This window comes from Sciurus carolinensis, chromosome 12, assembly GCF_902686445.1.
Source record: "Sciurus carolinensis chromosome 12, mSciCar1.2, whole genome shotgun sequence".
Taxonomy (NCBI): domain Eukaryota; kingdom Metazoa; phylum Chordata; class Mammalia; order Rodentia; family Sciuridae; genus Sciurus; species Sciurus carolinensis.
This window is the reverse complement of record NC_062224.1, coordinates 75,994,119-76,057,371: the sequence shown is the minus strand read 5'-3', so window position 1 is coordinate 76,057,371 and position 63,253 is coordinate 75,994,119. Positions and strand designations below refer to the sequence as shown.

Here is a 63,253-nt window from a genome sequence, read left to right as displayed (position 1 = left end):
TACAATTAAAATATTTAAAAAATACTAATAACTGTATGCCCCCATAGGAGAATCACTTCAGCTATAGGAATACACATAGACTGAAAAGGAAGGAACAGAAAAAAAGATTTTATCAATGGAAAACAGAAGAGCAGGAGTAACTATACTTATACCAGGCAAAACAGACTTAAATCAAAAACTGCAACATGGCACAAAAAGGTCAGTATGTAATAATAGAGGGATCAGTGCATCAAGAGTACACAGCAATCATAAGTGATCTTTTACACTTGGATAATCACACTTTGAGAAGGGAGTCTGGCTGTTGTCTGTATTGATTGACCTGTGAAAAGAAAAGTGAGAGGAAGAACAAGGGAGGGTTCCACATCAAAGGACTCTAATGAGGAGACAGGAAATATAAAGAGCTCCTGGAGACAGAGAAGGAATCCATAGGACAGAAAGCAGAAAAATTAATGAAGCCAAGGAGAAGAGAAGGGGTAGTTGCAAAAAAGAGACTAACATAAGAGTGAAAGGGAAAATCCTGAATCCTTCAAAACCTGTTTTCACCAAAACCAAATAAGCTCTGGATCATTACAGCTAGGACCAGATTTATTGGTGAACAGAATTTTCCACTGCCTAATCCAGAGTGTAGGATTCAAAAAGCTGTCCCTGGAGAGGATGCTGAAAGAGAAGGAAACAAATGATCAAGTGCACTGGCACTTGGTCAGCATTTGTACATGTGCAAATGAGATGGGAGCCCAGAGAGGACAGGCGTGTCCCCTCTGCCCAGCAGACACACCGGTGGCTCTCCTTGTTGGCCCAGGCAGGCTTTCCTCTTCTATTTAACAGAGAACTGAATGCCCAGGAGGCCCCAGTTTCATTGTTTCTGCCTCTCATGCCTCTGCAAACCCCGGCCTTCGCCCTTACCTTACTGTTCAAAGCCTTTTCTCAACTTCCATCTCACCAGTTACGGAGGACAGTAACAGCCTCAGAGGCAACTTTGATTGTATTTGCATTGTAAACTGGTTTAGGCTAAATGAATAAAACTGGTAGTCTGAACTGTCCAGTAAGAACTGGGGGAGGTTCGTGTCCTTTTTGTATTCCTGAAGTCACTCTGCATTAGTGCCTCATAACGCACGAGTACACCTGCCTTTTCCTAAGCACTTAAAATCTGGCAGCAAGACCCATGTCCGGCACAGTGCTGGAGAGAGCCATTGCCTCTTCAAAAATGGGGAGCGCGTCCCCTCTACTGGCCGCTTACTGAACTGTTTCAGAGTAGTTGAAATTTCAGAGGCTTGCGGAAAGAGACAGATTGTGTGCGCACGTGAGACAGACTGCATGTGTGCGTGCCTGGTGTGTGTGTGTGTGTGCGTGTGCGTGTGTTTGGGGCAAGCCATAACTCCAACAGGTTTACAGATGGCTTAAACTATCATTTCCTTGATCCTCAACACACACACACACACACACACACACACACACTGTGTTAAACAACTGAGTGGCCACCTGTACCTACTGCCTGGGCAGCATAGCATTAACTATCAATGACCTTTTAGGTTTTGAGGCCACATTCAAGCAAAATAATGGGATGGTCCGTGTGACAAACAGTCCAGTGACTGAGTCTAACCCAGGTGGAAGTCTGTACAGGACACAGCCAGAATGGAAGAATGTGTGCTGTTTTCCACTAGAGGCTGCTCCTCTGTGGAACCCCTCTGGTGACCCTGGCCATGTTGACCCAGGCGCCCCTGGTGACACAAGGAGGGGCTTGCTTATACATAAGCCCTCAGCTGGGTCTACAGGCTCTCTCCAGTCCCCACCCCTGCTGACTGAAGATCAAGTCATGGAGGACCACACTGAAATGTGACAGATCCGCACTGGCAAAAGGACTCGACTGTGATAGTAACCTCAGCACCAGGTTACTTGGGAATCTGTGAAAACAAGCTCTCCAGACTGGGGTGGTTGCTTACCTGGCCCTGGAAGACAGAAAGCATCCTCCAGTAGGTGAGGTTGCTCGGCATTTCTCCTGTCATTCCCAGGGAGAAGAGGATACTATTTTCACATAGGAAGTGGACTATTTGCACCACACACGGGTGAACCCCTGCAGCTGCTGGAGGCCCCAGGCCCTGCCTCCTTACCCAGGACTCACTCTGACGCCACACCTGAAGCCCAGAAGTTCTCAAATGTGCAGGAGACTCAGAATCACCCAGAAGGTTTAATGAAATAGAGTGTTGGACTCAGAGGTTCTGATTCTATAGGTCTAGCCTGGGGCTGAGAATTTGTGTTTGTAACAAGATCCCAGGGGGATGCTGCTGGTCTGGGGGTCACACTGTCAGATTTCCCACCCACACTTGCTGACCCAACAGTGTCCAAGAGCACATGCTGGCTACGCTGTCCCAGGGTCCCCTTCCCATGGGTGCTCCCCTGGCAGCCCCAGAAGCACCCCCGCTGGACTGATTGGAAGTATGACCTAGTGTTCTTTTCTTTATCAGAACTAGTGGGTTTTGTATTTCCCCTGCAAAGAGGAACAATGTAGAGATTTGGTTTCTCAGACACCCCAACAGTTCCGATCCCTGTGGGTGCATCTGTGACTGGTGGGGAAAGATCCCAGATGGAGTCGCCAAGCTGTCTCTGCATCTTGCGAGCCACAAGCCACTGGCAGCTGCTTCTGAGGGGAAACAAACTCCAGCCCCCGCGGCAACCCCGAGAGGAGCAGGCTGTTTCCTGCAGTGTCTGGCTGTGGCTCATCTGCTGGGCTCTTCCCCACCACATATCCATCTTCCTCCCCTCCCCTTTCCTCTGGACCAATTCAGAAAAGGAAAAAGGTGGGTTTGAGAAAGAAGCAAAGGACTGCACTGTGAGGAAAGGAGGGGTGGAGGAACCATCCTGCAGGGAGAAGCTGTCGCCTGCCTGGTGAAGGCAAGAAACCAGCAACACTCTCGCTTGGTTTGCAGAAGAAAGAGCAAAGGAAAGAAGAGGCCCCAGCTTTGAATTGGACAGAAGTCTACCACTCGGAACAGGGGAAACTCCTAGGCTCCCACCAGGGCAGTCTTTCCTCTAAGACAGAAGAGGAGGGAGAGACCCAGTTTTGTTCTGTACTCTCGGAATCACCTAGAGGTCCCAGGGCTCCTATCCTGGTTCATGTATACACAGGACAGAACTATCCCAATTTATTAACTTCTAGAACAGTCTATCAGGGATTCCCCTCACTCCTCCTCTGCTTGTTTCCCCTGTATCATTTAGAAGATTATATGATAAAGACTTCTTTTACCTTCTTTAAGTTTTCTTTCTTTTTCTTTTCTTTTTTTGGTACCAGGAACTGAACCCCAGTGTGCTTAATCACTGAGCCACATCCCCAGCCCTTTTTATATTTTGAGACCAGGGTCTTGCTAAGTTGCTTGGAGCCTCACTATGTTGCTGAGGCTGATTTTGAACTTGCAGTCCTCCTGCCTCAGCCTCTCAAGCTGTTGGCGTTCCAGGCATGTGCCACTGCACCAGGCTTTAAGTTATCTCTTCAAATTCAGAATCTTCTCTGGGTTTGACAAGTTAATTGTGGAGTTTATTTATTCACTCAACAAACATTTAATACTACTTTGGGCAAGCAGGTTGAAATTGTAGACTGAAGCAAGGTCGAAGGACTGATGCTAGCTTTTATAGCCTGTGAGGGCAGATGAAAATTTAAGGTGTGTGTATGCTGTGGTAGTCAGTATGCTGTGGCACATGGGTGAACTCTTTGGATGGGGGCGTGTGGTGAGAGGGAGTAGGTGAGAGCAGGATATGGTGGGGCTAATGTTGGAACTGATTGACAGGGACATCTGCTCATTGTCCTAGTGAGACCTCCTCTTTTTTTCCGCATGTTACCAAACAGAAGTGTTTGCCCTTAGCAAAAGCTCCATGTGCATTTAAACCTGACTTTCCCACTTATTTGTTTGTGTGTGTGTGTGTGTGTGTGTGTGTGTGTGGTATTGGGGGTTGAATCTAGGAATTCTTTGCCACTGAGCAATATCCCAAGACCTATTTCAAAATTTTATTTTGAGCCAGAGTCTTGCTAAGTTGCCTAGGCTGGCCTTGAACTTTTGATCCTCCTGCCTCAGCCTCCAAAATAGCTGGAATCACAGGCATGCACAGTATCCAGCTCAGCTCCCCAGTCCTCCTTTTTTATCCCAGATTTCCTCCTGCATCATTGTGGCTGGTGTTTGATGCATCCTTGTTACTATCTCACTCTCTGGGGAGAGTGAGCTCTTTGAAAATAGGATGAGAGGTTATCATCCTGGACAGGGGACCAGATCCCCTGATAATTACTTTCCCAAACTCAAATTTATAGGTACAATAACCAGAAGTGCTTGTGATTAAAAAACAAAAACAACAAACAAAACCTGCCCTCCCCCCGACACACAAATTGCTAAACCCACTCTGCAGAAATGGATTCCCTAGACCCAGGCTGAGGCCCTGGAATTTCATCTTTCACCAGTATGGCATGTGTTCCTGTCATAGTTGGACAGTGGCCATCTGTTTTGTGTGTGTGCGTGTGTATGTACCAGGGATTGAACCCAGGAAGCTTAATCACTGAGTCACATCCTCAGTCCCTTTTTTCCCACTTTTTTTTTTTTTTTTTTGAAACAGGGTCTCACTAAGTTGCTCACAGTCTCTCTAAATTGCTGAGACTGGCTTCCAACCTGTGATCCTCCTGTCTCAGCCTCTGGAGTTGCTGGGATTACAGGCATGCACCACTTCACCCAGCTCAGTGGCTGTCTTTTGAGGACCACTGACCCACAAGAATGAAGCCCTGGAGACTTGAAAGCTCTTAACTAACACCTATTTAGAGAACTGCCTATTTAGAGAGCTGGGAGGGTCTCCTGAGAACAGTGCTCTAGGGAACTTGACACATCTAACCATGTCCTTGACTTAGGAAGGAGTCCCAGACAGCCCTCTGGAGCATCCTCCAGGGCTGAGGGAAGTGCTCGCTGGTAGTTCTTCTGCAGAAGGGGTCACAGGGGACAGAAACAATCCATTAGAAAGCAAGGCAGGTCAGGCTTCCAACTGAAGAGCTAGGGTCTTACCGTCGGAGGGAATAATAATGTGCCCCATCTGCAGAGAACACTACACCTCTCAAAGGGCTTCATCCACATTCTCTCATTTGACTATTGCAACCAAACCCCATGAGGGAGGTGACTTTGGCTTACATAGCCAGTGGCAGCACCAACCAATAGCAGGGAGGGGCTTCAGTATTGCCTGGCTCCCAGTTTTCTATGGCACCTCTAATTATCCTAATAATCTAACTGAAAACAGTGTGTATGTGTTCTGGACCACTTCCTGGCACTCTCCACTGCTTCTTTAAGAGACATGGGTGCCTAAGTGCCTCCCATAAAACATTCTGGAGCCTTACTAATCGCAACCATCTGGCATAAGAGTAAACTCAGGCCTGGCCTTGCCAAAAGTTGCATAGCCAGAAAAGAATGGAGTTGGAACTAGGGCCCCACTCTTGGGGCTCCCAGTGCAGGCAAGAGTCTCTAGGACACGGAAGGTCAGAGCAACCTCAAGCAGGGAGCAGCTGGCAGCAGCCCCAGCCTCAGGCAGGCAGTGTGGACACTGGGGACCAGTTCATCCTGTGACCTGGGGGTGATTCCAAGGAGGAGTTGGCACTGATTACCAGCCTGTGGGGAATTAGGTGCTGCCTCTCTTACACCTGGCATGAATCTGCTGCTGGCTCGTCCGCCTCCTGGTACCTAAGAGATGCTTGCCAGGATTGCTCCATAGTGCTGGGTCTTGTGACCCTCAAAAAAGGTGTTCTGAAGTCAGTCTCTTTGGACAGCTGCCCCTGGTCCCCTTGAGGCTTCCTCTTTTCTGTGCCCATCCTCAGGCCCTCACCGGGAAGATCTGGGTCAGTGATATGCCAGGCTTATAGAGGCAGATTCTCTGGCCTTCTAGTTAGCCCTTGGGATTGTTTGGCAAGGCAGAAATTCCAAAGAGCTATATGCTCCTCCTCCTGAGTCAGATATCCAGAAAGAATATATGTGTTAGGTTCTTTGATGATAATTCTGTGTTGAATAAAATTTGAAACATTAGATCTGTTTATTTTTCTCATATTCATTTTAATAATATGTACTTTCAACTCTGCAGAAGAAATTGCCTCTTTTAAAACTCCCTTAGTTTTGAGTGATCTGTACCATGAGGTGGCTGTGGTCCACATGGTCCACCCAGGAGACAGTAGGCCATCTGGAGACCAGCATCCCAAACTCAGCTGGGCTGAACAGCTAGCTACACCTGGGGTTCCTGGCAGTGAAGCTGCTCCATGCTGCCCCAGGGACCCCATCTGTCCCACCACTGGAGGAACTGAACAGATGTTTGGCTGCCTCTTCTCCCCAGGCTCTGCTCTGTACCCTCGGCTAGAAGCATTGAGGGGGAGTGAATACCTTGTCCAGAGCCTGGGAGGCCTTGCATTCCCTCAGACCTAGGGGCACTGCCAGTGTCTCTGCTTCCTAAGTTGACTGGAACCTCCTCCCTAGTCAGAGCTGCTGTTGAGTCATCAAGGGGACCAGGGGCAAAGAAATGGGGATAAGCAAGGAGGCTCTCTCTCTTGTTGTCAGACCTCAAAGCTGTAACTGTCCTGATGGCCAGCCCGGAGTGACTCTGTGGTGGGGGAAGTGGGCAGCAGAGAGTGGGGCACAGAGCACAAGCTTTGGTGGTAGATCTTAAAGTTTCATGCTACCTCTTCCTAGTGGGGTGACTTTGGGCCTGTTACTAACCTCTCAGCTGTCTTACCACTGGCATGCTGGGAATCAGGAGCGAGTGCATTAAATGAGAAGGTGACTGAGAATTCCCCACAGAGCAGGACACCTTGCAGGTCCTGGTTCCTGTACTTTTGGCAGGTCAAGCAGTTGTCAGGACCAATCAGCTGACCTAGCAAGCTGAGCATCTACCCTGGGAATCCCACGGATGCCAGATCCTTCTGTAAAAATGCAAAAACAGAGCCAATCCCTAGGAGTGCTTAGCCTCTTGCTGTGTCTGAGAGCAGAGGGAAAGTCACAAGACAAATGGCCTTTGTCTCTGGACAATCCCTTCTCCTTGAGCTCAGACTTCTCACCTCCAACTATGTGGGTACCTGATTACTCAGGAGGGTAAGAGCTTGACCTGAGGGATCATCTCATTTCCTCTTATTCCTCTGCTTCCCTGACCTGATAATTACTTTCCCAAACTCAAATTTATAGGTACAATAACCAGAAGTGCTTGTGATTAAAAAACAAAAACAACAAACAAAACCTGCCCTCCCCCCGACACACAAATTGCTAAACCCACTCTGCAGAAATGGATTCCCTAGACCCAGGCTGAGGAAGCTAAGGTCCCCATGCTCTTGACAGTGGTCCAGGGTAAGCCGCAGGGCCTCAGTGACTAGTTGACAGAATCCCAGCTGAAGTCCTATGGTCTCCCAGGGAAGAGGGGACTCTGCTGCTTCTGGTATTCCTTGAGAACGGAGGCACATGCAGGAGCTAATGCCTGGTCTCTATGAAAGATAAACACATGTGCCTTTGCCTCTCTGAAAACAGCCTTTGGTTTTTGTTGTTGTTGTTGGTGGTGGTTGTTTGTTTTTTGGTAGTGCTGGGGATTGAACCTAGGGCCTTGGGCATATGAAGCAAACACTCTACCAACTGAGTGGTATGTCCCCAGCCCCAGCCTTTGGGTTTGACTTGAGCTGGACTCTGGTTCAAATCTTTAAAACTACCCACTGGCAAACCTAGGTTAGCCCCACGCTGCATGCTACAGATTCCCTAGTGCTTTCCAGAACTCCCTTCCTAATCTTGTATGTGTTAACAGTGCTGCCTCTTCAGTCCCAAGTTTGTCCCCAGAGCTGGAAGCTGGAGTGTTATTTCCTCTGGGGCCACCAGGTGGCAGTGAGAAGCACTCCCCTCACCGCACCTCCTGGGTCTCCATCCCTACTGCCCAATTCTCAAGAGTCTGCAGCAAACACCTTTCCCCTACCTCTTACTAGCTATGTGACTTTGGTGAGGTTACTAACCTTTCTGATTCACCAGTTCTGGGATATGGCTGAACATCTGCATTTCTAACAAGTTGCTAGGCAGTATGGCTGCTCTTGTTCAGGGGGCAGTGCCTGGGTCTATAAGCACTCCCCAGGCTTCTCTAGGACGACTAGAATTGTGCTCTCCTGAACCTTACAGGAAGAGGTGACCATAGCTTCTCCCTTCCCCAACATCCCTTGTCACTGAATCCTGACAGTACTCTCCATCAAAGACCTCAAGGACCAAACAATCAACCTTTCTCCAACAACAGGAGCTCAGTAGAGAAAAAGTGCCGTTGGAGTGAACAGGAAGAAGAGAAAAGTAACTGGAGAAGGTCAGAGGAAAGGATCAGGAGAAGTGAGCCCCTGTGTCTGTCTGTCCTAGACAAGACAGCAACTGTGCTGAGTGCCAGCAACAGGGAGCTGGAGCTTACCCAGCTAAGACCACCCCTGGAGGCTGGGCCCTGGAGGTCCCTCCTGTACTCCTCCTAGGCCCCTTTCCCAGGTACCCACAGTAAGTGACTGAGCTCTAGCCAGATTAAGGTGGGTAGAAGTGGTGCCTTTTGGAACCTGGTCACAAAAGCTTCCCCGGCCTTTCTCATTTTGTGGGTCACTTGAATGTGCAAACCCTGGGCTGCCTTGGGAGCCACACCTTGAATATGATGGTGCCTCTGGTACTCTGGATGGCTTTATGGACAGAGCACTCCACACCCAGGGCCTGCAGACTTTACACAAGAGAAGAATGAGGTCCTGTTGAATGAAGCCACTGAGCGTTGGGACCTACCTGTTACCACATCTGCCGCCACCTTCATTAATACATCTGACACCCACTCTGGTGAGGAATGAGGAAGAGGGAATATGGCCATACACTTGCTGGTTCCTCCTTTAGCTTCAACAGATTTAACATCTGGATTTAGTCTGATCTCTGTGTGAACTTCACATGTAGCATCTGCTCAGGTATGTGATGGTCAAGGCCAAAGGAATGTTCATTAATTGCTTTGTCTTCGTTAATTTGTTTACTCCCCACAATACTCTGAAAGGTAGTAAAGGCGGAACTGTTATAATCCCCACTGTGCAGATGCAGGTCTGAGGAGGGCCGAGTGATGCGTTCAAGGTCACGTACTGATCGACTCTAGTAAAGGCAGAGGTAGAATTTGAAACCAGCCCTCCTGTCTCTAAGCTACACTACCTGCTCGCCAAAGACTCAAGGCCAGTTGTCAACTGGAAGGAGTTCACGCTTGAGTTGAAAGTCTAGACAGGTGGCCGACTTGAGAAAATGGGACAATGGGATTATTTGCTAAATCCAGAAATTTAAGACCCCCAGTGTTGAAGGAGAAGGAAGAACATGGGATGAATGCAACAAGGTCATATCTGTGGCAACTGTAGGGGGTTGAGGATATAAATATATGAATCCACAGACTCCTGATCATCCCTTCCCTTCCCTCTGTACCAGCTAGCAGCCTCCTGGCTTCAGGTCTGTTCCAAGAGTTGAACACGAGTGGGTATGACTTGTGCTCCGTTGGATCCTCAGCACCTATCACAGTGCCAGGCATATAGTGGGTGCTCAGTAAGTATCTGTGGAATGAATTGATAAGGATAAACATCTGGCTGAAACTTAGTAGTAAGATCCTGCCACTTGGGGTTTTAAATATTTGATCTTATGGACAGCGGAACTCTCAAAAGGTCACCTGGTCCGTGCCTTGCTTCTACTGAGGACTACTTGCCAATCAGCCCTCTCCTTTCCTTAAAGACTTCATGAAGGTCAGGCTGATTGAGACCTTTAGAGACCATCTAGTCCTGTGGGTCTCAGACCTGACTGTGTACAGGTCTCTAGTGTGTGGACCCCACTCCTAAAGATTCCGATTTAGTTGGTGGGTGACAGTCTGGCATCAGGATTTTTAGCAGCTCCTCAGGTGTTTTTAGTGTGTGTGCCCAAGGTTTAGAACTAGGGATCTAATCCAACCCCCTCTTTTTATACACCAAACCTTAGAGAGGGGAGGGAACGTGCCCAGGACTGTATAGAGGGTGGGCAGGGTGGAGCCCCAAATCCAGTGAGCCCCCCTCTTCTCCACTCAAAATGCATCTCCATCATCTGTTTAGAAAATGCATTTGAGGGGCACCTGGCTTTTTTTTTTGGGGGGGCGGGGCGAGGAAGTTCTTCCTAAGGTCATACCCTTTCAACATTCCCTTTATCTGCCTGGAGTGAGCTTCGATTCAATGCAGATGAGAACACAGCTTCACTATGGTCCCCCTGCCTTCTCTGTGCCAGCTTCCTGTTACAAACATGGGCACTGATTGTTTCCTGGGGACACTCCACTGCGCCTCCCCTGATGCCTCTCCTTGCTGTCTCTCTGTCCCTTGTCAGTCTGTTCTGGTTTTCCTTCCCCCACTCCCACCGGCCTTTCACCCACTCCTGGCTAGTCCTCCACAGATCATTCCTGCCTGGCTGCGTGGCTCCCCAGCAAGATCCGGAAATAAGTGAATTGTGGCTTCCTCCTTCCTTCTCCTTACTGGTGACTCCCCTCCTGCCCTGTAGGGGAAGAGCTGGCCCCAGAGGACCCGCTCTGTCTTCCTCACAGCTGGCAAACAGTGAATTTGAGTCATGGTCTTGGAACACAAATAATCTGCTTTCATTTGTTTAACAAAACCACTAGCAGCCAAAAAAAAAAAAAAACAAAAAAAAAACCACTGATAAAGGCTTGGAGAAAGATGATCCAGAGCAGATAAACTGTCCCCTAATCATCAGTGTAGTAAATAAAGCCCCACGCTGGGAGCCTCGCTGAGAGTAGTTTAGGATAGGCGGTCTCCAGAGTTTCAACCCTCCTTCGCCTCAGCTAACAGTGGACACCCTAGAATTTTCACGCTATGATGGAGTTGAACTTTCAGGGCATCATTACCAACACTCCTGTTCATTGTGCCTCCCAATCCCTTTGAACACAGGAGGCTGTTTTGTTCCTTCCTGTCTTCCAGGGGTGAAATCACGGCTGCTCCCATTCACTCCTGACCTTTTCTCCACCCTCCAGCTGTGTCCTGGACTCCACAGAGCATCCTCGGCTACCTTTTAGAATTTTGCCAGTCTTTTCTATTTCAAGCTTGTGACCGCTAATGGAACCTTCAGTTCAGTATACAGAAGGAACTCAAATACTTAATGTTGATGTACCTAATGATGTGTGGAAGCATGAACACAGTGTCTCTGATACATAGCAGAGGCTGTGCACAAAGTTAATTCATTATTTACAATTGCACCATCTTATTTAATCCTTACAGAACTTCTGTGAGGTGGGTGTTACTGGACCAATTTTCAAAAGAGGAAACAGACTCACAATTACCTGACTTGATCAGGTCTACTCTTTGCACTAATTTTATCTTCAAATAATTCTAGATGATTTGGGGGCTTAGAGTCTGCACATAACAATGCGCCCAAGGCAGAGGATCATGGCCAGGGAAAGGCAGGAGTTAAGAGAAAGATCGGGCTGGGGAGATAGCTCAGTTGGTAGAGTGCTTGCCTCACAAGCACAAGGCCCTGAGTTCGAACCCCAGTACTGCCAAAAAAAAAAAAAAAAAAAAAAAGAGAGAGAGAAAGATCATCCAGGTCATAGGGACAGACCCAAAACAGCATGCTAAACATCGCCCTAGATATCTCTTAAGAGGCTTGCACATGATGGAATTTACTGCCAATATTTAGAAGACCAGAACATCTCCTAACAAGATTTGTCTTCCAAGTTCATCTTGAAAAACTGTAGATCTGAGAAAACTAAACTTGGCCAACAAGCAGGGCTGCTCCCTCCTAAGTGGGGGCTGCTCCCTCCATTTGCCAGTCTCCTCTCAGTCAGTTTCACCTGTTCCTGTTATCTGACTCCCTTGACATTTGAATTTCTGGCCCCTGATCTATTTCCATCCATCCACTTCCTGTTAGAAAAACAGGACCCTGAGAAGTGAGGAGACCAAAGACACAGGGAAAAGGATGATTTTTGGTGGCGGGGGTTGGGGGGGGGGTACTGTGGATTGCATCCAAGGTGACTTAACCACTACTGAGCCACATCCCCAGTCCTTTTACATTTTATTTTGAGATAGGGCTTTGCTGAGTTGCTCAGGACTTTACTAAGTTGCCGAGGTTGGCCTTGAACTTGTAGTCCTCCTGCCTCAGCCTGCTGGGATTACAGGCATGTGCCACCGCACCCGGCTAAAAGGGTAATCTTGAGAAGTCATCTCACTTCCCTGTGCTGCCATTTCCTCATCTGTAAAATCAGAGTATTAATAGTGCCTGTGGTTGTCTGCTTGGGCCACCACAACAAACCCACAGACTGGGTGACTTACACCACACTTAACTCTTCACAGTTCTCAGGACAGGCCTCTATGACCAAACTGCCAACAAATTTGGATTCTTGTGAAGACTTCTGGCTTGTAGAAATAGAGTGACCTTCTTGCCATGTCTTCACATGACCCTCTCCTTGCACATGCACATCATGGGGGGAGCGTGCAAGCAAGGGCACCAGTCCTATCAGACCAGGTCTCCACCTATGACTTACATTTTATTTCAATTACTTCTTTAAGGGCTTTGTCTCCAAACACAGCCACACTGGAGCTTAGGGCCTTAGTATATGAATTCGTGGGAGTCACAAACAATCATTCCGTATTTGGACTGTGCTTATTTCCTAGAGTTGCCCTGTAAGGAGGGAATGAGTGAATGCATGAAAAGCACTCAGAGCAGTAGCAGGCCTGTGGCAGCAATATATGATGACGATGACAATGACGAGTGTTATGGTTTAGATATGGTGTCCCCCCAAAACTCAGTGCAAGACTATGCAAGAAGGTTTGGAGGAAAAATCATTGGGTTATAGCCTTAACCTAATCAGTGAGTTAATCCCTGATGGTAACTAGAAGCAGGTGGGGTGTGGCTGGAGGAAATGGTTCGTTGGGGGTGTGGCTTTGGGATATATATTTTGTATATGGAGGGTGAAGTCTCTCTCTCTGCTTCCTGATCACCGTGTGAGCTGCTTCCCTCCACCACACTCTTCCACCATGATGTCCTACCCCACCTCAAGCCCTGAGGAATGGAGCCTGCTGTCTATGGATGGAGACCTCTGAAACTGTGAACCCCCTAAATAAACTTTTCCTCCTCTATAATCGCGCTGATTGGATCTTCTAATCGCAATGGCGAAAAAGCTGACTAAAACAAGGAAGGTGTGGTCTTCCCTTTAGATTTTTGTAGTACTCTCTCTGACAAAAGATAGGTTTGTTATGGGGACCTGCCCTGCTCCCAAACAGCTGTCATCTTTCATAAGGCCTAGGAAAGTGCTACCGTTAAGAAAGGAAGACCTGTCAGCACGTTTCTAATTCTGACTCCTTTCTTCAGGGAGCATCAGGAAGAAAACTGAGCCACCTTCCTATATAACCATGGGCTCAAGTGTTTAGTCAACACATCCGGGAGGATTGGTTGATCTCTGAATGTGCTTATGCTGAATGCACACATGTCTTGTTTCCCCTTGTCTGAGGTCCTTGTTACATCTTATTTGCTTTTCCCTTTCTCCCCCACATACTCCCCAGAAGCAGACTCGTGTCAGCACCTTGAAGATCAAGAGTGAAAAAAAAAAAAAAAGAAACACAAATGGTATGACTTGACTCCATGTACAAATAGAGAAACAACATGTATCCCATTTGTATACAAAAATTTAAAAAAATAAAAAATTAAAAAAAAATTTAAAAAAAGGTCAACATACAACCTAACTGCATTCACAGTTCAGTTCTTAATGCATGATTTAAATTTCCCTTTAAATTGAATTATATGCCTTTATAAAGAAAAAAAAAAAAAGATCGAGAGTGCACTAGGCAGTCTCTGTTTGCCCCCCAAATCCACTTTCTGTTCAGCTCTGTGCCTCAAATGTTGCTTCATTGGACCATGGGCCCACAGGGTTCCTGTCCTCGCTGGGCTCCCTTAGTTGGTGGTAACAGCTTGCTAGTCCTGGAAATGTTACCCTGCTTGATGATTCCCTCAATCCTGTCTATACCTCTGTCAAGAGTTCCTTTAAAAATTCTCTTAACTTTTTCATGATTTCCACCTATTTCTGCTTGATCCCTGACAGATATGGAAAAACTTGATGTCTAGTTTTCTGGGGGCAAGTGGAAAAGCTAGAACCCTGAAAACTCTGTTGAGGCAAAATGGGGGTGCTTCCATCCTACTCATGAAAGAGTATCCAGCTCCAATCCCGTGAATGTTCATAAGACAGATCCTTTGGTGTTCACCAAATACAAAGGGACTGCTAACCCCCACCCAGGATGGTCCCCGCAGCACTAAGATTAGCAGATATAGTTCCCTTGACATCAGATGACTTCCTGGGCCTTCAGAAACTCCCCGCTGCAGCTCCCATAGGATCCTAGTCATGTGTTTCCATTGCAACTACTCTAGGTCTTGTCCATCCAACAAAACAGGCCTGTTCAGTGAACTTCCATTATCCTCTGGGACACAATGCTTTCTTGCTAATTTACTCCATTTTTGTCTTCCTAAATTGTTGGAAAGCCAGAAGGGGAGCTTCCCTACACAACTTGGGCTCAGCCACTCTTCCTCTCTATGTGAATTGTTTCTGTTTGTTTTTGTTTTTGGTACTGGAGATTGAGCCACATCCCCAGCTCTTTTTTATATTTTATTTATAGACCCTGAGTTGCTTAAGTCCTCACTAAGTTGCTGAGGCTGGCTTTGAACTCACAACCCTCCTGCCTCAGCCTCCCAAGCCACTGGGATTACAGGTGTGTGCCACTGCACCCAGTGGGGAATTGGTTTTAAAAAGCCCTGCAGAGACCAAATTCAAGTACAGATGATCTGCAACTTATATGGTTCAACCTGCAATTTTCCAACTATAAAAGGGTGCAAAAGTGATATGCATTCAGTAGAAACCACACTTTGAAATTTGAAAGTTGCTCTTTCCTCAGGCTTGTGATGCAATATTTTCTTGTGATGCTGGGCAGTAGAGTGAGCCACAGTTCCTAGGTAGCTGATCACAAAAGTAAACAACAAATACTCTACAGTGGATGTACAGTATTCAATAAGTTATATGAGATATTCAATACTTTATTATAAAATGGTATTTGTGTTAGTTGATTTTGTCCTACTGTAGGTTAATGTAAGATAGACTAGGCTGGGCTGGGGCTATGGTTCAGGGTAGAGCTCTTGCCTAGCATGTGTGAGGCACTGGGTTGGATTGTCAGCACCACATATAAATCAATAAAATAAAGGTATTGTGTCTGTCTACAACTGAAAAAAAATTTTTTTAAACCTTTTAAAAAAAAAAAAAAAGGTAGGCCAGGTGCAATGGCACACACCTCTAAATCCAGTAGCTCAAGAGGCTGAGGCAATAAGATCATGAGTTCAAATCCAGTCTCAGGAACTTAGCAAGATCCCATCTTTAAATAAAACATAAAAAGGGTTGGGGGTGTGGCACAGAGGTTGAGTGACCTTGGGTTCAATCCCCATATCAAAAAAAAAAAAAAAAAAAGAAAAGAAAGAAAGAGGGAGGGAGGAAGCAAGGAAGGAAGGAAGAAAGAAAGACTAGGCTAAGCTATAGTGCTAGGTAGGTAGGTTAGTGCATTAAATGCTTTTGGGGAGGGGTACTAGGGTTGGAACCCAGGGTCTCATACATGCTAGGCCAGCACTACACCACTGAGCTACAACCCCAATCCTATTAAATGCATTTTTAGCTTAATGTTTTCCGTTTATGATGGGTTTACTTAAGCCCAAGGTGAGTTGGGGTGCTTCTGGGGTTGCAAGATGGCTACTTTCCAAGGAACAGGTGGGCACAGAGCCTGTGAGGACACTGTCACGAGGGGGACAACAGGCTTCTCACAGGCTGCCATTGTAAGAGAAGACAGTCGTTTTATAGCAGATGATCCTCTTCTCTGGGCAAAAGGGAGCTGTCATCCAAGAATGTCTTAAATTTCTGCTCCCTCTAGCCAAATGTCCTCAGAGCACCTTAGCACCCTGAACCTTCAGGAAGGACCATTATCCAGGGCCTGAGGCGCTGCCAGTAGATTATTTGTACCTTACTTTCATCCTTGTCCCTGCTCTTGGTCATTAGTTTCTACTGCTCTTCCATGCTCCCTCTTCTCCAGCATCCCCTCTGCAAGGCCTCGGTTAGAGAAGTAAGTGAACCTGTGTTTCCAGGCACATTCTGGGAAGGTAAAGCTTGAAGCAACAGGGCAGTAACTCTTTGATCATAAGAATGTCTGGGAAGTGTCTGCAATTACTATTTAAGTCCTCATTGTTCTTGCTTATTCAAAAAGAAAAGAAAGGAAAGGAACAAGAAAAGAATTGGATTGAGGGAATCCAGGTGTAATCCCCAGTTCTGACGCTTACTAGTTTTATCTTCTTACACAAGTTACCTAACCTTTTAAAACCTCAGTTTCTTCCTTTGTAAAATCAAAATAATAATCTCTATCTCACAGGGTTATTGTAGTGGACTTTTATTATGTTTTGTGGTTATTCATCCCCTCCCTTTTAAAACTTTTCATTTGTAAATAATGTCAAACTGACAGAAAGTTGGCAAGAGTAAAATTAAGTGCAAAGAGCACCCACATGCCCGTTACCCAGTTGCATATATCATGGACCTTTCCTTTATAGACTTCAGTGTATATTTTCTAAAACTAAGGCTATTCTCTTACATCACTGTATGCAACTACTATCTTCAGTTAAGTAACATAGATACAGTATTTTTTTTAATTTTTATTGTAAACAAATGGGATACATGTTGTTTCTGTTTGTACATGAAGTAAAGGCATACCATTTGTGTACTCATACATTTACATAATGGTGTTTGATTCATTCTGTTGTTTTTTCCTTCCCCCCCCCACCCTCCCACCCCTCTTTTCCCTCTATACAGTCCCTCCTTGCTCCAGTATTTTAATCTAACATCTATATTCCAATTTTGACAATTGATCCAGTGATATCATTTACACCACCTCCTCCTCCTCCCAGGTCAAGATCCAGTCTCTGATCATCTATCATGTTCCATTGACAAGTCTTTTTAGTCTTCTTTGAATCTGGGACATTTCTATAGTTTTTCACCCCTTGCAACTGATAATAAATCTGGAAGAAGACACTTTTAGATCTTGCATATCCTACTCTTCATCAAAATTTCTCCCTGGACTTAGCACCCACTTATGTTCCTGAGTAAAGTACTCTTTACTGTGATGTCTGCCAAAGGATGATTCTCTAACTCTAGAACTCTCTGCCTGTTGCCAATGCACTGTGAGCATGAGTCTTCTCTTTTACCCCCTTTGTTTATTTATAATCTAGCATAGACATTAGATTCATGTTTTTCCCCAGTGGTTTGTAGTTCATTACTAAAGTTAGTTATTTTGTACTGAAATTGACCCTTGACCAGTAAGAGCCATTTATGCTAACTCCTCGTCCATGTAAGCTTGTGAAATTCCCTCACCACTATTTTTTTTAGCAGTTACTTTCTGACAACAATTGTGATGGTTAATTTGCTGGGGAGGTACCAGGAATTAAATCCAGGGGCACTCTACCACTGAGCTACATTCACAACTCTTTATTTTGAGACAAGTTCTCTCTAAGTTGCTGAAAGTCTCACTGAGTTGCTGAGACTGGCCTCAAACTTAACAATCCTCCTGCCTTAGTCTATCCAGTTGCTGGGATTATAAGCTGTGCCACTGCACCCGGCTGTGATGGTCAATTTTATGTGTCAACCTGACTGGGCTAAGGGATGCCCAGATAGCTGGCAAGATAATATATCTGGGTATGTCTGTGAGGGGGTTGCCAGTAGAAATTAGTATTTGAACTGGTAAGCTAAATAAAGCAGATGGTCCTCCCCAATATATGTGTGTCGGGGAGTGCATCATCCAATCCATTGAGAGCTTAAATAGAACCAAAAGGTAGAGGAAGGGTGAGACTGTTTTCTCTACTGGAGTTCAGGCACTCATTTCTCCTGCCCTTAGATGCTAATGCTGGTTCTTAGGCTTTTTGACTCAGGCAAGAACTTCCACCATTCACGCAGGTGAGACATTGGTTCAGAAGAAAGCAGTAGGAGGAAATAGGCTCATTCATTCTTCTGGTAAGACAGAGTGATGGCTGAATAGTCTGGATTTCAGAATTCACTGAGTGTATTAGGTTAAGGTCTACACAGAAATGGACGTGGCATCAAGAGACTCCAAAGTCACTTTGGAGGCAATACAAGCTGTATGGGTTAGCATTAAAGGCAGGAGGAGAAATTCCTTATCAGTCTGGTTCTGGAACATGTTTCTGCATACTGACCTTGGAAGCTTAGCCTCCAGCCTAGTTCTCTAGTCCTCCCAACAATTCTGTGAGCTACTCAGCATCCTTTAATAAGTGCTTTTCTCTTCATGGGCAGTCAGAGTCAGTTTCAGTGCTTACTATGAGAAATTCTACCTCATCAACTTTCCAGAATCCTGGGCCATTTTGCTAACCTTGCCTCTAAAACTTACACATGTCATGTTCATATTTAGAAAATTAACTCACCCAAAAGTTTTCAACTTGTTTTTTCTTAAGGTTATGTCTTAACCCAGGTTCCCAAAACTTGGTTCCCAAAGTGTGATCCTCAACTAGACGCATCAGGGGGAGTTCATTAGAAATGCAGACTCTCAGGCCTCAGCCCAGACCTACTGCAGATTGCGATTCAGTGACAATGACCCCCCTAGGTGATATAAAATATGAGGGCCACTAAAAACAGAGGCTGAAGCAAGGATTAAGGTGCTGATGCTTTATTTGAGGAACAATAACTCAGAACAGCAAGAATAAGAAAAATAAAGTGAGGCAAGGGAAGCTGGGCAGCAAAGCAAGGGGACCAGTTTCTACCCTCTACTTTATAATAAGCCTTAAAAAGACCCTGCAGTTTGCCTGGCAGGCATGGCACCTGGCCATGTGGCAAGCCTTTGGACAGGCTCTATGGAGAAACCCAATAATGGAGGCAAGCAAGAGAATTTATCCTCACAAACCTCCCACCTTCTATTTCCTATGGGTTAGCCCACAGGAAGTTAACCCCTATGCTTCTGGATCATATCACTCAGCCTCTTTGTGGTCTTTCAGAGGCCAAATTTCATATCATATTGTCTGGTGTTCCACCCAAGTCTAAAAGTAGCGGGAGGGGCTACAGAATACACCCTATAGCTAGTCACTTTGCTATACAACAGCAGTGGAAGGAAATAAAGGGCCTAGGCAGTGGAACCATGTGGGACTGTTTGATGGCAGCAGAGAATCTGAGGAAATCTGGGAAGGCATCATCAGGTATGTCAGAAAAGTCATGCGGGGTAACATGTGAGTGAGTAAGAAATTCTGTTAGCCTTAAAGGGTGGTGCTGGCTGAAACCCTGTGATTTCAATTGGTTCTGGTAAAGACAGAAATTGATTCTGGTAAAGACAGAAAAGTGTGCCCTTCCATTATATGGCTCCCATGTTAGAATATGGAGCCCCCATTCTCTTTGCCTTTCTTTTTTTCAATAAAATACTCTCATGGGGCTGGAGTTGTAGTTCAGTGGTAGGGCGCTTGCCTCAGGCACTGGGTTCGATCCTCAGCACCACATAAAAATAAATAAAGACATTGTGTCCATATAAAACTAAAAAAATAAAATAAAAATAAAACAAACAAACAAAAACACCCTACTTCTGTTTCAAGGGAATAAATACAAATCTATTCAGTTAAAAGATCCCTTCAAGGTTGTGGCCAATTGCGATCTCCCAGAACAGCTAATGGAAAAGCCAATGAATGAAGCTACAAAAGGCTTGATTCGAGCTCTGGGAGCTGATCTGGAGACTGTGTTTGTTATTCATCTTCTACCTTCTCTATCATCCATTCTAGACTTTCCTCACTCTTGTCCAAGCAATATTTTAATGGGTTTGTCTGGATTGGTTGCCAATCTAGATGATCCTCATACCTTAGGGTGAGATGCGGTCTTAAGCTCTTGGTCAAATTGCCCTTATCAAGTTGTAATTGCTATCATTGCCAAATTATTGCTTCACCAGGCACTGAAGCACCGAGAAATATTTCATTGAATCTCCTGATCTCTCTGCAATTCAGAAGGAATAGTCCAGGCTTCTCAAAGAGATTTAATTATCATACTTTACAAGTAATACCCACTAGCCTGAAGTTACCAAAGCAGCCAGGTAATAGTCACAGCTTCAGGTCAGGGGAATCTGACTGTGTGCCCTGGCAGAGATACCTCCCTGGAAACCAGAATCTCTAACATAACAGAGTCCAAAGTTTCAGGGACAAAAAGCACAAATTCCTCAAGTGGTCACTGAGTGTTACAGTAAAAGGAGTCACTTCCACTTCCATTCCTTTATTTCTGGATTCATTCTTTCCAACTATTGAAGATTAGGACCATGTGCTGGTAAGTAATTCAAAGTGTACTATAACCTAGAGTTCCAGGCCCCAAGGTATCATCCCCTAACTTTGCCTTACCTGAGTTTCAACAGGCTTTTCTACTATATTAACAGATCAGTTGCCTTGTGGGGTGCGGTATACAGTAAGATCAGTAGTTCATGGTCATGAGCCCACAGTTGCCCCCTCTTTCACCATTCAGTAGGTCTCTTGTTCTCAGGAAGTGGTGTACAGAGTAATGTGCCAGTAGAGAAGGCATTCTGTAAGCTCTCGGATGTGGTGCTGGCTGAAGTTGGGCAGGGAAGGTAAGTCCAATATTATGTTTATATCAATGTATGTGTTTCTATCTCACTCCTTGGTGGGGCGGCCCTAGGTATCCATTTGATGTTTACCCACTGTCCCCATGTAATCATTCCTAGCACCGTCTTCACTCTCAGAAGTTGCCTGATTGGGACAATAAATTTCACAGTCACCCTTCTCTTAGGAACAGTGCGATATATTAACCAGCACCATGAGTTCCTGCAGAAAGTCACCCTGATTTTCCCCTCCCCTTGCTGTCCACCGAGGAAAGGATCTCCACCTTATTCTTTATGGTTAAGTGCTCCAGCTGGCCCCTGTAATTCTGGGATTTTTATCATCTCCACTAATAGCAAGGAGTTCAGTTTCACAGCAACCTTCCCCATGCCATCAACTCCAGCCATTACCAATTCCTAAAAAAAACCTCCTCACTGTCAGGCATGGCGGAGCACATCTATAATCCTAGCAACTCTAGAGGCTGAGGCAGGAGGATTGCAAGTTCAAGGCCAGCTTAGGCAACTTAGTAAGACTGTCTTAAAAATAAAAAGGGTGCCAGGCATGGTGGAGTATGCCTGTAATCCCAGTGGCTCGGGAGGCTGAGGCAGGAGGATCACAAGTTCAAAGCCAGCAGATTAGTGAGGCCCTAAGTAACTTTGCAAGACCCTGTCTCAAACTAAAAAATAGAAAGGGCTGGGATAATTATTTTTCAAAGAAAGAAAAAAAGGGCTGGGTATGTGGCTCAGTAGTTAAGTGCCCCTGGGTTCAATCCCAGGTACCAAATAATTCAATCAGTTGATTAATCAGTAGGGCTGGAATGTCACTCAGTAGTAGAACATTTGCTGAGCATGTACAAGGCTTTGGGTTCAATCCTCAGTAATAACAACAACAACAACAACAACAACAACAAAACGCCTCTTGCTAGCACGTTATTTTTACTTTAGTGAAGGAGGTGCCCTGGGGTTGCCCAAGGAACTAGATGGTGGAAGATTTTTGAACCCTACAGAATAAACCCTTCTAATATTTCTTCCTGAATCTTCTGAAGCCTTTCAACCCTTTAAAGCCTGGCTTCTCCATTTTTCCTGTGGTCATAGTTGAGATCAGGACTCAAACTGCCATCCCAGCAAACTCTTAGAACAAGCTCCAGGCATCCTTGCTAACAGTAGATCCTCAGTTCTGTATGATGATTTCCAATCAGTGAATCCTCCCAATTGTGCTTTCTGCCTCACTGTCCCCCACATACAATATAACATCCACAAGGCCCACTCACACACGTTTCCACAGTTCCTGCCAGAACATGCTGGCCAAGTCCTGTCGTGTCTTTGGCAGGTGGGCCTTCCTCTCTGGAGCAGGCGGTGCTGCAACCTGACTCTGGGTATTGATGGAGGCAGTAGTTAGTCAGGCCAGGCCTGGAGGAGAACAAACAATGGGGCAGGGGGTCTTCCCTGACTTGGAGGGTTCAGAGGATGTGAAGTTGTAAGATGCTCATCCACCCACGAATCCCCAACCCACTCTAGGGGCTGTGACTTTGACGTGGCAGTTTGTCAGGGCCGTGCATTCAGTCTGCTTTGCTGCTCTGCTGTTCTGTAATTAGGACTTGGGTTTGATTTCCAGAGTCTATCCTATGGCTGCAGGAAATAAGGCTCTCCTTTGGAGTTGCCATAGAAGCTCTCTGGCTTTCGTATCATTTCATGAGTTGGTTATTAACTGCTCTGAGCTTGTCATTTTCTGTTTTCCAGAACTCTAGTACCCTATTTTTTTTTTTTATATTGAAAAAGATATATATTAGGATTAGCCAGCTGGACTCAGTTCAGATGATCCCAATCTTGTTGGCAATAGCCAAAGTGTGATAATCCGGAGCTATTCAGATCTGTGCCTTCTCTCTATCAGTCCTGATCAGGGTATTAACCTGGGGCACATCAGTGTCAAAGTGCTTCTTCATGGCCTGCCTGGATATCCACAGTGAATACAAGTGTGTTCTTGTCTTCTGTCTTCTTGATGACACACTCTTGGTTGGAGGAACTGGATAATTGCATGGTGGTGAAGTTTGTCTTTCCTGGGGCCACTTTTCTAAGGACATCTGGGTTACATCAGAGTCTCAGTGTCTTGGGCTTCCAGAGGTGGATGATACGTGAATCCTTTTTGTGTGACCCCTGTCAGCATTGCCTTGACCTTCAAGGTTTCAGCTTTGGAGGAGAGGGACAGAAGCTTCCTTCTTCACTTTAGGCACCAACTTGGTGAAAAGCCTCTCCGGGATCTTATAATGACCATTGTTTCCAAACTGATGAAATGCAATGGTGACATGATCCTAATTTCTCAACTCCAATTCATCTGTGGTGCTATAAAATGTGAGGTGGGACATGAGATGTGTCAGATACATTTATTAATAGGCTACTGCACATCAGGGTAATTACCATCCCTCTTATTACAAGCAAAGGGGTCTTTATTGGTTTCAGACAGGAAGGCAATACAACACCAAAATCCATTTTGAGGATTTGATTTTTAGAACTATTGTGGAACCAGTTGTCTTGGCTCAGTTTCCCTAAGAAACAGGAACAGAAGCAGAGATTACATGCAGATTGGGCAGACAGCAAGAATGAATGCAAAGGGAAATGAGGTTTGCTAGCATGAGCAGCAATGTGGGTGGTGTTTGTGCAGTTATTGCTTCACAGCTGCAGAGAGCCAAGGCACATTGCTCAGTAGGCACATCTGCTCAGTCATGCCGGACATCTCAGACAGGTATTGGGAAACCATCAGTCAGAACAGTCCCTCAAAGGGAAGAAGAAATCATTTATCTACCCAGCTCCCTCCCAGCTCCTGTTTCTCATTGGTCAAAATGCTTCCTGTTTTGAGTGATTCCCTAGGTTGCATCTTCTAACACCTTTGATGACTGCTTAGAAGGCAGATCCCACATCCTCAGGGTGGCATTTCATCTGAGTCCAGCAGCGATGGAGGATCGGGGACTCCAGACATGCAGTTGGTCAGTCTAGCTGTGCACTAACAGACAAAAAGGAGTGCTCAGAACTTCTAGGCGTACCTAGTCAGCCCCACATGGCTTAATGCACAAATTTAGCTAGACATGGAGGCTGCTATTGATTCTAGGAGAAGGAAAGATCTAGAGAATATAAGGTGGGATGTAAGGTGTATCAAATACATCTACTAATAGGCTATTAGTTCAGAGCATGTCTTTGCTTTATATGGAAAATTTCATAAAAATTAAGAAAGTCATTTAACGACTCCTTGTACCCATCTTTCAGCTCAACAATTATGAGCATTTTGCCAATTTTTCTTACCTTGTGTGTAAAGCAAATCCTAAACATTGTATCACTTCATTCATACTTTATTGTGCATCTCTGATAAATATGTATATAACCACTCTCAAACCTAACAACATGTACTATCAAACCTAATGAAATGCCAATTCTTTAATATGATATGAATGCCCAGTTCTATATTCCCCATTGCCTTAACTGTCTCACACAGGTTTGGTTTTGGTTTTATTCTGCAGTAGTTTATTATATAAGCCTGGACTCAAGAAAACTTCCTACACACACTCCTCTGCCTTTTTTCCCCTTCTGTGGATGAAATAAAGATGACACTCAGGGAAATCTGAAAAACCATGTGCTAAACATGGAAGAGCCCTGTCAGTGAATCTCTGAGTAAGTGTAGGAAATTTGCCCACCAACTTATTCACCTTCCCAGTGTTATCAAAAAATGTCTCGTGTGGAACTACTCATTACAGCAATTAGGCCACTGAAACTTACACACCATCTAATAAACTTATAATTTTGGGGGGTATTGAAAATTTAATCCAGGGGTGCTTTACCACTGATTCACATCCCTAGTTCTTTTTTTCTTTTTTCAAATGTTTTATTTTGAAACAGGGTCTCACTAAGTTGCTAAGGGCTTCACTAAGTTGCTGAGGTGGGCTTCACTATGTCGCTGAGGTTGGCCTTGAACATGCAATCCTCCTGTCTCAGTCTCCCAAATTGCTGGGATTACAGGCATGTGCCACTCCATTTGGCTCCTCTTTCATTTTTGTAAAAATTTTAACATTTTATATTCTGCATCTAATTTCAGTACCTAAAGTCCTTAGAGGGTTACCTAGTTATTTATGCTGACTCTTGGTTTGGTGGCTTGCTTCCTTGTGACTTGGTAATTTTTAAACATGGGTTTCTGTTTGCCTGAGTCCTTTAGAATTCCTGGTGGGATGGGGTTGAGAATGAATTTCTCCAGAGAAGATGTATATTTGCTGCTTCCAGGCCTCCAAGGAATTATCCAAGGACACTGAGTGGCACCATTCAAACTTAATTTTTCAGCTTGGGTTTCCCTGAACTCTTTGTGTAGTTTAAGGTCGATACGAAAACAGATATGTAGTTACAAATTCTCGGATGATCCTTTCTTATTATGATGCGTTTTTCTATTTAGAACAGAGGCTCAACAGACTAATTATTTTTGTGGTTTCCTGTGTTAGCTTTTTCATCACTGTAACAAATACCTGAGATAATCAACTTATAAAGAGAAAAGGTTTATTCTGGCTCACAGTTTTGGGGGTTCAGTCCCTAATTGGGCAAACACTTTGCTTTTAGGTCTCTGGTGAGGGATAGCACACATGACAAAGCTATAACACTTACCTCCCTCATGGCTGGGGAGCAAAAGAGAGAAAAGAAGACTGGGTCCTACCATCCCCTTTGAGAGCATGCTCCAATGACCTAAACCAGGCCCAACCTCTTGAAGATTTACCACCTCCCAGGAGCACCAAAGTGGGCACCATGCCTTTAACACATGAGCCTTTGGGGGACACTTGAGATACAAACCATAGCACTTCTATTGCTGGTTGGACCTTGAGTAAATTACTTAGACTTTCCTCAATTTCAAACTTATTGTCACTAGTTTCTTGTATGCATTAAATAACACAATATGAACAAAGTGCTTAAATTGTGTTTTGTACAAATTGAGTACTGGATAAATGTTACTTTTTATTTTGTTATTTATATGGAAAGACCTATATCCAAAACCATTAGGGAATGACACAGAACTGCATAAGTGACAATTCATGTGGTTCAGAGACTGTCATGGAATATATGGAAAATATTCTTTGGGGGAAGTGAGAGTTAAAGAACCCATTCTATTTTTCAAAGAAACCCCCCTGTCCCCAGAAAGAGGTGTAGGTCCCTCATTTGGTGTTCTCTTCTGCTATCCTGGAATAAGACCAGGGTTGTTAAATCTCATGACTTACAGAATATTAGTGTTGATATTTAGTGAAAAGTCATTTCACTAGTTCAGCAGAGTGGTAACTTTCCTCGTCAGACTGATCATAGACCTTTGAACACTTGGGTTGAATGTACACAGGCATAAGCCCCATTTGGGGTGCGTATTTGTTTCCTAAAATTGCCAGAACGAAGTGCCATAAACAGAGTGGTATAAACAGAAATCGGTGGTCTCATACTTCTGGAGGCAGAAAGTCTGAGATCAAGGCAACAGCAGGGCCATGGTCCCTCAGAAGGCACTAGGGAAGCATCCGCTCCTGGTCTTTCTCCTGGCTTTTGGGATTTCTTTGGCTGCAGCAGCAGGACTCCAGTACTCATGTGGTGTTTCTCTGTGCACTTCTGTCTTGAGTTCAAAATTGCCCTTTTTATAAAGACATCAGTCATATTGGACCAAAGCTCAACCTCTCTGGTATGACCTCATCTTAACTAATTATATCTGCAATGACAATCTTTCCAAAAGGTCACATTCTGAGTTGCTAGGGGTTAGAATTTCACAATCCCACCCATAAACTGGGTGGGTCTCCTTTTTGTTTCCAATGGAGGCAGAAAAAAGCTGCCAGTTCCTGTGTACCATCCCCCCACCCTGCTCCCCCTAGCTTTTTTCTTTCCCCTCCATACAGCCATGGCTTGTTTTCAATGTATGTCCCTTTCCCTGGCAATGGATGTGACTTCTCCGTCTTGACTCTCAGACAATGAGACATGCTGGGAACAGATGTCTCCAAATCTGTTTCTGCAACTATCTTGGATTCAGATTTAGGGCCAACCAACATCTACGAGGCGCTTTGCGTGTGTTTCCACATAGCTCCTTGCCTCTCTGAATCCTCAAAATCCCCCTCTAGAGTAGTATGATACCTACTTTTGAGGAAAATAAGGCTGAGACTTAAGTAGCTTATCCAAAATCACACCATTCACAAGTGTAGAAATATGATCCATCTGGGCAGGATTTTGTCTATCTCTGTGATTCACAGAAACTGATACTGAGATAGTATCAGCAGCTCTTCTCATTCCAAACCTTTCCACTGCACTCTCTGCTCTACCAGTCACTGTGCCAATGAAGGAAGTGACTGTGCTCTTAGAGGTTGAGTAGTTACCAGCTGTCCTTGTTCAAGTCACAAATGGTCTCATCCCACATGTGTATATAGGGTTGTGTCACGCTTACTATTTGAACTTTCAAAATGCCTAATTGATATGACCTGGTTCACTTGGAGTGTCTATTTAACCCAATACCCAAGGAAGTGAAGAACAATGTGCAATCTAGTGCACCTCTCCAAGTGCAAAGGAACTCTGAATAGGAATCCTGACTCCGGTGCCTTTCCTGGGACAGCGCAGTTCACTTCCAGGTCACCATGTTGGAAAAGTAGCCAATCTCACAACTGTCTTCATATGCCATGTCCTTGGCTCTCCACCCATCCACCCATGGGAAAGAAGAAAACAACCTGGAATATTGGAGGCTAACAACAAATGCTTCTCCCCATCAGCTGCCAGAGAATTCCAAGATGCTTTGAGGGAGAAAGACGAACCAACACTTCCCTTTGGCTCCTAGGGTAAAGCAGGATCCAGGCCCCGGTAGCAAGGTAATTGTGGTTGTTCAGACTTATTCTGCTTGGAGATATCAGGAAGTGTTTCTCAGGGAGGTCACCTGTGCTGTTCAATGTTCACTGACTGGTCTGTTTAGGCTCTGAATACAGGACCTCATCCTGAAATTCTAGTCTGCTGGAGACAGGTATGGATTTGAGAAATGAATGCCTAAAGAAGGGAGGAAGATGTTTAAGATGTGAAATAGATTACTCTCTGAGGCATGTTTTTGTTTAACCGTGAAATGAAACTGAGGCAATATTATGGTGAGAGGATGATTTTCTTTCAATTTCCTGATTTTTTTTCAGGTGTGCTTATTCCACTTGAATATATTTCATAAACTGACCTATTTCCTTTGTCTGTAAGTGCCTAAGTCATCACTCTCATTATTAACTCTGTAAAGTCCTAGGTGTGGGTTTTGTCTCAGGGATAAGTCAGGGCTAGGTTCAGAATTCAGGTCTCTTCACCCAAGTCCTGGCTGTCAACTGTTCCCCAAGAGCCTCTGCTGACACTGACCCCTCACTATGAAAGTTCCAGTCCCCCTACCTCAGGCCACTCATAGGGTTAAGCATCCTTAAAATTGACCCTCTGAGGGTCTGGAGTTGTGGCTCAGTGATGGAGCTCTCGCCTAGCACGTGTGAGGCACTGGGTTCAATCTCAGCACCACATAAAAATTAAAGTTAGTTTTTAAAAAATGACCCTCTGTCAGTGTTCCTTCATGCTGGTATCTTACATTGGAGGTTCACTTGCCATTGGTATGACTTCTTCACTCTCAAAGTGGCCTGCTGGCCTGGAGTTCCAAGAGAAAGGAATTACAGCCAGGTTCCTAAGTGTCCATAAGAGAGAAAGTTCTGGAATCACAGAACCTGAGAGTCAGAACTCTGGGAGGGTGAGAAATCTGCTCTTTTCTTTTCAGAAAGAGAAGCAAAAGCCCAGAGCAGGAAAGGGGCTTGTCCAGGGTCACTCAGCTCAAAAAGACAAACCTGGACTTAGAGCCAGAACACAGATCAATAAATCTGGTGCTTCCCCACCTCCTCTACTCTTTCTTTCTGAGAGGGAGAGAGGAAAAAGAAAAGAGAGGGAGGGAGAGAGGGGGGAAGGAAAGAGAAAGCATGAATGAGAGAAAGAAAACTCACCTTTAAGGAAAAGGTGTTTCAGCCGGGAGTGTGGGAAGGCCTCCCACTTCACCATGGTTTTGAAAGATCTCTCCATCCCCCTCCCTAACCAAGTAGCTGTGGCAGAACAGTGGGGGCCTGGCTGACGTCCTGGGCTTCAGAGTTGCATATCAGCTTGAGTTTGTAAGGACTTTATTAATCATCCCTAATAATAGAAAACCCAAAGCTGCGTCCATTTGTTAATTCAGGAGAAACTTGTAGCGCTTTAAAAAAGATAGTAGAATGAATCGGACATAACTTTCCTGTGTTCATATGTGAACACACGACGAATGTAATTCCACATCATGTACAAACAGAAAAATGGGCAGTTGTACTCCATGTATGTATATGTCAAAACACATTCTACTGTCATATATAACTAAAAACAAATAAAAAATCTTACCAATAAAAAATAATGAATTTTGTGTATACATATAAACAGCTACTTCCAGAATCACCCACAGGGAAGGGGCAGAAGACTGTTCAGTCACTCTCAGGGAATGCTGTTCCTACACCAACCCCTTCTCTGCCTCAGGGTGTCTTCTCTACTTCGGGAGGTTTTGCGTCTCTGCTTCCCACAGTTGCAAACCCTCATGGTGCCCCGAAACTAGATCTTAAGTTCCTTGGACAAATGCTCCAGCCCCGCGGGGTTCCAGGACACTGGAGAGATCGGATTTCGCGTGGCCGCCCAGCTTCCCTTACTCGGCTCTCCTCCCGCCCGGGAAGCGCTGGAGCCAATCAGAGCGTCGCCGAGCTCCGGGTTGTAGAGTCCCGAGTCCCGGACCCGCCCCTCTTTGTTGCGGTGGCCAATGGACGCATTCGGAACATCGGCGGCTGCCCGGGTGACTCGGTTATATGTCACAGAATAACATTCGAGAATGGGACATGGAATGAGGAGACGACCACAGCAGCTCCACCAGCCCCAGCAGCCCCCAGTCCCCGACTTGGCAGCAGGCGCCCAAGCAGCAACCCCCGCCGCCCGGAGAGGCTCTGCAGCAATAGCAATGAAGCCCACTGTCCCGAGGTAGGTCCCGGAGCGCCGCGCGCCCTTCCCGCGCCCCGCCTGCGGTCAGTGGCTCTGGGTGCCTGGCGCTGGAACTCGGGGTGCGGGAGGCGGGTGCAGCTCTTTACACTGGAACACGGGGCTAGGGGTGCCCCTTCCCCCGCCGGGGTCCTGGAGGGTTTCCTGGAAGAAAGCGGGCTGCCTTTGCAAGCCGAGGCTGCTGCAGCGCCCTCGTGTTAGCCCTGGGCGCTCACGTGTCGGCACGTTCTGGGCTCGGCTCGTCGCTCGTCCACATCTGGGGACCCAGGAATGTGTGGAGCCTTGCGGGGACCTCCTGTGTCTTCACGCCACACGAGCTGTCTTTCTTCTGCCTACACGGTCCACTCCGCATTCCCCATGCTCCTCGTTTCCCCCATGCCCCGGTCTTTAGGTGTGTATGAAGCTTTGTGGCGAATTTCCAGCCACCTTTCTAGGTAATCGGAAGGCTGAAAGCTCGTATTCAGTTCCTTGGGGGAGGGGAGTCTTGTCAGCGTGCAAGGGGCAGCGTGGGGTGACGTGCAGACACTCCAGGGCTCCCAGTCGGTTCCTCTGGATGTCCACTTAGCCGTGGTATCTGCTGTCTCCACTGATTTCAGGCACGGCCCGTAAGCCCGGAGCCCGGCCGCCTCCGCGGAGCTCTTGCCGCCGCTACCCCTTGGCGCGTCCTGCCGCAGCGAGAGGCATGGAAAAGGCCACCCCCGCGGGGCGCTGATCCCCGCGCCGCGCCCGCGCGCGCACACGCCCCCCGCTGCTGCCGCTGCCGCGCGCCCCCCGCACCTCGCCCCCCGCCCTCTTCCCACCATGACCGGCTCTGCTGCCGACACTCTCCGCTGCCCCCACCCCAAAGGCGCCAAAGGCACCCGGTCCCGGAGCAGCCACGCACGGCCAGTGAGCCTCGCCACCAGCGGGGGCTCGGAGGAGGAGGACAAAGACGGTGGGGTGCTGTTTCACGTTAACAAGAGCGGCTTCCCCATCGACAGCCACACCTGGGAGCGCATGTGGATGCACGTGGCCAAGGTGCACCCCAAGGGAGGAGAAATGGTGGGCGCTATCAGGAACGCCGCCTTCTTGGCAAAGGTCAGTGGCTTCGCAGGAGAGGGTGGGATGGACAGTGACGGGACCATTTCAGCCTGAACAGATCAAATAGAGGCAATCTCCATGTCATTGGTCCTACTACAAATTCCCTCCTCCCAATCAATTGCTCTTGCCAGTCCTTTTCCTAATTGACATGTTTGCCTTGGAAGCCTTAGAAATGGGGGAGGGATGGGTATGGAACGCACCATCCTGGAACTATATGATAGGTTTGTGCCAAGGTTTCTTTGAATCTCCAGCCAAACTATTATTTACTCAATCCCATGTACATCCCCCTTCAGCAAAGGTTAGCCACCAGGGAACACCAGCGATGCCAAAAATGCATAGACTCCAAGGATACCACCCTACTTGTCCTCTTTGGAGTCTCTTGCTCCTTCCCCCATTACCCTCAGCAAATGATTTATTAAGCTGTGAATGAATTTGCAATCAACCAGTCAGACTTCTCAGTGTGAATCATTCCTAGACTTTTTGCCAATTTTTTTTTTTTTTTATGACAGTGACTTTCACCTCTGAAACTTGTAAAACACTGAACTGTCTCTTCCCAGCGTATCTGGACTCCAAGAAAAAAAAGGAAGAGTTTTGGCTGTGGCTTTCAAGGGACTTTCCAGTACACATGATGAATTAGTCTCACTGGATAAAGAAAGAGGCTCGGAAGTGAGCCAATTGCACTTGATGGCCAAAGATATTGTTTCAAAGGGAGGAAGATGTTCCCTGGTGGGAGTAACTGCACTATATAAAATATCAAAATGCATTTGGGGAGAAATGCTGCAGAGCCTGGGGGGTTCTGTGGTGGATAGTTTCCTCTGGATCTTGGGGACAATGGTTTGGCTGAGAAGATTTCTGAGGAGGTCTAGGAATACCAGACCAGAATCCTAGAGGACCATCTGATAGAATCTGGTGACAGCTGAGCATGTGAGCCTGTAGGCTAGAAGGCTATGTGCCCTTGGGGGAGTGACAGGGCCTCTCAACTTCCTACAGCATCAGTTGGAGTATTTTATTACTCTTCTGGTCAAGGAGATCTTCATTATGCCCACCTAGAACCTGCCTGCCTGACTGCCAACCATAATTACCCAAGCTCGGTTCTCTTAAACAGCCCTGTTTCTGGTTTGCAGTTCTGACCTCAGAATTTTTCTTTATTTACATAAGAGGCCAGAGCCCTTAAACCTAGAAGATGTGATCCCAGGGAACAGAGGCTAGATGCCACTGTCCCAGGCTGCCTTTCTCACTTGCACACTTATCACTGTCCGAGTCTCTAATGTGCCTTCAATCTTTCTCCATCCTTGTGTGTGGGGCCCCCTTTTCCATGAAGGAGTTATGGAATCTTAGTATTGGTAAAATTGTCTTCCTTCTCAACTGAACCCTTTCCCTTCCTCTTCCTGAACACCTCCTGGGACAGGACTCATCGCCTTGCAGGGCAGGTGATTCCAGGACTGGCCAGTTTTGAATGTGGGAAGCTCTTTTCTTAGACTAAACAGAAACCTCACCCCTACCCCCAGTCGCATTTCACCACTGATTCTTGCAAGTTGCCCTTTGAATCAGTGCACAGTGGGTTGACTTCCTTTGCTATTCACAGCTACACGGCCATGCTCTTATGCTGCTCTTATGCGCGCTCTTACAACGGTGGGAGGCACTTAGAGTAAAAATTAGGGACCAAATTCTAGTCTTGGTCGTGCTAGCTGTTGTGACCAGGTCACTCACTTAAAATCTCTGTCTTTACTTTTCTCATCTATAAAATGAAAGTAGAGCAGATTTAATGTCATGTTCTTTGCAACTCTCAAATTCTATGATGTCATGACCCAGGAGTCTCCAGGTCTCTAATGCTGACCAGTGTGACACTAGAGGCCCCCTGGATTAAGAACCCTTAGAACTGTGTCATTCCGCATCATCCTTTAGTCCTGTGTCTACTGATAGTTCCTTTTAGCTTCCTTATGTGTCATGGTTCCCAGAGGAACTCAGTCTTGTCCTCTTTCTAGGACAATTGCTAGTTTGTCATCAGTCCCCTAAAATAAGCACATGTAAAACCCAGTATCCTAAATGTTATCTGAGCAGTTTAGAACATATATTTCTATTTCCTAAGATCTATACCTAAGACTTCTACAATTATAGTTGAATGCTGTGCTCTTAAAAAAGAATGTTTCTTTTATCTTTTTTTTAATATATTTTTCATACTGGGGATTGAACCCAGGTGCTTTTTCACTGACCTACATCCTCAGCCTGTTTTGTTTTTATTTTTTATTTTGAGACAGGATCTCACTGAATTGCTTAGGGCCTTGCTAAGTTGCTGAGGCTGGCCTCAAACTTGAGATCCTCCTGCCTCACCCTCCCCAGTTGCCGCGATTATAGGGACCTGGCTCAGAATGTTCTCTTTTGTATGTCAGCTGCATCATACTGTACTTTCATAGGAACCTGAAAATCACATGAAAACTGGGACTAAACCAGGACTCTGCCAGCCCCAATTTGGGCAGCTGGTCTTCTGAACCTCAGGAAAGAGCTTAACATTTCTCTTAACCTTGCATCTTAATGGTTGGCTCTCCATCTTCAACATGGCTTCTCCCCTGGGCCCACCTTTCTGCAAACTCTGACCCCTGCCCTGACTCTGCCATGGGAATGATGTCAAAAGCTCCCATTCAGGGGCCACTCCTCTTGGATCAAGGGCAATTTCCTGCTCTTAACTTGGCAGACTCTCCTCTGAGGCCAAGTCCTTTCCTCCTTCCTTCAAATCCAAGTCCCCCTGAGGCCTGTGTATGGAAGAGGTGGTAGGGTAGTGGTTTTGTGGAGAAGGGTTGGAGAGTTTCAAGGCATTTAACTGTTTTTTGGCTATCAAAGATGGACTACTCAAAAGAAGTGGATGGGGAAAGGTTTCAATGGCCTCAGAGGAGGAATGAATGACAGACACTTCGTTTGTCTACAGGACATTCCTTTGGTGACCATGGTAAGCTCGGCCTGATGGTCCAGATGTCTCCTCCTGAGGGAGAGGAGACATACTCTGAGATCCTTTTTCCAAATTTGTGACTGCCGGCCTCTCCCCTGGTGTGCTGAGTCTGAAGTTAGCACTCAATAGGTCAAACCCAAGGTTTTTCAGGGGTAGTTTAACCCATTGAGTTCACAAGTCTTCAATTATGTGAGAGTAGTAATTATTTCAAAGTGGTATATTTGTTGCTCAATTTATGTGTTTCTAGGTGTTCCACGTGTGGGACAATGGGACAGAGTTAAGGAAACAGCAAGAGTCATGTGGAGGCTTCTTGAGGATGGGAGTGGGGGTGGCCACAGCAAGTGGGAGCGCTCCTAGCCCTTGTCTGCCTGGACCTGACTCAGCTCGCTCCGGCAGGAAACCAAGATGGATTCAGCAGGAAACATCAGTTGTTTCCTGCAGCCCTCGCATGTTTGTTCCTCATTCTCACCTTGATTCTAAATTGGGAAAGAATTCACATGTAGAGGTATGAGCTTTGCCTCAGCCAAGGAGTGTGAGTTCTTGGGACTTGAGGCCTTGCTGCAGGTGGAGCTCCACCTCTGCTCCCAGAGGGCTCGCCCGGGCAGTTGTTCCCTCCCCAGGACTGGATTCAGAAGTGTCTGTCTTGTCTGTGCGTCCTGCTCTGCTCAAGGTGGTGACCCCAGGACCCCTGTGCCAAGCCACCATGAACAGATTCATGGTTGCTCCTGATGCAGAAGTCTGGGGTCCGTCCGGGTCCACGGGTGCTGGCTGCTCTGTGCTGCTTCTCCCCAGTCGCCAGGAAGATTCTTCTGCCTGGTGCCTGTGCAGTGTATTTTTCAGAGCAGGGAAGACAAGACCCTTTGCTTTCTCCTCATTCTTGTCAAAGGTTGCTAGTGCCTGGGCCCCTTGCTGTCTCCCTGGCTCCTTTCCTGGCCTCCCCTCTCTCTCCCACATGGTAGGGCAGCTTCTCACCTGTGCTCCTCCGTATCCCTTCCACTGGCTTCCTCCTGACAGATTGATCGTGTTTGGCAAGAACAGAGTAGAAGAAAGGCTGTCTGTGAAAGTCTTGCCTGTGGTTTGTCTCATTCTTCTTCTTCTTGAACAACAGTCTTCCTGCCCATTCCTCTTCCCCCTCTTTCCCGTCTGGCTAAACCTCCCAGGGCCCCTGTCTGTGGAGAGGTTGGGTCTGAGCTTTTCCCTCTAGATTCTGCCTTCATCAATTTGGCTGTGGCTTGATGAGCAGGATGTAGGTGGCAGGATATGCGACCCTGGAGGGGAAAAGCCTTGGAAAATCAAAGTTGGAGTTTGATGAAATCTGGCCAGGAAATAGCATGAGGAAGGACTCTTAGGACCCCAGTCAGGGAGAAGAAAAACGGTGTGCCCTGAGCTTTTCCTGAAAAGGTCACACCAATTTATGTCCCATCATTGCTGGGTGAGAGCATCCTCACCAGCATTGGTATTTGCATTTCAAAATGTCTTTGCTAACTAGGGAAGAGGAAAATGACGTTTTGCAGTGACTTTAATTTGCATTTCTTAAATTATTAGCAAGCTTAATTATTTTTTCAGATATTTATTCACTCTCTGCATTTCTTCTTCTGCGAATTGTCTTTTGGTGATCTTTTTAATGTGGTAAAATCTACATAACGTAATTTACCATTTTAACCCTTTGAAGTGCACAGTTCTGTGGCAATAAGTACATTCACATTGTGCTTCTATCACTACCATCCATCCCCAGAACTTTTTCATTTTCCTCCACTGACACTGTTAAACATTAAAAACACTATCTCCCCATTTCCCTCTCACCCCAGCCTCTGGCAACCAGTGTCTACTTTCTATGAATCAGGCAATTCAGTAATCCTCATTCAAGAGGAATTGTGCAATATTTTGCAGTACTAGGGAATGAACCCAGGAGAGCTTTGCCACTGAGCTTTACCACTAATCGCCAGGTCTTGTTTTTTTTTTTTTTGTTTTTTTTTTTAATTTTGAGTCAGAGTCTCGCTAAATTGCTGAGGCTGGCCTCAGACTTGCAGTCCTCCTGCCTCAGCCTCCCTAGTGGCTGGGATTACAGGTGTGGGCCACCATACTGGGCTCAGTATTTGCTCTTTTATGATGAGATTATTTTCCTACCAAATGTCTCCAAGGTTCATCCGTGTTCTAGCATGTACTAAAATGTCCTTCCTTTTTAAGGCTGAATAGTTATCCATTATATGTATGTGCAACATTGCGTTTATTCCTTCATTCATTCATAGGCCCTTGGGTTGCTTCCACCTTTGGGGACCATATTTTTTTCCATTGAGGCCTAAAGAGTTATCACGCTGTATGCACTCCTCATGAATTAAGAATATTAATTCATTGTCATCATGTGTCCCCAGGGGAAAGTGGATGTTTTCATCTTCCATTAGGTTGAGAAGGCATCTTTGTGATTCAAGCTCTGAGTGTCTGAGAACTTGGGTCCCTGCTGATTCTGTTTTCATGTTCCAGAAAGGTAGATTCTTCTAGCCTCCCTGGTCTAGACCGCTGAGAATCTGCTGTTGACAAGTAATTACAGTTTAACGCCTAATGAATGCTTATACATTAGCTGGTTATAAACCTCACAACCAGCCTGGAAGGTTTAAAACAGGTAATGATATGATTCCTATTTTATCAGGAAGAAAATGGAGTCTTAGAGAGGTCAATGTAGCTCCAAACAGGGTCCACAGCTGGTAGGTGACAGAGCTAGAGATTTAAACCCCAAGGAGCCCACCCGGCTTATAGGCCAGGTCCCGTGGGAACCCTGGCAGCCCAAGGCTCCGGTTGGACACTGTCCCCCAGTCTGAGCCCCAGCCAGTTCTCCCAGACATGGGGTAAGTTGCAGCCGATGACATCATCCCCTCAGCAGTCTCCGCTCCTCTCCCCACCACAGCCCTGCTCCCTGGCCTGGGTTTGGGGAACGTTCACGTTAGTCCTCCCGGCTGGGAGCAAAAGTGGCCACAGCTCCAGGACTTGCTCGCAGACAGGCTGAGGTAACAATGCAGCTGTTTTGAAAAGCCCTTGGGCGCCACTGGGCTGTTTTTCTGAGGACCAGCTGTCGCCTGACTCCCACCCCCACCATTCAGCCTGTGGAGCTTTGGGGGAGTTGAAATAATTTGCTTGTCAGCCCCTGCAGGGGACCAAGTCACTGGCGGTGTGCAGTTCACCAAGAAGTTTACCCTCCCAGGTCTCCACATTTGCCTGTTTTTCTGTTAAGTAGGTGCAACAGCACTTGTCTGTGAAGAAATGCTCATGGCTTAATAAACTATAATTTCCCTCCTCCTTTCCTCTGCTCCTATGCTTCCTGTCCCCTCTGTCCTTGGCCTGGAGCTTGGAACATAGGAGATGCTAAGAAAACGTTTGCTCAAAGCTCCCCTCTCCTCACTTCTCTGTGAAATCTCTGGCATATTTTTACATAGAATTCCAGGGATGGGTTTTTGCAGATGTTTCTAGAAAGAAACAAAACAAGAACAAGCTTGACACTTCTGTTGTTTGCTGAGCAGAAATGCAATTGTTCTTTCCCAACCCTTTCTTTGATGATACTGGGGATGGAACCCAGGGCCTCATGCACGCGAGGAATGTGCTCTACCATTCATCTATATCACCAGCCTGGCCTCTTTTTTTTTTTTTTAATTATTTTATTGGGTATTGGGGATTGAACTCAGGGTCACTCGACCACTGAGCCACATCCGCAATCTTTTTTTTTTTTTTTTTTTTTGCATTTTATGTAGAGACAGGGTCTCCCTGAGTTGCTTAGTGCCTCGCTTTTGCTGAGGCTGGCTTTGAACTTGCAATCCTCCTGCCTCAGCCTCCCGAGCCGCTGGGATTACAGGTGTGCTGCCCAGCTCTTTTTTTTTTTTTGAGATGGAATCTTGCTGTGTTGCCCAGGCTGACTCTGAACTCCTGGGCTCAGATGATCCTCCTGCCTCAGCCTCCAAACTAACTTGTACTACAGCTGTGCACCACTGTACCCCTGCTCACTTCTTATCTTTACTGTGTGTGTGTTTAGACTGGAACGTTTAGTTCCCAAAATAACTCTCTCAGGCAGGAATGTGATTCATTTGAGTTGAGATGTTGTAAAGAAAATGTAGCTTGCAAAACAGTTGTGCTTGCAATGGCATCCACTTAGCCACATGCACACACACACACACACACACACACACACACACACTGACTCACATAACTCTCCACTGTGAGGTAGGAAGTGTGACTTTCAGCTGAAGCAACAGTGACTGTGGAGTAGGATGTCTCAAGGCCAAGAAATTTAGAGGCAAGAGAGAAAATAAAGGTCAGGCACATTTACAGTAAATGTAGCCAAGGGACAGAAGTATGGAAAGAACCTGCTGCCCCATTCCTGGGGCAGCAAGGCCTCTGCTCATGGGAACTTGTGCCTGGAGAATCAGGGAGAGAGCCAGCCATGTCCTAGGCAGCATCTGGCTCTGCTGCCCAGCCAGGCTGCCCAGGGCTCTCCCTGCTTTAACAGCAACTTTCCCTTCTGTCTGCTAAGCACTCAGTCCCTAGGGCCTTCCTGGTCCTGTTTTCTCCATGGATGGGACTACTCTTTCTTTTAACCAGTTCCGATTTTCCCGAAAAGACTGAAGGAACCTCCTTTCTCCTTCCCAGGTCCATAGCGACTGAGTTTCTCTGTCACCAATGACTCTACCCTATCCCTCCAGACAGCAGAGGTCAGGGACTGAGAAACATATAAATAAAATAAAATAAAACCAACCAAAGCAAAATCTAACATGCACACAAGACAAAACCATGCCCATATGTTATTCCTTGCTTCCCAGGAGTGGCTTGCTTGGACGTCCCTGTTTATTCTTGCTCTTGACCTCCTTGACAGGGTTGCTCAGAACTCAGTGGGTGTCTTAGCTCTGAATTCCAGAGGAGAAGCCCTGTCCTCCCCGTTTCCAGTCCTTGCTTGCCTTTGGTCCTTTCTCTCCCCAGCCTGGATTAGAACTTCACATACTTCGTTGTAGATACTTGAATGTTGGCCCAAAGGTAGAGTGGGAAACAAAATTGACTGGCGTGTCCTCTGGGTAAGAGTATAAAGACTCATGAGTCAGAGGAGCTGTACTTGTCTAGAAAGAGTTGAGGCAAGAGGAGGAATCTTTCTTAATCCACTTGGTGCAGGACTCATGGGACTGCAATGGGTGTTGCAGGGAGAGTATATCGAGGTCCCAGTGCCCATAGCGCCATGTTGTAGGGTACCATCTACCTACATTCTGTGTAAACGATGCCCTGGAGTGATGACCCATAAGATGGGTCACCATTAACCATGCCACAAAAGGAGTCATGCAGTAAAAGTGTGGTCATTAATGGAGCACTTCTGTGTCCTTCTGGGCCAGGCTTAGTGGGGGACACTGGAGGATATGGCCTCTGGCCTCAAGGAGGTGCTTAGACTCCCCTGGGGGAGGCAAGTTGTGTTAATACCAGGAGGGCCCTAGGGAACCACTGTGACCCAGAGGGGACTGTGTATAGCGGAAGAACTTCCGTGATACACTGGCAATTCTGGGGAGACTTGTGGGGCAGGCACCACTGGAACAAGTGACCATGGCAGGGTGGTTGCCTGCTGTCAGGAGCAGCCCTTTCTCTGGTAGTTTCAGCTCTGTGCCTGTCCCCAGAAGCTGAGCCTCAGTGTCTCCTCAATAAAAAGGTCCTTCTCTATTTCTCTACAGCCTTCAATACCCCAGGTCCCAAACTACAGGCTGTCGATGACGATTCCAGACTGGCTTCAGGCAATCCAGAATTACATGAAGACACTACAGTATCCTTCCACCCAGCACCTGAGCAGACCCAGCTGAGGGGCTGGGGATTGTAAGCTTGGTGGCATGTCTGGCCCCAGCTGGTCATCAGAAGGTCTCTAAGGTTGGTGAGACCAGGAATGCCCCTAAATGAGAGCCTAAAAAAAGGGATAATGGAGGATGTCATTACAATAACCAGCCCTCTTTCCTTTAAGCAGGATGCAAGCAAGAACGTTGAGGGGTAGTGAGCCAGGCCCTCTGGCTTCTCTTTTTCCCTCCCCTTTTGTGTCCTTTGCTAGGCTCTTTCTGAGATCTCCTCTTTCTTACATCTTCTCCTCTTTCTCTGCTTCCTTCCTCTTGGTCAACTTTGCCCCCCTCCCTTTCTTCCTCTCCTGAACAACTCTTTCTCCCCCTTCCTCCTATTTTCTTCCTCTCTTTCCTCTCTTACTTATTTGCCTTGGTCTCTGGCCACTCATGATCTCAAGAGACCTACCCTGTGCTGCTTTTGGTTCCCACAGCAACCCAGGCTGGTGACCTTGCTGGGATTCTGCATAAATCAGTTGGGACTCTGCAATGGGGCCCTATCCCCGACTTGAGCTTGAAGAATTGCTGAGGAACCCTGTGGGTCCAGGCTGGTTCAGACCAGCTAGATTTTTGATCTCAATGTCCTCAGCTTGTTTACAATCAAGATTAGATCAGTTCTGAGGGCTCCTCATGAGCAATACTGTAGGAACCAAGTGGCAGAAGTGATGGTCCACTTGACACTTCTGGGATTTTACCAAGCATAGGTGTCCAATGGGGAGCAGGCCACAGCACATTGTCTGGGAGGTCAAGCTTCTGTTGACCTTTGCCCTTTCTCCATAGATATAAAACTTAGCCTGGCCTGCAAAACCCAGACACATTGCTTTGCTTTCTCTTTGTCTGTTCTGACCCAGTCTTGAGGCCAAAAGGGTTTCAAGAAGCACCAAGTACATGTTCAACATGCTCCAGAAGAGCCTCCTCTTCTCTGTATTATAGGCAAGATACTTTCCGGTGGACTTTTTGGGTCTCTCCTAAAGGGACCAAACACCAGCACCTCTCTCACAGGGCTGGATGTTACCAGATGGAAATAACACCAATTTCTGCTCATTTGGATGGAGAGATTACTTGATTAGCCCCAGTTCCCATTTCATGGATCACCAACTCCCCATGTGACATTTTCTCAGTGGAGTCCTGCGTGATATTAACAGGAGAAGGCACAAGCAACCTCCAGAGGGAGGTTCCGGCCCTGGCAAGGCTACAGGGTAAGGATGCTGACCCACAAACTGGAACCCCACCTGGGGAGTTCTTTGTAGTCTAGAAGCACAAATTCCTGCCAGAGTAGACCTGAATCTCAAGAGCTGACCCTTTTCAAAGGTGACCTACTCTTCATCAAATATTCCAGAAGGTGACAAATTAGAATGACTCCTCGTTTCTATCTAGGACTTGGTCTTCCCAAGGATCACCAAGCCAGAGAGTCAAGTTTTGGGCTGGGAGGGCATTGATAGGGGCAAATTTGCATGTGCTTTACATAGCATTTGCCCATGCTCCCTGAAGCCCTGCAGCACAAACTCAGCTAAGTTTCATTGTTGTCCTGAAGTATCTGCATTTTAATTTTTCTTTTCTCTGATCCGCTACGATGCTCATTGACCTGGGTCACTGATTACAGAGAGGGCAGGAGAAATCACCAGGAGGCTTCAGGGATCTGCTCCTGGTCACCTGGTCTTTGGAGCCATCACTCAAGGAAAGCAAAGCAGCATGGACTCTTCCACATTCTGACCCAATTTTGGTTTAGTTCACTGGGACCCCCCTACTCCTTTGGCCTGGACCCAATAGCAGGTGTCAGAGTCTGGGAATTCCTTGGGTTCAAACCTGACTATAGATAGTCTCAGCTGGCTGTGGAGTCATGAAAGAATGCATCCTGCCTTCCGCTGATACAGCCTCTAAGCCAGCCAACCGCTGTACTGATCTTGCATGGGATTCTATGAACAGAGGTGCCATACTGGCTATGCTAGGGGAGGGACCTTCTGAGTAATACAGGGGACAATGAGTATCCTACTCTGCAGGGGGTATGCTGGGGAGACTTTTCCCACCCACTCACTTTCAGGGCCTCTATTATTAATTGTAAGGAACTAAGAGAGGGTGGTCAGGTAATTTTTCATTATTTAATTATCAGTTGTGGCTCAGTGGTAGAGTGCTTGCCTAGCATGTTTGAGGCACTGGGTTTGATCCTCAGCACTACATATAAATAAATGAGTACTATAAAGGTCCATCAACAACCAAAAAAATTAAAAAATTTAAAAAATTATCAGTTTATCTTTATGTACTACATGTATACATTAAATCTATAAACAGAGAAAGTTGAGCATATAACTGATTTTCCACTGAATTAATTTTTCTTTATATTTACTGGGAACCTCACTCCTCACTGTTTGAATAAATCCTTGGTTAAGTAAAAACAATCACTTCAGAATGAGAATATTTAGTCCCTCATTTTTCTCTTTTGCCTCTAATATTTTGTACGTTGCATTTTTAGAAATGCCAGCAAGCCTGTATTGTTAATGGTTATTCTCACAGCCTATTCAGTAACTCCCAAGCTGGTGAGCTTGTTAAAATTGTCCTCTGCCCCACATCCTGGAGCTTCTAACTGAGTTAGGGTGACTCTGAATGGCAGCCGGGGTTAAGAGGCATGGGCTGAAATCAGAATCTCCAGGATTGGTGCCTAGAATCTGCTTTTGAGCTCTCCAGATGGTTGTTATACGTGCCTGTGTCTGAGAAGTGAAACACACTGGTGCTGGAAGGGACCCCAGCCCTTCTCAGAGGGTGTGAAGTGTCTCCTCTGTAGCTGGCTGTCACTGAGGGGTGGGTCAGTCTCACTGGTCCTCCCTGAGCTGCAGAGGCTCTAGGTGTTCATGCTTCCTTAGGGCCCTCCCAGCATGCACTTTTTCTATGATTTGGTTTGAGGCAAAAGAGCCAAACACACAAAGCAATTTTTCTATAGATTGAGAGAAATCAAGATCCAGTCTCAGAGGACATCAGGGAGTCATTCATCTCCTCCATCACCTGGTGCAGGTTTATCAGTCCCTGAGAACTTCTGGGTAGCCAGCTAAATTTTAGATGTGGATGGTGGTGCCATCTTTTCAGGTTTAGTAATCAATGTCAAGTGTCAGTCCAGCCATGAAAAGAAAGTGATGTTTCTGTAGTAACTGTTGCATTCTGTGTGCCATTGAAAAACCTTACTGCCATTCATTCACCCTTCTCTCTATTCCATCCAACCATCCTTCTATCCATCCACTTTTCCATTCTTCCATCCTTCCATTCCACCTATTTGTCCATCTTTCCATTCATCTTTTATCCTTCCATCCATGTAACTTTCCATTTCATCCTTCTATCCTGACATCCATGCATCAGTCTCTCCACCCACGCATTCACTCCTTCTTTATTCATTTAATAATATTTGTTGACTTAAGTATGTTGGGCTTCTGCCAAGCTTTATGGGGATATAAAGATGATAAAAGAACAGCCCCAACTCTCAAAGAACTTATAGTCTAGCAGGTTAATTAAGTTATATATTTAACTAATCAGAATACAGAGCAGAAAAGAGCTATTATAAAGGTCCAAGGTGCTTCAAGACCTCAGTGAAAAATTAGATTAAATTTTATGAGCGAACAGTGAAGAGTTAGAGGCTACTGGCTACCTTCTGGCTACTGGCTATTTCTGAAAGCTCCTGCTTCCTAACCCCATTGAGAAATCAGAATGCATATTTTCCTCTGCTGGATGACTGGGACCTTTGGAGTTTTCTGTCACTTTCCCTTTACATACTTTACACAGATACAATCATACGGGGACCCAGTTCTTTGAAATTAGGAAAATGAGACCACTGAGTGGGTAAGTGGTGCATGATCTGTGGGCCAGATGACCTCTCTCTCCCTTGCCAAAGAGACCTGCCAGTTCCCTCTCCCAAACTCTATCCCTATATCCTGGTGTTCAAATATCCTAGTCAGTTGGGGGTGGAGGTTGCTCCTGGGCCCACGTTGAAGACAGGGCTGAGGACGGAGCCACTCTGACCGCTACGTCTAGTGGTGAAGTCTAACTCTCGGAATGGGGAAGCTTGCAAAATTCACTTTCTGAGGCCTCATTTGCTTGTTCCATTGGGAGGATGCCATGGAATACTGGCACTCAGCTCCAGCATGTAACTCTTGGAGAGGAGAATGGAGAATTGAGGGTTTTAGTTCTGCCAAGTGCAGATGCGCTTTGGTGTCTTCCTGTGAAGCAAGTTCTCTCTTTTCCCTGTATTCCTGCATGGTGCCTAGTGTGGAGACAGACATGCTTATGGATTGACAGACAGACTGACTACTGCAGAATTAAGCCCTGAGAATCCTTTGCTGTGTTCTGTCCTACAGGTTAATGGAAACAGCGAAGGAAATGACCCGAGAGTCCTTACCTATCAAATGCCTTGAAGCTGTCATCCTGGGCATGTATCCTTTAAGTTATGTATGCTTACATTTATTGCACAGATTGTGACCTAAGTATGGGGGACTGGTTGTGCCTTCAACATCCTTAACAGAGATGATGCCCGTTTCTCTTTGAAGGAAGGGATCAAACTCTGGTGCATCTCTTTAACTTTTACCTTCTGGAGTTGAACCAAATCAATGCTTGACTTCTTGGACCAACATTAGTCGAATCTCTTAGCTATAGCCTCTAGCAGGGCTAGTTCTCAGGTCAGTGGTTTGCTGGTTCCCTGGTTGCAAGGAGAATTCTACTTAGAGGGACTAGAGAGAGAGATTATGGCTCTTTCTTGCATTAATTTGACATTGCCACAGGAAAAACACTCAAGGGAAAGCAGTCAGTGCCGAGAAGGCTAGTAGCCAAACCTATCTCTAGGGAAAATGTAAGGGCAGATTGTGGAGGAGACCAAGTAGTGGCAGTGTGTTCCCACTTGATGGAACACAGCTGGCACAAGGGTCTGGTCTCTCTCACACTTTCTGTTCCTTTTTCCACCACACTCCTGGCTCTTCAGCCTGAGAGGAGTACAGTCCAGAAAAACTGCGATGACACTTATTGGTGCTGATGGTAATTGAACAAGATCAGATAGAAAAGCAAAGAAATTCCAAGTTTTCTGGGGCGGATGGCTGGAAGGGATGGTGGCAAAGGAAACAGCAAGATACAAGCTTGAGAGATGGGGTCCCAGCTGAAACCAGTTGGGTCCTTGTGTGCTGTACTGAGAAGTTACCTTTTCCTTAAAGGCAGTAGGCAGCCCAGATGGAAGCTCTGAAGCAGAGAAGTGACATGATCATATGTACCTTTTAGAGAGTAATTTCCTACTACTCGGGATTGAACCCAGGGGCGCTTAACCCCTCAGCCATCTTTTGAATTTTAAGACAGGGTCTTCCTAAGTTGTTTACGGTCTCACTAAGTTGCTGAGGCTGGTTTTGAACTTGTAATCCTCCTGCCTCAGCCTCCTGAGCTGCTGGGATTACCATGCCTGACCAGAGTAGCTTTCTGAAAGACAGACTGAAAAAGGACAGTGTGGAGAAGGCTGGGACTGGATCTGCAAAGCCCATTGGGAGCTATTACAGGAGGGGAGGGTGATGTTTGGATCATGGCCCTGGTGATAGGAATGAATTTGATGGGATGGTTTCAGGAGATGTCAAGGAGGCAGAGTATATAAAACTTGGAGACCATCTAGATGCAGGAGTTAATAAGGAGTCAACAAATGCAGGTTTCCTGATTGGGTGACAGTCTGTGGAGGATGAGCTGAGAGTGAGATAGAAGTGGGATACTTCACTGCAGACCCGAACTGAGAAAGTAGCAGTGAAGGAGGAGGGAAGGGGGTGGAGGTGAATCAACATCACTTGTCAACTGCTAAGATGTGAAGAGCTAAAGGAGAAAGCTTCATAAAGCTGCATAAAGTGTCACAGTCCAAGAGAAGGACTTAGAGGGGAGGATCAGATTTATGGGGGGACATGAGTTCAGATTTGGACCAACTGAATTTGAGGCATCAAATTCAGGATGCCTCATGGATGCATCAAATTCAGGATCCAAATGGATGGGCCATTTGGAGCATGGAACTCACAGGAGGATCTACACTGGAAATGCTAATTTAGGAGCTGTGACATTGGGGGGTTGTAGTTGCTATTCAAGAAGAGAAGAAAATGATCAAGGACAAAAATCTCAATATTTTTTGGTCTAGCTGGATACAAAAAAAAAATAAAAACCATGAAAGAGACTTAAGAGGGGGAAATCAAAGAGGTAAAAGGAAAGGCAGGAAAGAAAGGAACTCTGGCAATCAGCTGGACATGGGATTGGTCTCCTGGACATTGTCATGGGAGGGGGAGTTTCTTGCCTCTGCTGCCTGTGGAGGACTCAGGTCTGATCTGAAACCAGAATGTGCACAGGTGCCTTGGCTGACATCTGAAAAACGGAAACTTGAGCCTTACCGAGGCCCCTCCCCAGCTACGCTGTGATGCCTGCTCCCTGCTTCCCACAAAGGAGGTGAAATGTGTGCCTGGGGAGCCCAGCAGGAGGCCAGGGCTGGGGGTCAGGGCAACAGATGGCTGAGGGCCCCAACTCTTTAGTGGCAGGAATGAGCCACAGCTGTTTAGCAGAGCCTCTTGCAAGTTTAATAGGGGCGAATAATTGACCAGGGATCTGCTGGAGGAGATCAGCAAAGAGGAGATCAGCAAAGAGCACAAGCCCAGGCCCTTTCCTGGATGGATGAGCTAACCTCAGACTCTAATGCTGGACATCTGAGTGTACCTGGATATCGGTATCTTTTCACACCCCCACAGTTTTATGCATCTAAGCTCCCTGTCACTGAAATTATCTACAATCTTTGGGGATTGCAGGGAATAGATCTGTGACAAACTCTGGGCCTGTACTCTTGCTCTTCCTTTGTTCTTATCCGTGTTACATTTCAGAACAGTACAGGGAAGGTGGGGAGGGTGGAGAGATTCAGCTCATACTGCTGAATTCAGTGAAATCTGACTCTGGGACACAGACAAGAAACACAGACCTAAATTCTAAAAGTTGCAGCATCTTTGTCTTCTCTTTGCTGTGCGTCAGCATCCCTGTGTCCTGCTTTGCCCTCAGGCTTGGGCTATCTTCTGTGTCTCCCGCAGACCCTTGTGCAGGTCCAGGAAAAGTCCTTGGCTGTCTGTTTGGCTGCATAGAAGCCTGTATCCCTTGACCTCCTCTGCCTTGCTTTCTTTTTGTACTTTAGCCCACGTTCAGGATTTAGTCCTGAAGAGCCACTTCTTTTTATTGTGCTGAAGCATGTATACACTCTTTTATGTGCATGCTGGATACGTAGATCTTTGGTTCTAAACTATTTTCTGAATTATAGCAATAATTTCAGAGGGCCTCACTGATTGTGGTAGGCTTGCTATGGTGCTAAAGGTCTGTGGTTTGTGGAAGTTACAGGTTCGATATGAGAGATAGGGTCAGCATTTCCCCAGACACGGGGTGCAATTAGCAGATTATCCAGGGGCTTGGAATACTGCTGTTTTCCTTCCCATGGAAAAACTCAGACTGCTTTCCCATCCTCACCCAAGGCTTCGCTGACTGCCAGAATGATGGAATAAATCCTAGAGATGGGTGACTTGTGATGTGATGGACTAATGATCTCTCCTGACCCCTCCCCGCTCTCACTTCCCTACCCAGCTGACCCATCCTCCAAGACTAATTCCGGTGTTGCTGTGCCGAGGCCCCTCTTCTGTCCACTCAGGGGTTGCGGGGCTTGCCTCTCTTACAGCACGTATCGCACCATGTTTTGGTCTTGTTTTTTATTGCAAAACATATATAATATAAAGTTTAACCATCTTTACCTATTTCAAATATATAATTCAGTGACATTAAGTACATCCATAATCCTGTGTGGCATTACTACCATTCATCTCCAGAACTTTCCCATCGTCCCAGCTGGAACTGCCTACCTATTAAACTGCTCCTGTTGCCTGCTCTTAGTCCCTGGCAACCACTATACTATCCTCCTCCTGTCTCTATGAATTTGATTACTCTAGGCACCTCAGATAAATGGAATCACACAGATTTTGTCCTTTTCTGTAAGGCTTATTTCACTTAGCATAATATCTTCAAGGTTTATCCATGTTGTAGTATGGAAAAAAGATTTCTTTTTCTTTTTTTTTCTTTTTGGCGGGGAGCAGTACTAGAAATCAGAGCCAGGACCTCATGCTAGGCAAGCTCTCTACTACTGAGCTACACTCCCAACCCAGGATTTCTTTCTCTTTAAAGGATAAATAATACTCCTCTGTTATATAGATACTGTATTTTGTTTATCCATTTATCCATTGATGGACATTTGGATCATTTCCACTTTTTGGTTATTGTGACTAGTGCTGCTATGAGCCTTAATGCACAAATGTCTGTGGAGACCCTGCTTGCAATTCTTTTGGGTACTGTGACTGGCTGATATCAGTTAGTTTTTTTTTTTTTAATCACTATGGCCAAACTACCTGACAACAACTTAGAAGAGGAAAAGTATATTTGGGCTCATATCATTAACAAAGACACCATGAAGCTCTTAATCCCCTGTAGAGATCGAAGCAAGGAAAAAGTGCCTTCATGTTTTGTTTTGCATTTAATTACTAAAGATGGCAAGTTGTTCTTCTGGTCCCATATTAATTCTACTTTGGTATGTACCATTTAGGTCATACTCAAAGCTATCAAGTGAATCCTTTACAGAAGGATCTGGAAAGGTTAGATGTGGGTCTGCTCAGGGGCAGAGGGATAGACTCATTGATCCCTATGAGTTTGATTTTCCTTTCTTGGGAGTTCATCCTCTGTGAATTTTCAAGGCCTTTGTCTCTTCCTTGACTCAGATTGTCTAAGATACTTAACCAATGGACAGCCTTCCATCGAGCGATTCCCCATCAGCTTTAAAACCTATTTCTCAGGAAACTACTTTCACCATGTTGTGCTGGGGATTTACTGCAATGGCCGCTATGGCTCACTGGGCATGAGCAGAAGAGCTGAGCTGATGGACAAGCCATTGACCTTTCGGACTCTGAGTGACCTTATCTTTGACTTTGAAGACTCTTACAAGAAATACCTGCACACAGTCAAGAAGGTCAAGATTGGGCTGTATGTCCCCCATGAGCCTCATAGCTTCCAACCCATTGAGTGGAAGCAGCTGGTCCTCAATGTCTCGAAGATGTTGAGGGCTGACATAAGGAAGGAGCTGGAGAAATATGCCAGGGACATGAGAATGAAGGTAGGTGCTGGGATGACAAATTTATGCCAAAGAGCTCTTCTCCCATTTCACCCCTGTCCCCACTCCCAACCTTCACCCCTTTTGCTCCAGGCCTCAAACTTCTAGGATGGTCACAAATTCCCTGGGGTTATCTTGCTTAGTGGTCACCTTAGTAAATTGAAAAATATAAGCCATTTATTATTTGATAAAGACAACTGAAGTCTCTCTTTGTACATAACACAGTTGGCCCTTCATACCTGTGGATTCCGCATCTGCAGTTTCAACCAATTTTACATTGAAAATGTTTGGGGAAAAAATTGCATCTGTACTGAATATGTAAAGACCTTTTTATTGCCATTATTCCCTAAACAATACAGTGTTAACAACTTTTTTCATAGTATATACCTTGGATTGGGTATTATACATGATCTAAAGATGATTTAAGTACATGGGAGTATTGTGTAGGTTATATGCACCATGGATTTTGGATCTGTGGAGTTCCTAGAACCAATCCCCTGTAGGATTGTGAGGACAACTGTTCCTCAAAAATCAGAGCTAAAACCAAATTAGTTGTTACAATTAAAGCAATGTCATGGCCTGCAATTTCTTTTATGAAATCAGATCTAAAATCTAGTTAATTTTATATTAAAACTCTAGTTTTGTTGTTTTGACCATATAAGGTGACCAATTGTTCCAGTGTGCTTGGAACTGAGGGGTTCCCCAGGACAGCTTTTAAAGTATTAAAATCAGGAAAGGGGACTGTGGTTGTAGCTCAGTGGTAGAGCACTTGCCTAGCATATATGAGGCACTGGCTTTGATCCTCAGCACCACATAAAGATACATAAATGAAATAAAAGTATTGTGTCCATCTACAACTAAAAATATTAAAAAAAAAAAAAAAACAGGAAAGACCCAGGAAAACCAGGATAAGCTGGTCTCCTTGCTTTAGGATCTGTTTCAGAGTCATATTATATCTCTGTTCTGCTGTCTAAAAGTTGCCAAGCCCTTTGGCAAAAAATTCTAACCTGGTGACACAGTAGCAAACGAGGGAGTGTTCATTGTGCAGGCTTTATATAGAATATACCTAGAGGATTTCTTCCCTCTACCAGTCTTACCTCTGCAGTGACATGATGCGAGCTTATCCATGTCCCTCCAACGCTTGGGGAGTCACCATAGGAAAACCCTTGCACACGCTAAATACCCAGGGGGAAAGGCTTTATGCTAACTTCAGGCTTGGTTATGTTCAGCACCTGGGGACCTGTCATCCTTACTCTGTTGGCCCTGGAGTGGAGCTTTTGATAAATTGGAGCCTCTGCATGTACCTGGGCTGGGAGATTCAGAGGAAGAACATGATGGTCCCTGGGGTAGTGTAGCTGAGGCTTGTCTTCACAAGCAGAGGATCTTGCCAAGAGACCAAACAGCCGCAGGAGGCTGAGGCATTGGACTCAGTTCGGCCATCTGCCATGGCAAAGGGGACACGATACGATGATCCGTATCACCCTCTGGGAAGTGGTGCCCTTGCTTCTTGCCAGTGCAGGGAGAAACATGTGTGGCTTTGGAAGTCTTCCTGTCAGTGCCTCTGAATGGTGGGATTGTGGACCGGCTCGGGGCTGAGATGCTGTGCTGTAGGATATGGGGCAGGGTTTCTTTAGAAAACAGGTGGTTAATGCCTCCCATCTCTTTCAGATCTTGAAACCTGCAAGTGCCCGCTCTCCAACCCAAGTGAGAAGCCGGGGAAAATCCCTGTCCCCTCGAAGGAGACAAGCAAGTCCCCCAAGAAGGCTCGGCAGGCGAGACAAGTCGTGAGTAATATTTCTCTTCCCCAACACAAGGCCCAGCACACACCTTCACAGGGTTGTCCTGGACCATGGGAACAAAGCTGTGTCCTGAGTTTGGCATTTGAACAGACAAAGGTCCCCAAGAGAGCTGCCCTTATTCAGGGGTCGACTACGGAAAAGGATCCACTCTGCCCATCACCCCTATTACTCTTACTCTGCTCACTGTGGGTTGTGTACACACAAGAAGGGATCAGCCCCAGTTGACCCGAGAGGAAGAACAGTCTAGAAGCCAGATAGAGCGGAAGGAGCACTGGACCTTGAATTAGGCAACCTGGGTCTGGACCCAGCTTAGCTGTTTAGGAGCTATGTGACCTTGGGCATGTCTTTTTTTTTTTTTTTTTTGCGGTACTGGGGATCGAACTCAGGGCCTTGGGCTTGCGAGGCAAGCACTCTACCAGCTGAGCTATCTCCCCAGCCCTTTGGGCATGTCTTATAACCTTTTTGGATGTAAGCTTTCTCACCCATAAAATGAGAGTGTTAGAATTTATGAATTTCCTAAAATTCTGTAGTCAACTGTGCCCAGCAAAAGTGTGATTACCATCAGTAGATAGTGGCATCAGAAATACCCCCAGGTTCATCCTCTTCCTTGGCTCACCCTCCTGTTTTAGCCCCAGGGTTAGTAATTCCACACCTAGTTTTTAGGTCATAATGACCTACTTAAGATATGACAGATTGGAGCTGCCGAGGATGCCCAGAGTAATCAGCAATAATCCACCGGCAAACAGTTGAGCCATAATTATACTGGGGGAAGATGCTGCTTTTCTTAATAATAGCAACATGCTATGTCACATGAGCCTCTAGCCATCGTAGGGACAGTGCACATGGTCTTGGTTGAGTCCCAGCTCTCTTGGTTGAGTCCAGCTGTGCAGCTGGACAGATCCTTGGTCCTTAGGGAACCTTAGTTTTCATCTATAAAAGAGAATAAAAATGTATCCCGCCTATCTCACAAGGTTGTTGAAAGGATTCAATTAGATCTTGTGACAAGAGTAACTTGTGAATGGTGAACTGCTTTTATACAAGCCCGTCATTACCAGCACGTCAATCCTACAGAGTAAGCAGGGAATGATTTTACAATGTGTATTTTCAGATTAAAAAAAAAAAACAAAAAACAGAAGACAAAAAGTCTTGGTTACCTTGTCCTGTCCCCAGTAACTGGCCAGTGAGGGAACTGGAGCTCACATTTGAGGCTGGAAAGAGATAAAATGAATTGAGGTGGACAAGGAGGGACAGTTCCCTCCCATTTCCTCTTAAACCTGGATTTCTGATTTGCAGGACTAGGGGAGGGGTTGTGGGGCTACTGGGTCTGGGGAGAGAGAAGAGGGATATGGGTGAGAACAGAAAGCAGGGCTACAAGAAGCCCAGAAGCCCTCGGCCCCTCCTTCCCTCTCCAGATGTCAGCTTCTGTCATTCCTCAGACTAGATCCCAGCATGTTCTGGCTCCCAGAGTTATGTCTGCACAGAATCAGCTTCTCCGCTTCTGCCCGCAGCCTTCACCAAGCAGGCTTTGCTTTTGGCAAGGAAGAAAAGATGAGTATGGTTATGAGTTAATAAACTCCAGGAATCCTAGCGTGGGACGGTGAGCACCACAAAGGGTTTGGTGACCACACTGTGCTATTATTTAAGCATTACATAAGGCCAGCAAGTCGGCTCTAAATGTGTTGGGTGCCACAGGGCAGCTTGGGAGTGGCCCAAAGGATGGAAATGATCTTAACAGGCAAGAGGCCCGTCAGCTGTGGGGTCCCAGCCTCTGTCTGGGCATGGCTAATTTTAGTGGCTTTATATCCCCATCCGCCTCCTCCCTACAGCTGAAGCTACTGAATTCCACTCCAGTTTTGCACTTGTCTGAATAATCCCTTTAGAATGGAGGATCCGTGTCACTGGGCTGACACAGCTGAGTGGGAGGGTGAGCCGGGATGACTGTAGGAGCATCAGCTGAGATTAAGTTTCCAGAGGGAGACGGGGAAGCCCCTCCACCCATGCATCCTTTCTCCTGCTCTGCTGCCCTAGGAGTGTTTAAAGTGTCTTCGACACAGCAAGGTGTTTCCCCCCTCGTGGTTCTTACAGAGAAAGGGTGATGGGGTTTGAGGCTCATGTTTCAGAGGCCCTCTGTGAACCTAACCCAGCTCCTCCCCAGCTTTGGGCCTCAATGCCCTCATAGGTCTTCACTGAGGGACATCTGCAGTAGTGGCTCTCCGAGGTCCTTCCCATCTCTGACAGGTCACGACTCTCGACTTGCAGCCGGGGACCTGGGAGAGTACGAGGGAGCTGACGGAGTTTTCTGGCTTAGCTGGCTATGTTGGCATTAGGGGAGCTCCTGCCATTGAAGTGACGATGTAGAACATTCTTCTTCAGTGGGGCCGGTGTCCACAAGAACCCAAGAGAACCGCTTTGTATTCTCTCCCCTATATGGTTCCTTTCCCCCACTTCTCTCCCTCCCCTGTTCATGTTTCTTCTTATTTGTTTCTTCCTCTTTGATTTCCTTCCTTCGTCACCTTCTCCGGCATCTTGTGGCTCTAGTGGGCTTTGCTCGCCCTATTGGAGACCCTCTGGGTCCTAGAGGTTACTAAGCCTCACCTCAAGATAAGGTCCCTTCACCACATGGTCACAGGTTGGACAATGCAAATCCAGGGCATCTCCAGGGCTCTGGGTGAATGAGGACAGAGGCTGTTTTTGAAGTCATAGAGAATGAATTTGATTCTGTGGTTGAAGATATTTTGAATAGACCCATTCAGTGAAGTCATTCTCCTTAGATCCCAGACAAGAACACATTCCCAGGATAGAAAGAAGAATACTTCCTTAGGATAGAGTTAGAAAAAGAAGACTCAGAAGACTATGGAGGGAAAAGCAAACCTCCCGGATGATGTGAAAAGAACAATTGCTACCTGAATGACTTCCCCATTAGCTCCTCATAGGATTTCCTACGGCCTGGGGGACCTAAGGACACTTGAAGAAACCAAGGTGGAATGGTGGCCTTTATCAGGACAGACTAGGTCAAGTAGAGTGAGCCAAGCGCCTCTGTGAGCCCTGCAGGATCAGACAGGGTCAGGGTTCCTGGAGCTGAGGGATTCTGGGTCACAGAAAAGAAAGGTGACATCAGAGCCTGGAAGTGGTGCTCTAGAGTCTCAGACAGTGGCCTGTGGCTCTTGAACTCTGGCCAGAGCCTCCTGCCTGGGGAGGGCCTAAGGGATGGGCCCAGGGCGGAAGGATCTCTTCAGAGCCCATTCTGTCTTGGCAAGGCCTCTGTTTACGTAACAAACTCAGCTGTCTGCTCCATCAGCTGCCAACGGTGGTGCCCGACATCCTGGGAAGCAAGGAATGTGAGGGGGGAGCAGGACTGGGCTTTGAATGAGGGTGGCAGGTGTGAATGAACCCCTTGCCCTGCCTGTGTTCTGCCAGCTAAGGCCAGGCTGTCACCATGGCCCACCCAGATACGCCAAAATGCTAAATCGGGGCTGGGCCTGATCTGATCCCTGTCAGACCTGGCAGCAGAGGAGGGCCTGGGGTCTCTGCTTACACTTGTAAATGCCAGGCCAATAGCAGCCTTAACACTGACGACTAAGGGGCTAATGTTAGGGTGTGCTTCACCAACCGCCCCGTCCCGGAATCCCAAGTCTGCACGTGACACGGCTGCACTGGTCCTCTCGTGTGCCCGTGTGTGGGTGGGTGGGTGCCAGCGTAGGTGCCACACACAGCCCCTTATTGGAGGGTAGAAGAGCCCTGTAAACGTTCCCTCCTTGCTTCTTTTCTTAAACCCAGCTTCAAGGGGACACACACATCCTTGTACGTTAAGCCCTAGGAAGTGTGGTGTCCCCATGGTCCCCAGCATGCTGCCCTCATTTTCTGGTTCTGAGGCTTCTTGTCGAGTCACTGGTAGCAGTATCCACACCAAGGCTGCTTGGTGTGGGAAGGACTCAGTGTGCCACTGTCAAGGTTCAGGTAGCAGTGAGGAAGAGCAGCCAGGGGTGCTGTCCACTTAGCACCTTCTCTATGGAGCCACCATGCTGTCCTCCTCAACCTCCATCCCCCTCCCAGCCTCTGTCCTGCTGGCTCCTGGGATGCCAACCCACGGTCAGGGTTAAGGGTAGACTGCGAAGGGGCCATCCAGCTTTTGCCTTAGTTCGCCCTCGTCACGTGTGTGAGAACAGTGAGCCTGGGATCATCTGTTGGTATGTGGAGAGTAGGGTCGCCCTTGTTCTTCCCACAAAGGGAGTCTAAGCAAACAGCCTCACCCCTTCCCCTTGCACAAGGGAAATCCTTTGATTCCCTTGCCATATTTGGACCGGGGATGAGCCTGGAGAACAACATTCAATCTAAAATAACCTGGGATCTGATGAGAGGTTTTGGGCAAGCGCAGACCCAGCTGAATCATCATCCTGGTGCTCGTGTTTCTTAAAAATAACCCCTTGGCGATATTCTAATTATAAATGGGGGAGCACTGGGAGAGGCCTCCACACACACCATAGCTCCCCCAGCTCTGGCCCTGAGATGAGCTGGCGAGGACTGAGCGCTATTTCTGGCTATGCCCCACAGGCGGGTGGCGTGCTGTGATAACCCACTTCTATCCTTTGCCAGGACAGGAAGCTACAGTCGCTGCTGATGTGAAAGGAAAGGGCTTCATCTCCTGGGCAGTTGACCAGGAAATCTCAGCCTAGCTCTTCTTCCACCAGAATTAGCCTTTTTCTTTCCCTGGATCTGGAGGCCTAGGGGTGGCAGGCAGGGTGGGGATACAAAGGGAAGAGACCACCTAGTCACTGTCCTTTAGGAGTATGCAAGGTGTCTTTCATTGCAGAAGCACATTCAGCTTACTAAGAAGGCAGGTTTCCTACATGGCTTTCAGGGATAAAGCCTCTCCTATACAGAAGTAGAAAAAAAAAAACAAAAAACAACAAAAAAAAAACTTCCTACTTGTTTATATTCTTCAAATGTTGTCCTGGTAACTTGAATTCCTGGCTTAGAACTTTGTTTGAATAAAATAGTCCATGATAAAAGTAGTATATGAGGCCCTATCCGCCATTTACACATTAGGTTCGAGAGGCACATATTCAACAGAGGGACTCACAGATGAATTTACTTGGACCCTGCTCTCAAATTATTGTTTTCAAGGCACAAGGATTGTGAATCAGCAGGATTCTGTAACAGATGGACATAAGAAACAGCAAGCAGTGAATTGTGTGCGTAGCATGTCAGGAAATACCTCATGGAACAGGGGGCATTTGGGTTGGATCTGGATGGATGACAAGATACGGGGAAGGGCACTGCAGGCAGGACAGCACGGGCCAAGGTGCAGAGGCAGGGGTGGCCATGGCATCCTCCTCAGGTGCTTTGATTGGGGTGGGGATGGGGTAGGGCTGCTTGCTTATAAAGGATGGGCTGCAGGTTCTGGGGACCAATTCTGGCCCCATTACTTGCTAATGGTGTGACTTTGCTTTGAGCAAGTTCCCTAACTTCATTGCTTTCTCTTCTACAAAAGGGATGGTAACAGTATCAACTTGGCAGGTTATGATGAGAATTAATAAGTGCCTGGCACATTGTATGTGCCTGATAAGAGCTATTTATAAATGATTTCTTGGCACCTGGAAGGCACAGGGGAACTGGTGGAAGGTGCTAAGGAAAGATCTAGAAAAAGGAGGCCAAAGACTCTCAAACTAAATTTTGTCTATTTTCAGATGTGCCAAAAACACAACACATGTAGAAGTAAAGAGTGAAGTTTTAGGAACACATGAACTACGAAAAGTATGGTGAAAATCCTGTTCCTCAAGACTGAGGAGCTCCAAAGTGATTGGCCAAAAAATGACTTCTCTGTGGTGGCCTGTGGCCAGTTAGCTACAGTGGACACAGCAAGCCCACAGTGCAGAGACGAATGGGCAAGCTTTCTCTCCTTGATCCTGTCCTGTAGCCTGTTCTGGCCATTGACTTCCCAGGAGATGCTGTTGGACACAGGACTGAGAGCAAACAGGCCAGTGTAGATGTGTTTCTTCCACACCTGGAATATATTAAGCTAGCATCTTACTGGCAGTATTTTCGTACATGAAGGGCAACTTATTTAGCTTCAGAAGGAGAGGTGTGACTTGGTGTTGAGGAGGGTGCCAAGCCAGGAAGAAAGCTGGGCATGGTGGTGAAATCCCAGCTATTTGGGAGGCTGAGGCAGGTGGATCACCAAGTTGGGGACCAGCCTAGACAACTCAGACCCTGTCCCAAAACAAAATAAAAAGGGATGGGGCTGTAGTCTAGTGATAGTATGCTTGCCTAGCATCTATAAGACACTGGGTTTAATCCCAGTACCACAAAAATAACCTGGAATATTCTAGGGCTAGGGCTGTAGCTTACTGATAGGGAGCATATGTTTATCCTGCTTGAGGCCCAGGATTTGATCACAGGTAGGTCGAGCAAGGACCCTGGAGCAAAGGATTCTCTTGTTAAGCACAGCAACTGCTTACTTTTCAAGTTCAACAGGAGATCCAAGGAGTCACCATGGCTTAGGTCCTGCATAGTTCAGCAGGGTTACAGGGAAGACAACTGACCCTTAGAAAGGAGTGTGACTCCTCCCTTCACTTAGGGTGCCACCATTTCTCATGAGTGGAATTAGGACTTGCTAGGAACCAGTTCTTATTCCACATACTAACCTTCCTCAGGCTGACTCAATACCCACTGTTACCACCATCAGGTGTGAATTAGCATTTTGAGTTAATGGAGGGAACTGGTATCAGCAAGAATCAGGTTTGGCTGTGGGTAAGGCTGGGTTGAAGCTGGTGACTTACATATGATTCACTATTATGTGAAAGCAGCTCAACAGAAATGATATGGGCCTTCTTACTGCTGACTTCTTTAGTGACCAACTTGAGGTTCAAACTCCACCATCACTTCCACATTGTCCTCAGCAGGAAGTTAAAAGGGAAAGAAAAAGATGAAGGGCACACACCAGTTGTCTAAGAGGAGACCTGGGAGCCGACTGCCACCCACTTCTACTTCTGTCTCATTGGCTCTGAGTCAGCCTGAGCCCAGGCTGGCTACAGGAAGACTGGGGCATGTAGTTTGTGTTCTAGGCAGCCAGGTGCTCAGCTAAAAATTGGGGACGGGGATTTCTCAGGCAGGGGAGAATTGATCTTGAGGGGCAACTAAGGCTGCTATACACAGATCACTGAAAACATCAGCTAAAGCATCATCCACTACAAATGCAGTTTCCATTTGGATAAGGAGTATGTGCTTTCATAGTTAAACCACCAGGAAAAGTAGTGTCCATATTTTAATTGCTGTAGGAAATGAATTTCATTTATTCCTTCTCTAAAGGAATGCATATAAATACTTTGGGCTTCTCCCTTGCCAAGTGAATTTTTTATTCTGCATTTTCTAAAAGTAGAACATGCTGGGGAGGTGAGAAGTCGACTTACCCTTTCTACACACGTGTCTTAGGCTGACCTAATGTATGGAGAGTCTACTTTGAGGAGAAAGTCTCAAATTAGCTGTTTGTAAAGATGATACCATCTCAGGCAAGAAGATAAAATAGAGGCTTCACTTCAGGCTCTCTGACAAAATGAACAAGAAATACATGAACCCTTTAAAACTGACTTATAAGAACCATAGTTCTCTCCACATCAGTGAGCTGAGGACTAGGGCAGAAATCTTAAGCAGGGCCGTCACATGGGTCCTGGAGGCCACTCTTCAGGCCTGTGGCAGTGGTCTTCTTTAAGGGGAATGGCTAATCAATCCCCAGGGCATGACTGGACTGGAAGACAAAACACCGAAGGACTGGAAGCCTCGGGCTCTTTAACAAAACAAGCAAGTATCTACCCCCACAGCGTTGGGATTTCTACCCACAGTCAACTGTATTTATTAGCATTGTGGGTGAGCCCTAGGAGCCATAAAAGGCACAAAGAAAGAGGCATGGGTCTTGACTGATAAAGCAGGACATGTGGTCTAGCTGAGAAAAAAATTCATGCAATACAGAGAAAAGAAGGATTACACTTTTTTTTTTTTTTTTTTTTTTTTTTTTGGTGGGGCCAAGTACCAAGTCAGGGAAGGTTTCTGAAGTCAAGTTTCAGAGAAAAAGGGTCATAGACTTTAGGTCAAGATACCATCTCAGAAAAAGAGGTACAGAATTTGTTGGCAGAGATTAATGTCCACTGAGCTGAGCTGACTGAAGCTGGCAGTTTATTTCTAGTTGAATAAGTTGGGCCACTTTCCTGCCAGGGGAAAATCATTTGCTGTTAGGAAAACTTTCAAAGGTATAAACTAAGATTTTTTTTTTAATACTTTTTTAGTTGTCAATGAACCTTTATTTTATTTATTCACTTATAGATGGTGCTGAGAATCGAACCCAGTGGCTCACACTTGCTAGGCAAGCACTCTACCACTGAGCTACAACCCCAGCCCAAACTAAGATTTTTTTTTTACAATTATATTTTCATCTAAGAACAAGGTTCATATGTAACCTAAAAATGTTTTTCTTGTAAAAATGACCAATGTGAAACTTTTGGATTAGAACTCAGTAGACACTGAACATCCTAAAGTTGTAGTCTTGTTTACTTCTTATCCAAGATGAGAAGAGGCTCATTAGGAAGAGGAAAAATTGCAAGATAAACCATAAGAAGGCTTAGGCATTATGTTATATTGGAAAGTTACTTAGGAAATGTCTTTAATGATGACAGATGATATGCTACCAAGTGATTTCTTCCCCATCCCAACTTCAAGTCCTTTCTTCCATAACTTCATATAAATACATACACAGAGTTTTATATTGATACTGGGAAGTACCTTAGAAATGTTTCTTAGGAAAGATAGATGCTTTGCCACTGAGTAACTTCCACAATGACATGCTCTTTTCAGATGAATTTTGAAAAATTCACCTTGATTTTATACAATTCCAGTCTGGAATATTAACCCTCTCAATGATAACTGGGATCCTCTCCCAGAATGTGAGTCACCTGAGTCACTCTGTAATTCCTGGGCTTCCTTGGAGACACAAACACTAGGAAATCAGCTTCCAGGAGAATTTGACTTTCAGTCTGTAGCATATGTGACTTTTTAGACAGTTGCAATGTATATTGGTACTGGGCTTCAAAAGTTATCATGTGACCAAATTTGGCCTTTTAAAAAAATTTTAGTTGTAGATGGACACAATACCTTTATTTTATTTATTTATTTTTATGTGGTGCTGAGGATTGAACTCAGTGCCTCACATGTGCTAGGCAAGCGCTCTACCACTGAGCTACAACCCCTGCCCTAAATTCAGTCAGTCTTAAAGCTGAAAAAGTTCATTTAATACCCTGAAAAGTTTTGATCTCTACATTAAAATCCTGCTAGAATGTTCTTTTAAAACCTATAAAGGGAGACTTAAGAACAAGAAGCAGAGTTGGGGGCTAAGGCTGGTGGAGTGGGGGTGGAAAGAGTGAGACAAGGACCAGAAGGATCAGGAACACTGAGTAGATACTCATCTTTTTCTGTCCTGTCTCCTCTCTCCCACCATCTTCCTGTCTTTTCTTAGGCCTGCTCTTCCTGAAAAGAAGGTGACTGATCTCAGCACTCTGAATGAAGTGGGCTATCAAATCCGAATCTAGCCAAGCCATATCGGCCAGCAAGAGGGTTTCTGTGGTGCTTCTCTCTGCACTTTACCCAGCATCTTCAGGAGGAACTGCAACTATTTATTAAGAACTTGTGAATTTTATTTTTAAGGATTCACCTGGAAACAGAATCTGAGTGGGTGGGAATAATTAGCTTTAAAAAACTCTGACCATGAAAAGGCTAAAGTAATAAACCCCACTGGGGTTGGACTGTCTCCCTCACTCAAGATCTCAAGGATAACAAACATCCACTGTAGTTTTTATATTTTTTCATTTACTGACTTTCTTTTACTTGCTTTGAACATTATGCCTCACCAGTAGTTCATGAAATCCTTTCCCACTTTTGGTATAGTAAGGTAACTCAACCAGTATTAGTCTTTTCAGCAATAACAGAAGCAAAGAAGGGTGGGGTTTTTTTAAGCAGTTAATATTACCTCAGCCTTTTGACATCAGATATGCAAATTTAATGGTATTTTGGTTTTTTATATTCTATTTGTATTGTTTCCCCAATATTCCCCATGGGGATCTCCACAAGTTTGGAGTTTTTTCCTGGTGCACACCTGTGATGAGATTAAGGTATTATATGCAAGTGTTTTACTAAAAAGCACTGAAATTCTCCGCAATACGGGAAACCATTTTTAGGATCTTGGGAGTTACTTCTTTCTTAAAACATTCGCTGACAGCATTTTTTGTTCTTTCAAAACAAAACAAGCACATTCAGAAGTTAGTCTATGTTCTGTCACTAACATTTAAACTTTGCAGAGTCTGGCAGAAAAGCACATGAGGTCATGCACTTCTTACACAAATTTAGCAGTATTGAGATTACCTCCAACAGCAACACACTCAGAAAGGCAGAGACAAGAATGAATCAGGGTTCTTGAGAACCTGATAACCTTTTTGCTCACATTTCATCTGATTTTTAAACTGAGTTAGGCTTTGATTCTGAAGAACTTACTGTTGTTAAAAATATGTCTTGATGTCTTATATTAAGGCCAAATGTGAAACAATATGATTATTTTTCCAGTTCCTTGCTTTTGAGATACCTCTTCATGACATTTTGGAAGTACTGGAAAATCTAGGAATTAGCAGAACTTTTTTTTTTTAGAATGGTGAAGTCTGGTACATGTTACACATGACAGTGATTTACTCCATGGGGCACAGAATGTGTATCTGGCTGCATATGGCAGTTATGGCGTAACTTCTGACTGCAGACCACAGAGTAGCTCTGAGGGCAGATGTGTATGTAGTCTGCGTTACACATAGCAAGAGCAGAACTTCTATTTCATTTGTTTTATCTTAGCAACCATGCTACTCATAAGACCAAAGGACATATTTAAGTTGTCTGGTTAAGCTTGTCGACAAAAGTGTTCGTTCAGTCTTCACTGTTTCTCCTTTTTGGCTTTCTTTGACTAAAGATGGTTGAACGGGAGTCAAAAAGAATCTGCTCAGTGACAATATATACCAATAAATCCTCTGGTCATGAAAGCACAAGGGTTTCATCCTTCAGCTATGTGCACTAGAGCTCATTTTACCCTAAAAATCAGTGTTATTAATCAGAGTACTGTTCTCCTGGGAAAGGAAGTCTAATGTCCTTTCATGACCAAGTTAAGTATACATCTCACCTAGACCAAATGCAGTACGAGTTAAAAATTCTGAAATTAACAGTTTCAAGAATAGTATTTTGGGGCTGGGGATATAGCTCAGTGGTGGAACACATTGAGCATGTACAAGGTCCTTCCTGGATTCAATCCCAAGCACCAAGGCACCAAGAAATGATGCCTTTTATCTTTTCACAGTAAACCCATTGGCAGTCTCATGGCCACATGTGTTCTAATGTTCCAAGTAGCCAGTGAATCATTTTATTCTCTCTGAAACAATACCAACTTATCCACATATTGTCTGTTATCCATCTGAAACTTTATTATGTCCAATAAGCAGACTATTCAAAAACTGCTTCAAGAGCTTAGAATAGCATTTGCCAAGTATTACTTAAGGACTATCCCATCCCAAATACAAATGTCAAATAGTTGCAGAGCCTCGTTTCTCACAAGAAAAGGTAAAAGAACAGGGATATAAAACTGTTCCCAATACTGATATATAAGCCTTAAAATTGCCAGCTGGCCTGATGATTCAATTAGCAACTAATTTCTTCCACATTCTGTGATTTTTAGATTCATTTTTCCAAAGTGAGGGTTAGTCACAACAGATGTAAATTGATTTAAAGTGTTCATAGTTGTCATTTTACTTCTGTTGCCTACAGCATATGTTAATGAAAGATATAGGAGTCACCAAATCCTAAATTCTAATGTACTAATTAAAAAAGTAATATGGCAAAAAAAAAAAAAAAAGCAAGCGAACAACTAGCCAATATATTTTACCTCTCAAAACTGATTTTTAAGAATAGTTATAACTCAAAAGATAAAAAATTAAGCTACAAGGTGATTTGGAATCTAGTTTTAAAAAGTTATTATGCAAGAGAAATTTTATGCTTAAGCCATCATGGCATTATATGCAAAGTTTAAATGAATGACAGAAATCTTGATCTGAGACTATGTTGTGATGTTTTGAGTACACTTTATTTCAGAAAGTAGTATTTAGTATTTTCTATACACAATGAAATCATGAGCATTTCACTTTTTCTAAGTCAATTATTTCATAAGGATTTATTAATAAATATTGGTAAATAGAACTTTGGAAATCTTAATTCAGTATTCTTACTATACCTGAAGCTTTTGTAAGCTATAGTTTTATGTACAACCTTGTACAGTTTTTTGACATACTATTGGGATCTTGTTTATTCTCTTGAACTTTGTTCTGGCCAATACATTTTTTTTAAATCTTTAAGAAAATCTGTGATTGTTTTAGTGGGTATTTTTCTAAGTAAACAAAAACTTGTACAATGGTATTTTAGAGAATGCCAGATAAGTGCATGTTTCAAGTAATGTTTTTCTCATCACTTGTATGTTTACAACAGCATGGATCTTTAATAAAACCATCCTGGAAATTTAAGAATTGTGTTTTTTTCCACTAAAATCATAAGATGATGTGGTTTTTTCCCTAGTCCTCTGTTTTGGCATATCTTAGTTAACTTAGCTTTATTAGCATCACTCCAAGTAATAAAGGCTGAACACAGTAATGAAATACTGTGTTGTGAAGAGGCAAAAGGCCAGCTTATGCAGCTTAG

At 45.5% G+C, this 63,253-nt stretch overlaps 1 protein-coding gene across 2 annotated transcripts; it reads left to right on the top strand.

Annotated features, from left to right (window-relative positions):
• Nucleotides 1-29,466: 29,466 nt before the first annotated feature.
• On the top strand, nt 29,467-62,417 carry Vash2 (vasohibin 2). Of its 2 annotated transcripts, XM_047521560.1 has the most exons (8): nt 29,467-29,647; nt 30,262-30,742; nt 39,380-39,468; nt 43,295-43,351; nt 43,867-43,941; nt 48,314-48,695; nt 50,361-50,476; nt 59,994-62,417. In XM_047521560.1, the coding sequence occupies exons 2-8, from the start codon at nt 30,467-30,469 to the stop codon at nt 60,064-60,066; spliced, it is 1,068 nt and encodes a 355-aa protein (XP_047377516.1). In that variant the 5' UTR covers nt 29,467-29,647; nt 30,262-30,466; the 3' UTR covers nt 60,067-62,417. The 2 variants fall into 2 exon arrangements, with proteins under 2 accessions (XP_047377516.1, XP_047377517.1); XM_047521561.1 differs by lacking the exons at nt 43,295-43,351; nt 43,867-43,941.
• Nucleotides 62,418-63,253: the final 836 nt, after the last annotated feature.

Coding starts and splice junctions, on each gene's coding strand:
- Vash2 (XM_047521560.1), top strand. CDS start 30,467: ATGACCGGCTCTGCTGCCGACACTCTCCGCTGCCCCCACCCCAAAGGC. Junction 43,352..43,866: donor AAAATGAGACCACTGAGTGG/GTAAGTGGTGCA, acceptor TCTGTCCTACAG/GTTAATGGAAACAGCGAAGG. Junction 48,696..50,360: donor CCAGGGACATGAGAATGAAG/GTAGGTGCTGGG, acceptor CATCTCTTTCAG/ATCTTGAAACCTGCAAGTGC.